General features: G+C 35.8%; 5 protein-coding genes across 6 annotated transcripts; 1 reads left to right on the top strand and 4 right to left on the bottom strand.

The window, feature by feature from the left end:
• Positions 1 to 4,825: 4,825 nt before the first annotated feature.
• LOC110930109 (bifunctional pinoresinol-lariciresinol reductase) lies at positions 4,826 to 8,219 on the bottom strand. The gene is made up of 4 exons (XM_022173334.2): positions 7,848 to 8,219; positions 7,222 to 7,462; positions 6,238 to 6,441; positions 4,826 to 5,131 (listed from the first exon to the last, which is right to left on the bottom strand). Exons 1-4 carry the CDS (start codon positions 8,178 to 8,180, stop codon positions 4,968 to 4,970), a joined length of 942 nt encoding a protein of 313 aa, XP_022029026.1. The 5' UTR covers positions 8,181 to 8,219; the 3' UTR covers positions 4,826 to 4,967.
• A 27,345-nt stretch (positions 8,220 to 35,564) lies between these two features.
• LOC110930110 (phosphomevalonate kinase, peroxisomal) lies at positions 35,565 to 41,279 on the top strand. Of its 2 annotated transcripts, none has more exons than XM_022173335.2 (11): positions 35,565 to 35,789; positions 35,989 to 36,022; positions 36,211 to 36,361; positions 36,487 to 36,581; positions 37,061 to 37,170; positions 37,259 to 37,311; positions 38,066 to 38,437; positions 38,536 to 38,640; positions 39,506 to 39,733; positions 39,814 to 40,056; positions 40,856 to 41,279. In XM_022173335.2, the coding sequence occupies exons 2-11, from the start codon at positions 36,015 to 36,017 to the stop codon at positions 41,120 to 41,122; spliced, it is 1,632 nt and encodes a 543-aa protein (XP_022029027.1). In that variant the 5' UTR covers positions 35,565 to 35,789; positions 35,989 to 36,014; the 3' UTR covers positions 41,123 to 41,279. The 2 variants fall into 2 exon arrangements, with proteins under 2 accessions (XP_022029027.1, XP_022029028.1); XM_022173336.2 differs by having other exon boundaries at positions 35,573 to 35,789; positions 39,814 to 39,936.
• Positions 41,280 to 41,747: 468 nt separating this feature from the next.
• LOC110930111 (2-(3-amino-3-carboxypropyl)histidine synthase subunit 1) lies at positions 41,748 to 43,524 on the bottom strand. Its single transcript, XM_022173337.2, has one exon. The coding sequence runs from the start codon at positions 43,403 to 43,405 to the stop codon at positions 41,993 to 41,995; it is 1,413 nt and encodes a 470-aa protein (XP_022029029.1). The 5' UTR covers positions 43,406 to 43,524; the 3' UTR covers positions 41,748 to 41,992.
• A 5,529-nt stretch (positions 43,525 to 49,053) lies between these two features.
• LOC110930112 (26S proteasome non-ATPase regulatory subunit 13 homolog B) lies at positions 49,054 to 53,730 on the bottom strand. Its single transcript, XM_022173338.2, has 6 exons — positions 53,459 to 53,730; positions 50,934 to 51,380; positions 50,699 to 50,779; positions 49,722 to 49,918; positions 49,548 to 49,647; positions 49,054 to 49,457 (listed from the first exon to the last, which is right to left on the bottom strand). The coding sequence occupies exons 1-6, from the start codon at positions 53,606 to 53,608 to the stop codon at positions 49,272 to 49,274; spliced, it is 1,161 nt and encodes a 386-aa protein (XP_022029030.1). The 5' UTR covers positions 53,609 to 53,730; the 3' UTR covers positions 49,054 to 49,271.
• Positions 53,731 to 55,380: 1,650 nt separating this feature from the next.
• On the bottom strand, positions 55,381 to 58,362 carry LOC110930113. Its single transcript, XM_022173339.2, has 3 exons — positions 58,070 to 58,362; positions 57,084 to 57,269; positions 55,381 to 55,764 (listed from the first exon to the last, which is right to left on the bottom strand). Exons 1-3 carry the CDS (start codon positions 58,133 to 58,135, stop codon positions 55,561 to 55,563), a joined length of 456 nt encoding a protein of 151 aa, XP_022029031.1. The 5' UTR covers positions 58,136 to 58,362; the 3' UTR covers positions 55,381 to 55,560.
• Positions 58,363 to 72,089: the final 13,727 nt, after the last annotated feature.

Genomic DNA, 72,089 nt, shown 5'->3' with positions numbered 1-72,089 from the left:
AGATGTTGTTTCTATTGTGGATCATGTGATTCGTTTTTTGTCTTGAACTGTCATTGTGTCTTTCGCACGTAGTCTGTATGTCTTGTTGTCTCTTGTTGTATGGTTAGCCGAACTATGTAATTCGAGTGTTTCTAACCTGTTGTGTTGTCAAGATTTTTTGTATATGTGACAGCCTTGTATGTTATCTCTTATGAAATGTATTGTTCTGATTGCAAATTGTTTAATTTTGTGTTTAATCAGATTTTGTTTGGTTGTGTCTTATTGTCTTGTGTATGTCTCTTTATTCTTAGCCTTTTGTGTGAGATATTAAATCGTGTGATTTTGTATTTCATTATTTGTTTAGGTTGGAATTGTTGTCTGGTATAGAAGTGTGTACTTCTTGTTATTTTCAAACTTGTTTCTTGAATCTTGTTTCTCTTTACAACTTGTTTGCTTCTCATGTTCTCATTATAGACTTAGGATTCTTGTTAGAATTCTGTTAAATTTGAGTAGAGTTGCTTTGGATTATGTGAGAGATTTGTAAGATTTTTCTTGTAGCTCTCATTCTATCTGTTCCTGAAAGTATCTATAGTTTCTTAGATTTGCTTGATTCCTGTAGATTTTGTATAGATTATCGTGTGATAATCGGTAGGGTTGTCTTGTGAGAGTTTCATGTTGTATTTGGCTGGAAATTTGTTGAATTTGAGTATCGTTTCTCGTTGCTACAAGTTTAAAGTTGGTTATTGCTGTTTGATGCTCATGTTTACAAGTCTTGTCTTTATCGTGGAAGTCGTGTGACTTTATGTTTGTCAGATGTGTGTCTGATAGTGTTGTGAAATTGTATGCTTATATGATTTAAGTGTTTGTTGTGAAGTTGTATAAAGTTTTTTTGCTTTACTCAAATTAGTCTTTGAGTTCTTCACAAGTATAGTCTTTCAGACTTGGTTCTGAATTCTTTGAGTCGTGTGAGTCGTTGTTTTCAGACTTTTGTCTGATTTATGATGTTGTCTTGCTAGCATCTTTGTGTAGAAGGTTGCTAGTGTATATTGTGGTTGTCTAAATTGCTCCTTTGTGAGAAGTTTTTTGTTCTTGTTGCAAAATCATAAGATCTTTAGCTTCAATTAGAAGAATATTTAACTGTTATTTGTTGTCTGATTTCGAGTTGTATTGTTCTCTCTTTATCAGATTCGTGTTGAATCGTGTGATTCAGTTTTGTGATTCATGTCGTGTGCATATGTTCTTTTTGCTAAAAAAATGAGTCTTTATGTTCTTTATGATTTCTTGACCAGTTTTTTGGTTCAGATGTGAGTCTAAAGTTTTTTGTTAATTTGGCCATGGCTTCCACCAGAAGTGACATTTGAGATGGTCTATATAGCCTCTTTCTTGGTGTCACATTATGTGGTTTAAGTAAACAAATAAAGGTGCTGATGGTAATCAAGTTGTACGAAGAGGCATGCGTGCTTCTGCGCATGAAGTTTTGTGGTTATTCGGTTCTTTCCATGAGTTGCATATTGTTTTTAGTTGTGCATATTGTTTTGATTGTATGAGCTGAACTGACTGTCTGTTATAGAGAATTCTTTGATTTATTGTTGGTATTTGTGTTTTCTTCAAATAATCTCTTATCTCGTGTTGTAGTTTGTCTGGATTCATAGCATGTATGGGTTAGGATATTGGTTATAAGAATCCTACTGTTTGATTTGTTTCTTTATGATGTTGTGTATATTGCAGTGTATAGTGTTTTTTTTTTTGGTAATTTTTTGGTGTTAATTGCCATTTACCTGTTAAAGGTTGGTAAAAGTGTATCGTTTATATAAATCATAAAAAATTACCACTGAAGTTCAGTTGGCAGTTGTGTTTACAAAGGTTTGAATTGTGTTCAGCATGATCTATTATGGTTTAAGTTAAGTCTAGTTGACATGTTTGGTGTTTGAATCAAGGGGGGATGTTAAAAATAATAGTGTTCATAACACAAACATGTCAAGTGGGCTTATTATTCAACGTTGCTGGACTTATTTATTGGGCTTATGAGATGTATGGGCTGTCACATGAGTCCAGGTGTGTTTATATGTCTGTTACGTTTAGTTTGAGTTGTAGCAACAGATTTGAAGAAGTTGGAAAGTATGAGGGGCTTTATGTAAAGTCTGGAGGATCGTGATCATCTTTAGCTTAACTTGTGGTCTTGAGTGTAACATTCAAAAGGGGTCGCTATAAAAGATGAGGTGCTGGATTGTTCTTATTCATTCACCCTCATTCTCTATCGTGTGCAATATCTAGACTTCTCGTGGTTTCTACGTGTGGTAGAACCTGTTGTCGTGTAGATTTGGTGAGAATTATGTTACAGATGTTGTATCGATGGTCTGCGAGTGTTTTGTGAACTTTATCGTTGAGTTAACTTAAACCCTATGAATGAAGGGGGGCTGTTAAAATAGTGAACTGGGCCTTTTATCATTCATATGGGTTTAGTTGTTATGTTCTATTGGGCCTGTTGGCCTGGTTGTTATGAGCTGTTAAGTTGTTGTAACTGGCTGTACGTTTTCGTGAAGTAAAGGGGTGCAAAGTGCAATGTTTGAAGGGTTGCGATCATTATCCCTTATAGTTTTGTGGTTAAGTGTAATATAAAAAGTGCAGGGCATATATGAGCACTCTTGGCTGCTAGGGTTCCAGAACTTTCTAATTCTTGTTCGCGCACCTTTAGACTTCTTAGTTCCTGTTGTGAATTGATCTGCTTCATTCACTGTCGTTTGAGTTGATGTTCATTCAAGTCTGTTCGTGATATGATGAAGACCTGTTGAAGATTTGCATTATCGTTTGTTCTGTCTGTATTACCAATCCTGTGGATCTGTATAAATCAGGTTGTGTTGTTCATTTAAGTTTTATTGTTCTGTGTAATCAACTGATTGTTATCAGTTGATTACATATTTTGTATTGGTTTATTTCTGATCTTACATTTTGTAAGATCTTTGGAAGGTAGGGTGTTTTTCGGTTTGGGTTAAATAATAAAGTTTTAAGTCACGTTTTGTCGTTTCTCTTGTGTCTTGTGTTGTTATTTGATATTTGTATCGATCATTCATACCATTTTGACAGCTTTGGTTCGTATACTGACTCATGATGCTCTCAGAAGGAGAAACATATACGTTGAAGAACAAAGGTGCGTGTTTTGTGAGTCACGCGTTGAGATGGTTGATCATCTCTACACATCTTGTGAGGTGGCTGTGGTGGTGTTGCAAATCTATTAGTGCTTCGTGTCGGGTTCCTCCAATATATTCATTTTCAGTTCGTGATCTTTTGGAGTTGTCCTCGCACATGGGGATAAAGTGGAGGTTGTTGAAGTGCTCCATAGGATTGTGATTGTGATATGTTAGTGTATATGGGAGGCGAAGAATGAGATAGTTTTCTCTAACCATCAAGACACAATTGAAGATATTTGTTTAGAAGACAAATCCGGCGGGTTTCTTTAGTAGAAGAGTAGGTTGGAAAACAAGCCTATTAGTTGAGATATAGATGGTGTAAATTCTCTATAATGTAATTTGCTCTTGTTTGTTGTTTGGTTGTCCCGTCTTTTTTTTGGGTAGGCGTGTGAATGAAATTACCTGTTAAATTTTTTTTGTTTTATAAAACTAACGAAATAAAAACATAAACTACCATAAGTACTATCACTGATTAAAACACCATGCATGTACATACACAAGTAAGAAAAAAACGACATTCATGCATAATTCTTGTTAAATCATTAATATCAAATCCATTTAAACCCAAACGTGATGTAATTAGGGCTATAACCAATCGAACGTTCAGCGAACAATTTGTGAATCGTTCCACGTTTCGCTTACATTCATTCGATTACTAAATGAACGACCACAAGAAATTTCGTTAGATTAGTTAAATGAATGAACTTGAACAGAGATCTCGTTCGTTCAACTGTGTTCGTGAACGTTCGTTCATGTTCGTTTGTTTATGTTGTTCATTAAAAATGTTCGTACTTTTATTATTTTATCTAGCAGTTTGTAGTATAGCCTTCGTGCATTCACCGAATTTATTTGTATTCTTTGTATCCGTAAACCATTCGTGAACACATTTATTTATTTACTTAATGAACGAACACGAATTTAAAATCTCGTTCGGTAAGTGTTTATAAACCGTTCGCGAACACATCAAATTCCTTAACGAACGAACACAAAAAAGGCCTTTTTGTGTTTATTTGGTTTGTTTACAGCCCTAGATGTAATCAGTGTGTGCCTGATCGTATTAAAGAATGGATTTCACTGTAGATATGTTTCTTATATTAATTTTTTATTTTTCGATTTAAACATATATTGAATTTTTGGAATAATTTAAGTGTATATATAGGTGGATCAGCATGCATGAATTTGTGCAATAGAGTCAATTCTACAAGTAGGTGTAAGCGTAGTAGGGTGTAAGAGCATTCACATTCAAATAATCAAATTATGTGTGTGGTGTTTTTAAAATATAAAGAGTATAAAAAATGGTTGTGAGTGGAGGAGAGAGAAAATGTTACTGTTCATCTGTATATTTGGGGGGACACTGTTCAGCCCCTATAATTTTTTAATATATTTTGAAAGTGGTTGTGAGTGGAGAAGAGAGAAAAGATAATGATAAAGGTATAAAATATTAAATAATTGAAAAGGAGAGAGAAAAAATAGTATTTTTTAGTGTAATTTAGGGTGAAAATATGGTGGATTGAATGTGAATGCTCTAAGTCTTCCAGTTGCTTGTGAAGTCGATGGTCGCTCTAAAGTTAAGTAACACTAGTACAATAGATATTAATGTGTATCTAGGCAGTGACAATTCATCGGTCTTTGAAAATGTTCGATGAAATATTATCATGTGATATATTAGATATATATAGCTATAATATAACACGTAAATTCAAGTTTCAAATAACCATTTTGGTACAATGTTGGTAACAGCACATTGGGCTGTACACATGAAAAACACAAACAATTAATATGCAAGCATGAATATGACAATCAAAGGTATCTCTTGAGGTAGTCCTCTACTTTGATGTATTTGATTTCAGGGTAGAGAATAGAAGCCTCTTCGGCATCTTTTCCGATCTCGAAATTTGCAAGACATCCATGGTAATATATATGATAGTAATGAGTCAACCCTACCTGCTCCGCATAGTCTTGCTCTGCAAACACATTTCCAAAAAACCATATTAGTAACTCAAACGAACTTCTGTTTTGATATAACTTGGCAAGTATATGAATGAAAATGTCGATTTTAAAATTAAAAAAAAAAAACGAACTTCATCCATACCAAAGATTGATTTGGATTAGATAAAGTCATTGTATGTTAATATGATGCTTTGTTAGAGTTAAAATATAATTAAAGTGGTGTTTGAGTATGATTAGAAGAATTGTTTAGCAAGGTCTATTTTAGTATAAATAGATAGGTTATGGTTATTGTAAGTGTGTCAAGAATCATAAACAGAAAGAGCCGATCTTGGTCAATATCAAGTTACGTGTCCGTGTTCTTTGGCCTGATTTCCAACGGAAAACATGTATTATTATAAGCATTTTATTTGCCATAACTTTTTTTTCACCATCGACATTATTTTTATAAAATCCATTAAAGTTTTACATGTTTTTCACATTTACCAATTGGAGATGACAATTTATGGTTTATTCAGAAATAAAAATTGTTGTTAGGCTAAAATATATGTAAGAAATCCGAAAACCTGAAATAAGTTGATTTGTTCCTACCTGCATTCTTGGTTCTGACCACCAATAACCCTATACCACCTTTTAACTTGAAAGTTTTAAGGTTTATTTATATTTTGGAGTTAAATATCATTTTAGTCCCTGTGGTTTGAATAATTTTGTAAGGTTAGTCTAAAGGTTTTATTTTTCGTCTGTGGGCCCAAAAATGTTTTACCGTTGCTATTTTAGTTTATTGGGTTAACTTCATTCATTTTTTCTGTTAACGAGAATGACAACTCGATCATCTTATATGTAATTCTGTTAACTAGAAGAACAATTCGGCCATATAAAATGACCAAATTGTGCTTCTCGTGAACAAGAAAAATGGATGAAGTTAACCCAGTCGACTAAAATGGCAACGGTGAAACCTTTTTTGACCTACAATCGAAAAATGAAACATTTGAACTAAACTGTCAAAATGGCCCAAACCATAGGGATTAAAATGGCACTTATATCTATATTTTGGTTAAAACATAAACGCAAGAACATTATAAGTCGATAAAACATAAATAACAACTATTGCATTATGAAAAACCTTTCATGATATTAAGAAATTCTTGTTCGGAGAGAGATGTTTTGTGGAGTTGTTTTCCAATGAGGTTCTCCCAAAGTTCCACAACTTCCCTTTGTGAAAGAATGTTTGCCGGTGGCCGGAGATAGAGGGTCTTGTTAAGAGTCCGGGGATCGTCTATGGTTTTGATGGTGTATGCTGCTATGTCATCTTCATCCACAAATATTGCTGCACAAGTGTAAACGACAACTCATTAGTGTGGATTGAAGCAATGTGTTTGTTTTCCTGTCATATTAAATCATACTTTTTTTTTTGAATTGTCATATTGTATTATCCTTTTTTCCAAACAAAGAAAAAGACCCCTTAACTACCCAAGAATATTGATCCCATTAGAAGTAATATCAGATTCATCAACACTAGTATAAAGGGAGTATCATCAATAGATATTTACCCATAGATTTAGTGATAGATCCATTAAAAATTAAAAAACAATAATAGTCATTTACTGACCGAATCCAAAAAAATATATATATATTTAGTAATAGTAGTAAAATATATTTTTTATATCTTGTTGGAAATTTACTAATGGAAGCCAAAAAGATAAAACAAAATTGTTTCTTTTTTTTTACTCCAAAAAATAATAACTAATAAAATATATGTTTTATATTTATTCCAAAAAAATAATAACTAATAAAATATATTTTTAATATTTTGTCCGAAATTTACCAACGGGATCCAAAAAGATTAAAAAAAAAGAATATAGTTTTTTTTTATATTTTGTCCGAAATTTACCAACGGGATCCAAAAAGATAAACAAAAGAACATTTTTTTTAGTTTTATTTGGCCGTCAGCGATGCTCCTTTATTTTGCGGTGTACAAATTACATGACGTTCAGCCCCACACAAACCACAAATACCTTTGTGGTCGTTGAAAGTCAATTTTCAAGTAGTGTAAATTTGCAAAGTACCAAAAGATGCATGCCAAATTTTTGTGTTTAAGCTAGCTTACATTTTTTATTGCCATCCCCAAACAATGTGACAGATTCCCGTGAAGGAAGAATATAGCCTGGTTGGCACAAGCCTCCAACCATGTAACCAGCAAAGCAATTCGCTGATACGTAGGTGAAAGGGATCCCAGCATCTTCAATGGCTTTCCGAACCACCATTTTGTCGTCGAAGGTCACTCGTCCTGGTTCGATCGCATCCGCCATCCTTGCAGGATCCGTACCAAACTCCGACGGCAAAAATCGCTATTATATCATTATCAAATGTTACTACAACTGGTGATAACGACAAATATATACTCTTCACTACATACGCAAAATGCGATCGCCTTATAAAATGTGATTTAACAAATTGTTTAGGTGAAACTCACATAAAATCATAAGTTGTCTAAATTAATTTATGCGTTCAAAACTTTAAAGTTTATAATTGTGAAATTTTGCCTAGGTGAAACTCACACATAAAATCATAAATAAATTGTCTAAGTTTTATGGGTTAAACTTACAAGTTTTAATCAATTGTGAACTTTTGTCCAGGTGAAAATCATGAATAAATTGTCTAATAAGCTTCTAATTGTGAACTTTTTTAATTTATGCTCATATTTTTTAAAAGCATCCTATTTTTAGGGTATACCTTGATGTTTCCAGCTTCTTTGATGGCATCAACAAGTTTAAGCTGAAGGAGAATTTGATGCGAGCGGATATGCACACCCGATACTGCGCATATGACAACGTCTACTTTCTTCAAAGCCTCTACGAGACTTCGATGATCATCAAACGAACCGATTACCAAATGAGCTCCTTGCATCTTGAAGGAAAACAGCATCTCGATTTTTTCAATATCAACACCGATTTCGGGTCGTTGGAGAACGTATGTCTCATGGCCTTGTTGTAAACTGGCTTTCACCAATCTCTTCCCTATGTATCCAGTGCCACCAATGATCAAAACCTTGCTCTTTATCCCCATTTCTGTTTGTGTTTTGTCACTTTTGTGTGTGTGTGTTTGTTCTATGAAAACACAAATAATGCTTATGCTTATATATATAATGAACTAATAATGAACTGTTGGAAGTCTTTAAAGTCATTGTTGTTGAAACTTGAAGCGTATGGTATGGTCAATGGGACTACAGATATAATTTAAGCTATTAAGATCTTGGTGAATATGATTAAAAAAAAAGGATGATACGTTTATTAGAAAAGTGAAGATGAACTTATTTAATTAAATAGTTATGACACATGATCACCCGCACCAAATCAAAATACCTAAATGTGTATTTAGAAATTTGTTGGCTCGTATTTTATTGCACTATATACTCATGGCATTATAGCCTAGTGGTATCTTGGTGGTGGGATAAAGCTTATGACCATTAGGTCATGGGTTCGATTCCCACAAAGGGGGTTTTTCCCAGATTTATTGGGTTTCCTCCTGAATTGGTGTATAGGCATTATTGCCTAGTGGAGATAGATATGATCGGGTGGTTCTGCTGGTGGCACGATGATACTCCAGTGGTCCGTCAGTGATCCAAATTTGCCGTTCAAAAAAAAATTAAAGTTGCAAAAGAGTAAAGACATTTAAGTATGCTTCAGTATTTTCAAACTATGTGTAAAAAATAGATAAAGAGATCATCTACAACAAAGAAATTTTAGACAAAGCCTAGGAGAGAATTATGAGCGCACATTTGTTTTTCTCAATTCAATGAGGGAAGGGTATGATTATCTTTTCTCTTTTTTTAGCTAGTTTCCTTTTTGATTTTCAAACGGCTATAACTTTTTCATACGTTAATAGTTTTTAAAAAAAATTACACCGTATCAACAAGCATTTCATTCTCTTTAATTCGAGCAGCCTATGCTATAGTGTTCTTAAAAGTAATTTACAGGAATTTGAATACCCATTATGTGATTACGACACAGTACCCATTACATGATTTTGAATACCCGGTACATGACTACCTGATTTTTAATTCCCTTTACGTAATTACACATTCAACATAAATCATTACGCATTCAATATAAATTTATTACGTGATTACACATTCAATATGATTCGTTAAAACTAATGTTAATACAATTATGCTTATTACGTGGTTACATATTCAATAATAAGAACTTGATTGTTTATGCTTTATTACGTGGTTAAATCTCTAATATACGGCATTTTGTTGTTATTATAGGTTGGTTTGGCGACTGTTTTGTATATAATTTATCCTTAATACGTGATTATACATGAAATATTAGGTATTCCATATGAAATATTATGTATTAGATGTTTTGTTTTTACATAATCACGTAATCACTCAGTAGGTTTCACATAAATACTATAATAAAATCACGTAATTACGAAATGAGTATATAAAATCATGTAATTATGTAATAATACATAGTCAACTATTGTTATGTAATTACGTAATCACTTACTAGGGTTTCACATAAAATACTATAATGAAATCAAGTAATCACGTAATGGGTATTCAAGATCACGTAGTCACTTACTGGGTATTTAAATTCATGTAATCACGTAATGAGTATTCAAACTCCTGCAAAAAAAAATTAAGAAAAATATAGCAATAGTATGCTTAAATTAAAGAGAATGAAATGCTCGTTGATACGGTGTAATTTTTATAAAAAAAAATATTAACATATGAAAAATTTATAACCATTTGAAAAATCAAATGGAAGTGAGTTTATGAGTCAATAATATTGGATTTTCCTATTTTACTCTTTCCCAACTTGTTTCCCTTGCTTTTAGGCATGCGAATTCTATATTTAGGGACCACTCAATCTCAACCATTGATCTTGCAAATCAAGGGACAAACTTTTCTCCGATACTTTGTACAATTCTTTCCTCTTGTACAATAACGTTTCTCGTAAAAAATAATGTTTTAAAGACATCTTGCGGATTCAAGATAACATGTCAGTAGACAAGTGGGGTAAAAGAATCGTGCGAGGGATTATTATGACTACTTGTTGGGCCATTTGGAGGGTTCTAAATGCAAAAGTTTTCGAGGGGTCTAGTCCTAAGGTCGCTGACGTAGTTGCGATGGTTAAGTCGTGGTCGTTTTTGTGGTTAAAGAATAGGTCTACATTCTCCTCCATTTAATGGAAGGATTGGGTTGTTTACCCCTTGTACATGGTGTAATTGGTTGGGTTGGCTGTCCTCGCTTTAAGGACTTGCCTGTTTTTTAATGAAGTTCACAGTTCAAAAAAAATCATAAATTAATAAGAGTGTAAACAAATAAAGATGATATTAAATTGAGATATCAATAGATCTCTAAATAAAAACAAAAAAGTAAGACAAATCAATATTAGTTAAATAAACCCTAGAGTGTGGGGATCATGGTTGGGACATGATTTGCCACCTAGGAATATGAATGGAAGGCTACACCACCCCCTTGATTGATCCATCATGGTTTGCATGGATTAAACCATGGCAACCATGGTCCTCCTTTCCATTTTTCAACAAATCTTTTTGTTTAGATAAAGATAATAAATAAGGGGCTAATGGTTTGGGTCATGACCATACCCTTAGGGTAGTGGTTTTGGATGATGGATTAAAGATTAGTTACATGGCACTAACATAGAGAGTCATGGTGGTCATGAGGGTCATGACCACACCCTATAGCCTAAGGCTATAGGGTGTGGGGGTCATGGTTGGGACATGATTTGCCACCTAGGAACATGAATAGAAGGCTATACCACCCCCTTAATTGATCCACCATGGTTTGCATGGTTTAAACCATGGCAACCATGGTCCTCCTTTCCATTTTTCAACAAATCATTTCTTTTTTTCTCTTTAGACAAAGATAAATTAAAATAAATAAGGGTCTAGTGGTTTGGGTCATGACCACACCCTTAGGATAGTGGTTTTGGATGGTAGATTAGAGGTGGGTTATATGACACTAATATGAAAGGTCATAATGGTCATAAGGGTCATGACCACACCCAAGAGATCGAACATATTTAATTCGATTTCCTAAAAAAGATATGCAAAGCATAATAACCGGAGCAAACCACACTACCACACTATGAGATTGTAAAATACACAAATTTAGACTATTTAGTATTTGATAAATAAGACTTTATTTTTCACGTGAAATCGATTGCTTATCAATATATTTTTAATAGAACATAGATATCTCTAATTATAAATTTGGACAGCCTCTCTAGGTTTTGGAACTGATATCTTATTCACCTCATATCAATTTTAATTTAGAAAAAGTTTAATTTGTCACAATATAATTTCTCTACAAACTAAAATTATATCTATATTTTTTTACTAATTTTTCCAACAAGCAATAGTTTCAAAGAACATGTGTCATGTGTCATGACCATGGGTTTCTTTGAGTAAAATAGAGGAATTCAATTCCAATTACCAACTTTCTAGTTTGGTGGTTGAACAATATAATACACCATGTTATGTGGTAGGCTTAGATTTATTTTGCTTTTTTTGTTGCTTATCTTTGCCAAAAAGATAATTATTATGTTAAAATAAAACATGCAATTTCTTGTCTTTCACAACGGTATTAAGCCTACGTGCCTGCTTTCTAGAATATAAATATTTTGACTGTTAGGTATCAATTATCAAACAACAAATGTCTCATATATTAACTTTGTTACATCTAGGGGTGTTCTTCGGGTTTTTTTTCTCAAGTTTCGGGTTTTTCGGATCGGGTTGTTCGGGTTTTTGGTTAGGGAAAAGTGACCCAATAACCAACCCATTTAAAGCTCGGGATGATCGGTTCGGGTTATTCGGGTTCAGGCTAGTTCAGGTCGGGTTGTTTGATTTCCGGGTTTAGATGTAATATTAAAAAAATATTTTTTCTTGCAATATATAATTAAAATTTATCATTCTACTTAAAAAATATTATCAAAACTAAAACAATATTTGACAATATGACATGATAATGTTCAGATGTCCTAAAGCATAATGTTTTAGATACCAAAAACTCTAAACCAAAACACATCTACCGAAAAAAGACATTAAATGTTCGGGGTTTTTTTCGGGTTTCAGATTTCAGGTTTTTCGGGTCGGGTTTTTTTATGGGAAAAATTGACCCGATGACCAACCCATTTAAGGTTCGAGTTGGTCGGGTTCGGGTTTTTCGGGTATTCTCTACTTTGGGTTCGGGTGTCTTCAACTTCAGGTCGGGTTTCGGATAAAAATGAACAGCCCTAGTTACATCTGCGATAAACTTAATACAAACGGCGCTGAATCACTTATTATTTGTTAAACAAAATATTATAAGAACAATCAACCGTACCACTACAAGAAATAGTTGCAATAGCGGCGACCCCCTTTGGGGATACGTCCAAAAAGTCGCCGCTAAAGGTGCTATCCATGTCCCCCTATTTTGAATCAATCCCTGGCCGTTGGATCACCACGTAATTTGACGATTGATGTTTTAAAGGTTATCAAAACCTTGGGCGGGCTATAGCTCACTCATTCCCTCCCAAATCACACCAATACTGCCTCCCCAAACCCTAGTTTACGCGTAACTAGTCGGATGTTACGAAATGACTATACGTGTTTGGACGTCACAGGCACAAATTAATCTGATTGTAAATCAGTAGTTAACAGACCCAAGACTAAAACTTAATACTGAAATCAAAATATAAGGGGACTGGGGGTGGTAAGTTTTGTTCCTGTGATGGAGAAGTTCAACGCGTGGAACTTTCAATTCTTCCACCGCCACCCATCAAGTTTCACGTGATAAATTGGTTTGGCGTGATAAAATTCACGCGTGACGGAAGGAATGGAAGGAAGGATGTGAGGGGGTATGAGAGTTTATTTTTGGGTGTTGTGAGTGATGGGCATTGCCACTAAAAAAGGTTGTGAGTGATGAAATAATGGTTGATGACAAGGCAGAATTTGATTGGATGTTGTGAGTGATGAGTGAGTGATTAGTGATCACCACCCCCTCCCCTAAGAATGATTAAATGATGGATGAGATACTTCAAACAAAAAAAAGGAACCATCCTATATATACTTGGCACCAGCCACGAAGCGATTCTTGGACACCAATTTGGGATTATATATCTGGTAAACTGATACTAGCGATGAACCAGCTAGAGATTCCAATTGATTGCAAACTGGAAAGGACCTCCTTGATTCAACATAACGGTTGGAATCTGTTTGGTATGGAGTAATGGAATGGAATGGATCATTACCATTCCATGACTTCTTTAGTTACCATGTGGAAATGGAATATATGTACCATGTATTGTTATGGATGGTGGTGCTGGGTGGGTTGCGGGTGGCGTCAGTGGTGGGGGGTGGTGACGATGGTGGGTTATGGTGTTGTTAATGAGGGGTGTTTAAGAGGATGGAATGAAAAACAAACATGGGGGCGAATGGAATGATCATGAGAGCATAGAATGAAAAACAAACATGAGGACGGATGGAATGATATTGAGGGAATGGAATGCCTTATGTAATTGGTGATTTTATTCCACTGACCAATCAAAGTACCTCTCATTACCGCATAACAAACTCTAACTAAGAATCGAGCCTATGAACGTGATGTCAAATTGAACCCAGAATAAGGCCTATCCAAAAAAGCGGGCTTCAAAGTCCATTATCAATAACAGGTCCAATAGAACGAAAAACACAATGAAACAAACCATTTCAAGTTAGGGAAAACATGAAAAACAAATAATAAAAAAAATGGCATTGAACTTGAATTGTATATTTAATTTCAACAAGAGTAAATGCTAAAATTGTCCTTGATGTTTAGTTATATCTGCTTGTTTCATCCAAAATGACTTTTATGTGCATTTGAGTCCTTCAAGTTTGCGTTTTATTGTCATTTTCCATCCTTCAGGATTAGAATAAAGCATTTTGAAACACAAATGAACAAGCGGGAGTTAGGAATTGAGGTTCATGGAGTCACCGACTTCTGTTTGTGCATTAGGGTATAAGGAGTGGTTAGACACTTGAGATTAGCAAACTAAAAAATCAACCAATAAGAGTGTGCCATGTCAAAGTGGTAAATTATGCTCAAAAGTGTTGGCAATGGTTAGACACTTGGTGAAGTGGTAAACTATTTTTTTTTTAAAAAGAAAAAGGTGTGATTGGTTGAGATTGGAATGGACCTCACCCCACACACCCTCTCTCTCTCCTATCCTCCCTCCCAGCATCGGCATGCCATCACTGAACAAACAAGTCAAAATCGGTAAACATCTTGCTGGCGGTGGTTTACCGCGTCGGTATTACCGAGTTTTGCCGATCACCACTCCGGATACCCTTAGGTATTTAGGTTAGGACTAAATATTTGAGGATATAAAATGACTTGGGCCATGGCCTATGGGCTAAAATTCGAAAAATCTACACACTATATAGGCTTGGGTACGGTGGGCCTATGCCCACCCTCTTCCCTGAGTGTGTGTATCCGGCACTGGCACCTACCCGAATGCCATACGGGTAGTGGCACGAGTCCCCTTACAGTGCTCCATCTTCATCTAGATAAGGTTCCTGCTTCCACTCTTTTAAATGGTAGGTAATTTCAATTATTGCTTTCTTTGAAGTTTGAATTGTTGTTGGTAGTATGAGGATGAATGAGTCCACGTGATGGGAGAGTCTATTGTATAGTTGGGAGGTGTTGACATGTGTGTCAACATGTGTCACTTTGAATATATTAAGCTTGTTGTTCTTAAGAGTGATGATTACTTAAGAGTTTAAAGTGGTGGGAATGTTAATAATGATCTATGTGGGTTATATTAAAGAAGATGAAAAAGCGAGACTTAATCATTTAAAGTGTTTGAATTTATTTGTGGGATGGGGGAGGCTTCAATTATGAATCATTTAATAATGGTTCAATTATATTCTTATTTAAAGATTAATTTACCCTCATTTTAGCTTGTACCTTATGCATTAAAAAAAAAGTCATTAACTTTTGGCTATCTTAAAATACACTTATCTAATATTATATTTTATAATAGTACACCGCGGTCTTATTTTTCTAGGACTAAGACTGTTGTTAACTCATGGAAACACTCACATCATCTGGATAGCTAGGATATGCAAGGCCGCCTCAACCATTTTGGTGGCCTAAGGCGAAGTAAAATCTTGTGGCCTTTTTCCCAAAAAAATGTATGTAATTGAAAGTTAAACTTGAAGGGCCCAAGTGTAATTATTTGAAAGATTGTGTTAAAATTTAAAAACAAGGAAAAAATCTGCTGAACCAGGGATTCGAACCCGGGTCTCACCAGCATCCATACATACACAAAACCACTACACTACCAACCATCAAACTGTTAATAACCCACACACTAAATCTTTTTATAAATGGACTGTGATTTATAGTTTTGGTGGCCCAAGGCCCAAGCCTCATTTGGCTTACCCTTGGGCCGGCCCTGAGGATATGTAGGGTGTCGTGCTTGCAAGTAGCATGTGATTAGTAAAACACATATTGTTTGATTATAAAAGCAAATACAAAAAGCTATATTGTAAGAAATACAATCGTACCGGGTAAATCCCACAAATAAAAAAGTCATTGGTCGGGTTTGGGAAGGGTGGAATGTAGAGACACCTTATCTCTATTTCTAGGGATAGAGAGACTCCTGACTCCAAAACAAACAAACTAAGAATATATAAATAGACATCCCAGATAGCATAGGAAGTGCTATATCATGCAACAACATATAGACATTATTACATGCAAAAACCATCGAAAGAGTAAGAAAAACCTAAGCCTCTAACAATAAATCTAACACACCTATGCACCCTCTCTTAAAAGTTCTTAACCTTAATTCTACGTCTTCACAAACTCCTGTCCTTGACCAAATTCTCAAAGAGGCGCAACTCTAGCAAACCTTGTCTAATATGTTCCTCCCAATCCAATTTAGGTTTGTCTCTATTCCTCGTCCCCTCCACATCTAAGGTTTCCACTACTATTTACTGGTGATGTCGCTTATATCCTTTTCACATGCCAAACAATCTAAATTTCCTTTCATTTATCTTGTCTGCTATACTAGTCACTTCTAACCTTTCCCTAAAAAAACTCATTTGTTATTCGGTCTAATCTTGTATACCCACACATCTACCTTAACATCATTATCTCTTTATCTCTGCTATATCAATCTTGGGTGCTTGTGTCTTCTTGAAATCCCAATAGTCTGTCCCATGCAACATATTAGGTCTAACTGCAACTTTATAGAATTTCCCCTTTAGTTTAGTTGGGAGTCTCTTGTCATATAGTACCCAAGAGGTTGATGTCCACCTACACCTGCCTGCCTGCCTGTATGTGGTGGGCTACGTCTCTATCTATCTTTCCATCCTTTTTTTGCAAACAATCCTAAGTACTTGAACTTAGTTACCTTCATAACCACCTGACTCGCATTGGTGATCTGAGTTTCCCCGTCGTTGTTTGCACCACTGAAATCACAGTGAAGGTACTCTGTCTTATAACGAGTAATCATTAAACCTTTGTCCTCCAAAATTGTTCGTTACTTCTCTAGCCTCAAGTTGAAATTTAACTAAACTTCCGGGTACTATTAATATGTATTGAATGTAAGACGCAACTAACAAACGAAGACACAACACAACACAACATAAGTTTAATTGCAAATATGAGAAACAAACAATCACTTACAATATTAGGTATGACTGTAAAATTGTAAACTTAATTGATGATAACAATACTTAGAGTGGAGGGGGCACCCACTTAGGAACTCGATTCAACCCACTCTACCAGCCAATAGAATTCTGTCACATCAATTAACCTAATTTAACTCACTCTATCAACTAATATGATTGTGTCATTTCAATTAACCTAATTCAACGCACTTCAACCCAAATAAATAGAGGCACCACCTGATTCAACCCACTACCCAAACTTTTCTTTTTAAATTAAACTTAAAAAACTAATCGTATAAATTAAAAAACACTTTTATGAACTAAAAAAACAACTCCAATAGTTAAAATAAAATAAAAAAACATAATTCCTTATCAACAAAATTTTATGTTGGGCTCCTATATACAAAAACGAATGTTGGGCTTTGATAGGTGTCCCACTAGAGGCTCATCCACCATAAATTATTCTATTCTATTCTATTCTATTCTATTCTAATTCTAATTCTAATTCTAACATATACAAAGATCATGGTAAGGAATAGTATTTCTCTGCCATTCGTCGAAATAGGCGATCGACATTCCCCTATTGGACCAAACAGTTTATTATTTTATATCCACTTTAAAATTAAGGTTTCGCCCCCAGTTTAAAATTACGTTTTTCTCCCAACTTAAAAATATAATAACCCTTTTGCCAGCAGGTCAAAATTACGATTTTACCCTTGGTTCAAAAATAACGATTTTACCAGCAGCTTATTATCTTATACCCGCTTTAAAATTATGGTTTTGCCCCCAGTTTAAAATTACATCTTCGCCCCCAGTTCAAAATAAAATTATGCTTTTGCCCCCAGCTGAAAATTACAATTTTCCCCTCGGTTCAAAATTACGATTTCACTCTCATTTTAGAATTACTTTTTTGCCCCTAGTTGAAAATAAAATAATGGTTTTCCCCTACCTCAAAATTACGATTTTACCATCGGTTCAAAATTATGATTTTCCCCCAGTTCAAAATAAAAATATTACTTTAAACCCAGCTAAACCGAAAATACGATTTCGCTCTCGGTAAAAAAATTACGCTTTTACCCTCAGAAAAAATTACGATTTCGCCCCAGTTCAAAATAAAATCCCCCCCCCGGCTCAAAATTACGATTTTACACCAGTTTATTATTTTATACCGACTTTAAAATTACGGTTTTGCCCCCAGTTTAAAATTACTTCTTTGCCCCTAGTTCAAAATAAAATTATGCTTTTTCCCCAGCTAAAATTTACGATTTTCCCCTCGGTTAAAAATTACGATATCATTCTCAATTCAAAATTACGTTTTTTGACCCCAGTACAAAATATAAATATGGTTTTCCCCTAGCTAAAAAGTAAAATTTTACCCTCAGGAAAAAAAATTTAACTTTTCCCCCAAATAAAAATAAAAATATGACTTTTCCCCAGCTAAAAATCGTGTCATGAAGCTGTCTAACACGCTTTTTACTTTTTCTTTCTAGCAAAACTATAGTACTCTTTTTTTAATTGGTTGAGAATTATTCGGTCATCGCCCCGCAACGCGGGCAAGGCATCACCTAGTTACATTACATATTACATTACATTACATTATATTATATTATATTTTCAATGCATACAAACTAAATGGCCGTCGGGAATAGTTAATGCATTTGGTTGGCCAAAAGTGGCGGCCAACCCTTTTCTTTTTTTCCATAATATAGTTATTTATTTTCTGCATAATATAGTTATTTATAACTCTTATTGAATTACGATTTTACCCCTGCTTAAAATTACGATCTTACCCCCAGTTCAAAAATAAATTAACGACTTTGCCCCCAACTTAAATTTACGATTTTGCACTCAGTTAAAAATACGATTTTCCCCTTATTCAAAAAAAAATTATAGTTTTGCCCCCAGCTACAGTCTTACCAAATTACAATTTGGTTCCCAGTTTAAAATTACATTTTCGCCCCCAGTTAAAAATAAAAATTTCTTTTGCCCCTAGCTAAAACTTACGATTTTGTCCTCAGTAAAAAATACGATTTTGCCCCCAATTCAAAATAAAAAAATTGTTTTACTCTCAGTTCAAAATATTATTTTACCTTCAGTTTAGCACCCGCAACGCGGACGACGCATAACTCTAGTGATATACGTATTCAAAGAAGGTGTACAGTGACTATTTCCTATTGGTCCACATGGTTAATGAAGCCAATCAGGGTTGGCCACATGGATTCCACTAATTTTTTTTACAATGCTTTTTGTGTATAAAAATTTTAGTTAACCGGTAGAGTTGATAAAACACAATACATGTCAGTTGAGAAATGCACGTAGCATCACGGGTTCAAAGCATAGGATAGGCATTTTAGTTTTCTTTTTACCATATTTATTTATCAGGATGTAGTGGAAATTGGTTGGTTTTTTTATCTTAACCAGTTGACTTTTACCCGCGCGTTGTGGCGGGACCGTTAAATCAAACAAATAATAAATGTTAAAGTGTTGTACGCATGCGCATTGCGGAGTATTATGCAAAGTTTTATCATGGTAAAGAATAACCAAATCGGAACGATAACATTGCTTCAAAATAAATAAAAAAACAAAACTAAAAACGTTATTATGCAGCGGGATGTTGATTAAGAATGTTTTAGTATCACTATTCAAAATGTTATTTTCTTGTTGCTTTATCCCTAGCGTAGAAAACAATAACAATAACGAAATCCTATTCTATTGTTTGGTTTATATAATACCCTAAACAAATCATATCCAAACAAGTATACTTATAACTTCGACTTTTAAACAAAGTAACTTAGACGATAAATTAAGATGAATATAATATAATAAATAAATTTTCAATTTTTTTTACTAAAACTCAAGAGGTAAAAATAAAATTTTACAAGTTAAAAAAAAAAATAAAGGATGTAAAACCCACACTATGCAATAAGGTTTAGATTGGCATAAATTTGGTTCAAAACACATTAAGGTTTAGATTGGCATAAATTCGGTTCAAAACAACTCATGTATTCGGTATAGTCATTATAAGAAAATTGTTTAAAAGAATCCGTTTAGAATAAAAATTATCAAAGAAAATTGTTTAAAAGGATCCATTCGTTTAGAACAAAACTATCAATCGAAATAGCGTAAATAAAACAATAAACAGCATTTAAAAATGATATACAATATGTCTATATATTTTGTCAAAATAACTATTTTGATCTTTCTTTGGTAAAAAAAGAAATTAAAATCAAAGCTATAATATTACCGAAAATACAAACTAAAAAATGGAAAAACATAATCATCATGAATTTTCTTAAACAATATTGATTTAAGGCAAACTTAACCGCGATTTCAGACGACTGGAGAATAATGGGAAAACCTCAGCATTTGAACGTTGTTGGTGAATCGTTATCACCTACACAAACAAACTAAAATTTATCCTACTCATTAGAATCATCAATATCTTCAACATCAACATAGGCATCATCAGTGGCGAATTATATTCCGCGACCAATGCACTTGCGAAGGCGTCGCAAGTTCTTTGTCCGGCAAAGAACGCCCAATTTAAAAAAAAAAAAAAAAGCTTTAATTGGTCAACACGATAAAAGTGAACAAAAGAAACAATATCGATTTGTAACCAACCGGCATTTTTCGGATAAAAAATATAATTGGATGAATAAAGTATTATCAATGGAAAACACCATGCAAATTTGCAAGGCAACACAATGGAAATAAGGAATACATGATGCTGTGAATAAATTATTACTATATATATTGATGCATTTTCAATCTATCAAAGAGAAATGAGACGTATCCCTTGCCCCTTGGAAACGGTTATGAATAATGTACACACCTTTATATCATAATTTCAATCTACCCAAGAGTGCGGCTCGCCCACCCCTAGAGTCGGGCCTGACTGATGGATTGTTCTTGATTAACCATGGAGATTGTGGGGCATATAAAGGAATTTGATTCGGGGTAGGAGGGAAATTGGAGGGTGGAGTCAGTGGAAACCGGTAGTAATTTGTAAATGAGTATGCATGTATTTAGATTGTGATGAGTTTAGATTATTATGTAAGTAGTTTCATTTTGATTTATTTGTTATGAATGCATCCATTATTAGTGACTATCCACATTTCTAACCCCCATGTCATATTTATGTTTGTATTAATGTCATAGCCTATATATATAGTGGCTCATGTATTTTGTATGTGATATCAATAAGAAATTCATCTCTTGTACTCACATTCTCTTCTATACATTGCTAATAGATTCTAGTTATTACACAACACGTTATCAGCACGAATTGATTTTGAAGTTGGATTGTATCAACACAAGACACCATGTCGTATCAACGTTGGCGAAAGAGATAAAAGACAAAATTGTTGATCTGGTATGAAAACCCTTAATTGTTTTAATTTTATTTCCTCTTTTCTCATCGATTGTTGGTATGATAAAACTCTAAAATTAACTTACGCTTTTCTTGATTTTTTTTATTGGTTATGATTTAAGATTAAAATTATCATGAACAACATTGATATCATCCTTATTTAACCAGGATCATAATGTTTTTACTTCTTTGTTTACTTTACTATGTGTTAACATATCTGAATAGTTTTCTTTTCACAAACAAACACCTATGAAAAACATTGAGATGTGAAGAAAAGAAAGTAAAAGTAAAAGTAAACCAGAAACACAATGGTTTTTCTAGTTTATCTAATTGATTATTTACAGTATTGTACCTAATTTCTTACACCTCTTGGTTATCTCCCTTTTATCATTAAATATTTTATCGGATTTCAAGAGAAGTTTTGGTACACTAAACTGAATAGGTATGTTTCATTAACGGTTTGAAAAGTTGAAGTATCTAGTGAATTTATGCGTTAATTTAGTTGTCCCAAATATGCAATATATATTTAAATCTCCACAATTGTTCATTTTGAAACCACTCTAAAGATTTTAATAATATAATTCTACTTGTATGTCAACTAACTCTTGGAAGATTTAGTTTTGGTTTTTGAATTGTAATCAACTTATTACTTGTGGGATAAATTGCTTTTATTATTATGGTTATGAGTTTTGATTGGTCTATTAATTAGTTTTTGGGGTTTCAAAGAGATATTACAAATTCTAAATCATTATTTGCTTTTATTATTATGGTTATGAATTTTGATATCATTATGTGCTTTTATTATTATGGTTATGAGTTTTGATTGGTCCATTAATTAGATTTTGGGGTTTCAAAGAGACATTACAAATTCTAAATCATTATGTGCTTTTATTATTATGGTTATGAGTTTTGATTAATCCATTAATTAGTTTTTGTTATTAGCATTTAGACAATTTATGATGAACTACCAAAATACAATTGGTATTACAATAATGCACATGTTTATATGATAATATGTTATAATATGACAACTACTTAGTCAACTTTGTTGTATATCGTTGTTATTGCAATTGTATAAGTCCTTTAGTTGCTATTAGATATTTAAATATGTGAGTTGATTCTATAAAATATTTGTGTGGTAAAAGATATTATTTGCAAATTAACATGACACAAAAATTCTCAAGATGCCTGTTATATTTTCTTGAGCAACAAAATTTATTAGTATAAGAAAGCTCATTTACGAGTAATAAAGATTCATATGTTATTATATGATCGAGAAAGTTGATTCTTATTAATATCTTTTAATTAGAAATTTGATTAATTCTTATTAATTTAAATGATCTTTAATATTTTTTCTAGACATGACAAGCAAATTAATATGAACTTAATCTTTTTAACACTCACACACATATATATGTATACGTATAATGTCCTAGGATTGTGTGTGATTTATATATGTAATTGATATGCATATAAATTGTGAATAATTAACATGCATGTAACTTGCTTATGGGTAGATATTACGGATTTCATTTGTTTAGCAATACTTCTGTTGGTCTCATTGTTTTAGATAGCATATATGTTATATGTATTGCCTTTTGACAAGTTAAATGTGCTAAATAAATTAATACAAACTTCATTGGTAGCTGGTTACCAAAACAACTACGCTGAGATAAACATTGTTATGCTTTAGTGATTTGATATTTCAGCTTGTTACAATGTTATGCATAGTCATCATAATTAATTGTATGGTTATTCTTCTAATTGTTTGTTGTTGCTAAACAAATATTAATAGACATTGATATAGTCATTAGAAATGAGCGCTCACATGAAAATGATGAAAAATAGCTATGAAAATGATTAATGGACTTTAGCTTAAGTAAACTACACTGATGTTAGTTACTTAAATTGATAGATAATAATTCATTTGAGTTAGTGTTGATGCTCACATGAATCCTAAATCAATAATGAGAACCCGAAGTTCTCCCAAAAGTATACAAAGTCCCGTTTGTTTTTAATAATGATTTTTCAAGTTTAACCCAAATTTTAGTTCATCGCACTTGGCGTTTTTGGCTAACATATAGCCTAGTGATGGAAAACCTTATGAATAGTACATGTTTTCCCTCTAAACAAAGGCTAAAACTATAATATTTCACGTGGTAGAGACGTTATTGATACTATTTCACGTGTTAATAGCATATTAAATGCTCCAGAAGAGCATCGATAGTTTACCCACTGATATCAAATTTTGTAATTCATAATGCATCATATTCTAATGTATACCGAAGAAATTTATTAAGTTTCCACTATGTTTGAATGAAAAGTCATCACCTTGGAATGGTGTAAAAGAAAATGTACTAAATATCTAAAATATATCATATAGCAAATATGGCCAGAAGACTATATTAGAAGTTACTAGAAATGATACTAATTTTCCACAATATTCCATTAAATCAAATATGGTGAGTAACCAGAAGTTACTAGAATATTTATACGTTCACCACATGGCATGACCAAATAGGTCATCAAGATAGCATCATGATATGCTAAACAATCAAACATGCTAACCGGTACCTTAGCACCTCTAAGTAATCTAAAAACATTGCTCCCAAAATGCCTTATCATATGTCTAGTTAGTTTTTTTTTTTTTTTTTTTTGTGGCAAATAAATTTTTATGCCCTTCCAAACAATAGACTCCTACAAACAATCCCTCTTATATGGGACCATTGAAAAGTACAGTTGTGTGGATTGTGGCATTCATACATGGTTACATGTGAGTTTTTAGCTACCCGTATGTAGCATATGCCCAACACTATGGAACGTTGTTTTTTTTTACATGGTTTAACACTGTTCTTTGACAACCCAATTGTAGGGACCATTGTTGGGCACAATGTGAAATATAATGAGAGGCATACGTAGTCGAGATGGAATTCGTCGATTGATTATATCAATTCAAAACCAACTGCTTATCACAAATACTCCCCATTACAACTGGTCTCCTGAAGAGAACCAAGTTTCCATTTTTTTTTATATTTTGTTGTGCAACCTATGTACCAATAGCACCACCATAACATATAAATGGGATATGTACATCGTATTCCCAGTCTTAGGGGGAGACAAGAAAATGAAAGACTGGTAACATAAAAAAAATGCATCATATTATATATCGACCCCTGAAGTGGTCAATACAAATTTGAAGTCCAAAAGAAAGAGCGTGTATTTGCAAATAATAACAAATGAAATACAAGATGCATTTACTAACACAAATAAGGTGACAAAGTCACATATACCAGCTTAAACTTATCTGCTCGAATGGAAGTACTCACAAAATGATTATCATATTAATAAATTGTGAGAGATAAATCGGTTCCAAAAAGACAAAACCCACAAACACAAAAAGAGCAGAGTAACGCAGTTGGTGTAACCCCAAAAGAGGTGGCACACAAAACATCATAAGTGGTTGCATACAAAACCCCAGAAGTGGTTGCATACTAAACCTTAAAGAAGGTTGGTGTAACCCCAAAAGAGGTGGCACACAAAACACCATAACTGGTTGCATACAAAACCCCATAAGTGGTTGCATACTAAACCTTAAAGAAGGTTGTTGTCAAAACTGCAAAAGAGGCTAATGGAGTTCTAAAAGAAACTCTAGTACCAAACAAATATGAGATCGCGATGAATTATGTACAAAATAAGTACACTATGGAACCGTAATGAAACACGTGTAAAATGATATATTTGATTATGCTATAGCAAGAGATGTAATCAATGAAGAAAAGGATTACATATATAGAAAGTGTGCAAGAGTGTACGCACACAAATAGTCAAAATGGCTACATGACTTAAGGTTGAACTAAATTTGCTCGACAAACTAAACATTTTCGAACCAGCAGTTCGAACACCCATAGACGTCAAACCAGTAGGTTATAAATGGGTGTCTTTAAATAAAAGGAAACGTAAATAATGAGTTTTTGCGATGTAAGGCACGCATTTTAACATAAAGATTTTTCCCAAATCCCAGCAGTTGATTATGAGGAAACGTATACCCCTGTAGTGGATGCGATAATCTTTAGATGTTTAAGCGGCCTCGCAATCTCAGAATGACTTCAGATAAAACAACTTATGGATGTCATCACTGTATACATGTACGAGACAATTGCAAATGGAATCTGTATGAAAACCCCTGAAGGATTAAAAATGCTCAAAGCATTATGAAACAATAACCCCATATGTGTTATATATATGAATCTTAAAGGAAACTACTCGTATGTGGTACATTCAACTATACTCTGAAAAGAGAGGTATAATTTTGATAAAATGAGCTAGATCTATTTAACAAGATTTCACTCTTACAGTGATAATGTAAACATTATCTGTCACACCCCTGATTTCCACGTGTCACCGGTGGGCCCGGTGGGGGATTACGTGACGTAGTTGATATCATCATATGTCAAATAACACAAATTATAATGCACAGCGGAAGCAAATGAAAATAGATTTATTTCAACTATTAATTGTAATATCAAGTATCACAACCAGTCAAAATAGATCCACAGGCGGATCGAAGAAAAAGAAAGAAATTGTTCAACAGATATATGCATCCCAAAAGCTTGCGAGACTCTACGATGCTAAGGAGAAACCAGCCTATTGCGTATAGCACCTGCACTTAATCTTTTTGGGGAAAATACGTCAGTTTGCACTGGTAAATACAATTTAACTGACTCATTTTGAAAATATTTAAAAATTGGTTTTAAATGCACAAGGCACAAAACATTTTATAACTTGGGAATATTTAATCAGAGTTAAACTTGTAAAAGATTTACATGTTTGTTAACCGTTCAGTCGCCCGAGTCGTATCGGGTTTAAGGTTAAATGACACACCACATGGTATAAGTCCGCGGCGGGAAGCCAGCGTTAATACCTTAAAAATAATGGACATAATACCGGGTGTACGCCTACACCCGGGTGTCAAGGTCGTGGCCAAAAATGATGCCAAGGATATCCGGGACATGGTCATTAAGCTCCCAAAGGCATAAAAACAAACAACACCAGGTTTTTAAACGGGTCCCATTGATAATACCCAACTAGTAATGAGATGGGGTCAATCGCCCGACCAAGCGGTATTTTATATACCGTACCCCCAAGCCCGTATAAGGGAAAATAAGTTAAAAGTATTTACCTGAGCAAGTATAAACCACAAAAGCAAAAAATGCACGTGTCTTTTACTGGGCTCCTATTCTGGAACGAAGGTTATAATAACCTATTAGAATCCTAACGGGTCTTTTAACATAGCCTAAGCTTAGACCGGTTAGTTTCGAAGAATAAATATGGTTTAATCGTGAGGAATGCGAAAACCGGGAAGGAATGTGATTTAGATCCTACAAGCTTGGATACTTGTATAATATGGGTAAACTAAACACATTCTGAATTTTGAGACTTAGATGATATGGTTTGACCCGTTTCGGCTAATATGCGTGAACTAGTCACATAAGCCGATCCGAACGCGAAAGTGCGTAACGAGTAACCATATAAGTCATATGCAAGTTTTCCTGAGATTATATACACCAAAATATATTGTAATATCAGTAAGGTATGTCCAAATATGCCCCAAATGTTTTTATACGCCATTTATGCCTCATAAGGGCATTTTGGTAATTTTACATAGGTTAAAAGGGTAAAAACGGAAAATCTGAGTTTCCAACTTTAGTCTACTGTTATAATATATATTTTTATAAAATATATCAGTAGGTATTAGACCTTTTATATATAAACTCGTTCTGACATATACTATGTCGTAAAAATGCCTAAAAAGGCGATTTGGAGCCATTTCCGGGTTTAAAAGGAAAGCTGATATTTTTTTTTATTTCCAGAAGGCTCAAAATATCATATCTAATATAACAAATCAGTAGGAAAAAGGTTTAGGGTCAAAAGGTTATGTAAAACTCATTTTATGACCGTAAAGGGTAAAATCGGCATAAGCCGAAATAAGCTTAGAACCTCTAGTTATGCTCAGCCTAAAAATGAATAAAAATCTTTAAAATTCCCAAAATATTATTATATAACAGTGGGTATAAAGTTTTGGTCTAAAATTCGGGTTTAGATAGGTTATGCGTTAAATACGCTAATTATTTATTAAGAAAGCTTCTAATTACGCTAACGAGCATAACTCTTAATCTAGACCTCAAACTGATGTCAAATTTTGGGGACAACTTTATATTTCAGTAACTAAGGTGTCTATCCTTTTACATTTTCAAAAATTATAATTTTTGGACATTCGGGCATAATGGTCAACATATGGGCATTTAACGGAAACATGCATATGAACAAGATATCTAATGAACCACATTGTATGATCACAGGAGGATATACTAACATGTTAATAGGTTCAAAAGAAGCTCTAAGGTATTTTTAATCTTAACTAAAACGGGTCAGAACTGAAAGTCAAAGCGAAAGTCAAACTATGCGACTTTCGGTTCCGAACCGGGTCTAAACAGAAAATTGTCGAGTTGAACATGTTGGAACAGGTTCTTATACTTATTACCAAGTTATATTAATGTTCAAACAGGTTACATACAACCTACATTGCTAATTATGCGTTAATTCGAAATTAAGCATTCTGTTGACTTTTTTATAATTAGCTTTGACTCGACAATTAGCATGCTTAGAGTGGGGATCTGGAAATACCCTTTCAAGGGTTTGTTACCCACTTAATTACCTTCCTAAAGGTATCTTTAATTCGTGATTAGACAAAGCACATTATGCTTAATCACGAAGTCAAACCTTAATTACGACGGTTTGACTTTTACTTAATTAACTAAGCTAGAAAGGATTAAAGATGGTTAAGGACACTTACAAGAGTCCTAAGATGGATTAGAGAGCCTAAGAAAATGTGTTGGTGACCAGAGGAGTTCCAGAGAGCTTTTAGCCAAAGTTCCAAATGAGCAAGTTCATATGGTCACACTTCAAGCTCTTTATATAGTGAACTAGAAGCTCCAAGATCTTGACAAGCAAGTCTAGGGTAGTTACAAGATCAACCCAAATGTCCCTAAGGGTCTATGTACTGCCTAGGAAGCCCATAGAATCAGAATTTTACGTTTTAAGTCGGTTAAAGGGCTGGACAGGCAGTTGTCCAAAACATACTGCCAGCGACGGTCTTACGGACCGTAAGCTTGAGGCCTTACGGTCCGTAAGGACCTCTTGCGGACCGTATGCTACATGACTTGCGGTCCGTAACAGACTTTACTGAAACATGGTTCAGGTGCCCACCTTACGGACCGTAAGCCTAGGGCTTTGTGGTCCGTAACCGATCCATGCGGAACATTCCCAGGTACCCTGCTTACGGACCGTAAGCCAAGGGCCTTGCGGTCCGTAAGCGATGGCCAGAAGACAAAAGTTTGCAAACTTTTAAGTCTTGACCATGCAACCACAATACCCGAAACATGCTGTCTCTTTTCAGATGTGGGACCTTCAAGACCAGCCATTGCATGCCTTACTTCTTCTTACATGTTCCCATTCATATCAACTTAATAAAGGACTTGTATGTTGACGGAGATTCAAAGAAATGAGTCTTGGAATTTTATAGAAATTGGCCAAGCTTATAACAATTCTTATTCATAAGAATTTTATTAAATTTATGAGTAGTAACAACCTATAATTCCATAGCCCTTAATAAAGATGGAACTTTATTTATTCAAGAGCAACCGGTTATCGAATGAGATGATCATCAATTGATTTAAGGATCTTGGGATTTATAAAATTTGGGTCGCTCAGAGGTGATTTAATAACGTGTCGCCCTTGGGTCGTTCAGAGGTATTTTAAATAACATGGCACCCCTTTTTATTAGAAATCCTACCACATCTCTTTATTAAATCCGGTTTTTCTGACATGTCTGTCACGGAGGACATGTGTCTTTATTCAATTGGACAGGAATTTTCGAGGTGTTACATTATCGAGAGGGAACTCTCAAACTAAAGAGGAAAATTTTGAATGACCTTTACAAAGTGTAGTTATCCTCGACCTGTAGTTTCGAGTATATATGTACTATTTTTGCTCATCAATCTGACTACATCTAGAAGATGTTATATAGAAAAAGCTCATTCGTTGAGAACATGAACGATTGTCTGATCGATTGACATAGAAAAATTATTCTTATCAACCCCAAGAAAAGGATGTTGAACTACTTAGTCAAGAAGTACCATACTTAATTGCGATCAGAGCATTGACATATCTTGCAAACAAGATGACATCTGATATTACGTTGTATTGGTAAGATTACAGTTCTAATCTCAAATGTTGCACTCTTTTTCCCTTCACTAAGTTTTTCCCATTGGGTTTTTCTTGGTAAGGTTTTTAACGAGACAACATAACTGATCCAGTAGTATCAGTTTATCTTATAGGTCCCGAAGTACTAATTTAAAATCATCATAAATCATGTTGTTAATTATGTATAATGCGTAGTGCACTCTTTTCCCTTAGCTACGGTTTTGTCCCATTGGGTTTTCCTGGCATGGTTTTTAACGAGGCAGAATTATAAAGCGCATTAAATAATTATTTGACATATTTACAATCTCGAGACACGGGATAGTTCCACAAGAACAATATGGCGTCCTGGGTTATGATTGATATATATTAGACTTGCATAGAGTTCGATCTCAATCCAGATACAAGTTATGAAGGTCGAAGATTTCAGCATATTTAAGAAGTATGTAGATTAGAGTTGATCAAGAGAAGCTCAAGCCATACTGTATGAAGACAATGTAGACAACAACACTTAAATCAAAGAACACTACGCCAAATATCAAGTCAAGCAATTGTCACAGAAGATTGGATTCAACATCATCAAGATATACAAGTAAAATTGAGGGGGAGTAATGTACCCATAATATACACAGTGTATGTACTCTTTTTCCTTAATGAGGCAACATACCTGATCCAGAAGTATCAGGGGGAGACAATACGAGCTGCACTCTTTTTCCCTTAGCTGAGGTTTTGTCCCACTGGGTTTTCCTAGCAAGGTTTTTAACGAGGCAGCATCACCAAGCGTATTAAAGAATAGTATATCATCATGTCGATAGTCAAGGGGGAGTGTTATGAATGCATCCATTATTAGTGACTATCCACATTTCTAACCGCCATGTCATATTTATGTTTGTATTAATGTCATAGCCTATATATATATAGTGGCTCATGTATTTTGTATGTGATATCAATAAGAAATTCATCTCTTGTACTCCCATTCTCTTCTATACATTGCTAATAGATTCTAGTTATTACACAACATTATTTAATTTGTTTTAAATTAATTTGATGTTGATGCACATTATGATGCTGTGCGATTGTTAGTTTGAGTTTTTTTATTATGTATATACTAGTTTAAAGAAGTTCGCCGCGTTGCGGTGAATTTCTTTTGTTATTTAGTCTGTGTTTATATGTGTTTTGAAATTACTACGAGCGTGTTGCAAATGGAACTGCTAACAAAAATAAAAAGAAAATGTAGAAAAAACGCTAAAAGATAACCGAAAGAAAATCAACCGAAAAAGTTGTATGGCAACGATGTTGTTTGTATGAAACCCGTGGTCAGAGATTAGCAAATTGTTCTAGGTACCGGTACCAAATTTGCCGAACCGAAATATCTTAAGTACCAATTCGGTACCGACTTTTGGCGTTCCTAGTACCGGTTCGCTACCGTCTTTTACCTTCATATACCGGTACCGTAACCGGTATTTTCGGTATCAGTACCGATTTTGTATCGGTTGGCACCGAGCTCATCCCTACCTCTGAAACTAAAAAAAGAAAAAAATTAAAAGTTGAAGAAAATCAACAAAAAAAGTTGTACAATACCGTTGTTCGTACGATAACTGTGATCAGGGGTGAGCAAATGGTACCGGGTAGCAGCACTAAATTTTTCGAACCAAAATATTTACAATATCAATCCGGCACCAACTTTTGGCGCTTTCTGTATTAGTGCCGGTTTTTACCTTCATGTACTGATACCAAACAGGACCGTCCCGGTATTTTCGATACCAGTACTGGTTCGATATCGGTTGACACCAAGCTTATCCCAACCCCTGATATTAAAAAAAAGGATTAAAGTTAAAAAGTAAAGAAAATAACTATTATTATAATATTAAAATAATAAAAGTATTAAAAAAACTATATGTTATTATATTATTATAACTGGGTAGGGATATGGTAAAAAGTGTCTAAAATGTAAGAAGGGTAAGAAGTGTTTTAAACCATTGGATATTTGATCTAATGGTTGAGATCAATAGAGTATAAAAATGTAAATTGTGTTTTAATTAGAGGGACCTTATGTAAAATTGAAGGGCAATAGTGTCTTTTTCAATGTTTGAAATATGGTAACCATATCATACACGACCAAAAAACTCCTACATTTACTCCTTTTTCCTTAAATATCGGAATTAATGATTCACCTTAATTGTAGGAGGTCTTTGGTTGCATATTCGTCATACATTATCATAACGAGAACTGTAATCAGATTCATGGCATGGTGTTTTAAAACAACTGGATAAATTGACTATGATTCAAGTCATGGTGTTTTATCTGGAGACGTTGTTCATGGCGTGGTGTTTTAAACATCTATGATTCAAGTCATGGTATTTTATCTGAAGACATTGTATAAAAATCGTAAACACCATGACTATGATTCAAGTCATGGTGTTTTATCTGGAGACATTGTTCATGGCGTGGTGTTTTAAACATCTATGATTCAAGTTATGGTGTTTTATCTGGAAACATTGTTCATGGCGTGGTGTTTTAAACATCTATGACTCAAGGCATGGTGTTTTATCAATACAAAACATTCCCAGATTTTAAAACACCATGATTATGACTCAAGTCATGGTGTTTTATTTGGAGACATTGTTCATTGCGTGGTGTTTTAAACATCTATGATTCAAGTCATGGTGTTTTATCAATACAAAACATTCCCAGATTTTAAAACACCATGACTACGATTCAAGTCATGGTGTTTTATCTGGAATCCAAAAAACATTGTATTGTGATTACATCCATGGTGTATTAACATCTGGAGAATCAATACAAAACATTCCCAGAATTTAAAACACCATGAGTATGATTCAAGTCATGGTGTTTTCTTTGTAGACATTGTTCATGGCGTGGTGTTTTAAACCATCTGGATACATTCTGGAGACATTGACTATGATTCAAGTCATGGTGTTTTATCTGGAATCCAAAAAACATTGTATTGCAATTTAAAGATGATGAAAAGAAGATATGAACAATATACGATTAAAAGATGTTGCGATTAAGATGATGAAGAAATGATACGTAGGTGAAAATCGAATTGGATCTTGCAAAAAAATAGGACGACAGTTTTTTTTTCAGTTATCTTGAAACTCAATTAATTGATAAGAAAGGTAAATTACTAATATACCCTTTTGAATTAATTAAGATAGAGGACACTTGTCATCACCAAATTATTTCTCACACTTCTTACAAAAGTATGACTTTGTACAGGATCCTTTACCTATTATAACTTCATTTATTAATATATAACCATTTAACTTCATTTATTAATAATTATTAATTATTAATTATTAATATTAATTATTAATTATTAATTATTAATTATTAATTATTAATATTAACATATAGTAATTTTATAATATTACTAAAGAAGTATGTATGGTAGACAAAGGGGTATGTGTTAATTAAAAGTGTATGTGTGTTAAATAAAGGGTATTATTTAAAAGTAGTTTAGAGAGTTATGACTTTTTGAAGAGGTGTGATATATTTAAAAGTTGTGACTTGTTTTTAAAGAGTGTGTTACATTTAAAAGTTGTTTGAAGGGTTGTGACTTTTTGTAAGAGTGTGATATATGTAAAAGTTGTGACTTTTTGTAAAGGATGTGATATATTTCAAAGTATTTTGAAGGGTTGTGCCTTTTTGAAGGAGTGTGATGTATTTTAAAGTTGTGACTTTTTTTGTAAGGGGTATGATACATTTGAAAGTGGTTTGAATGGTTCTGTCTTTTTGAAGGGGTGTGATTCAAACCATGGTGTCTTAAGTTGCTTTTTGTAGTACTATATAATTTATTTAATTCTCATTTTTTTCTTATGTATAATCAATATATTATACATAAATATATATAACTTCTATTTATTTATATATGAAATTAATATAAATTTATCAACTTAACCTCTGTCATCTTTATTTAAAATTTTCTATGTTTTATCTATAAATAAAATTAAGATTTTAAAACTAATAAAAAACTATTGTAAAATACGTGTATCGCTATCCTTTTAAGACGTACATATTTTTATCTATGATTCAATAAAAGTTTTATACAAAATCAAATGGGTCGAATACAAATATTTTTTTTTATCTTTACTGTGACGAACTGAGCAAGTAACGTTGGAACAACAACAGTACCCGTACAAGTATTCATTTAAATAGAGTTATAAGAGTTTAAAATAATTTTTTTTTGTTGCTACTAAAAAATAGATGCCGGGTTATTTTGTGGTCACACCGTCTCTATGTAATTAATGAAAAATAAAAATAAATTTCAGTGTGGTTTTTCTGCTTATCATAATGTATTGTATTTCATAATGTATTGTATTATCATAAATTGTGCACATCACCTTCTTACCACTCACCTAATTTGGTAACAAGGTTCAAATTGATAGTGAAGGGTGACAAGCTGAGCAACCTTCATCTCCTTCTCCCGAGTTTACCAACCCGCTCAGGCACCTCGCTCCACAACCGGGGTAGGTTGCGGCAGTGTACTCGGCCAACTCGCAACAATTCACAGGGTGGCGAGTTAGATGCCTTTGCAACCTTAGAACTTTAAATCTATTTGTATTTAACACTTTTAATTTATATAAAACCTTATATATTATAACTATAAAAAGAAAATCAAATTCAGTATTAACCAAAAAGACAAAAGAAATTAACTAAAAGTTCAAGATGTAAATAGGGTCAGTGGTAGCTTTTAAGGTTAGAAGTGTAATATTTCCGTTTTTTCGTCTGAAAATTTTAAAATTATGTAAGTCTGTCCCCGCCAATTATTTTGCCTAAAATTCCCCTGCCCCTACAAAGTTGATTGTCAAAAATATTTATACATATTTTTTGTATTGAGTAAAAAAAATGTGAACAGGCTAAACTTTAAGTAAAGTTTGTTACTACTTTATATATAAATCTAAGTTGAGGGTTTTTCTTATCTTAAAGGTCTTAAAGGTACTAAACATTTATCTTAAAAATCATTGGGCTGAGTTGTAGTTTTTCGTCCAGGTACTTAACATTTATCTAGCATCATTATAAATATTTGGTCTTTATTGTTGTTAAACAATATATAGCATTTTTTATGAGTAGGAGCGCCTCATTTGAATGTATTGTTTGACCCAACCCGAACCAAATATCCGACCCGAACATATAACCCGAAACATAGCGATAGGAAAAAAAAATTGGTCCCATGACTCCCCCCCCCCCCCGCAACTTTTGGTCAAGCTCCGCCACTGAATAGGGTTGTTCACAAGCCGAATTGAGTGGGCCTTTATTCGTACTTAACTCGTTTATAAACCGAACCGAGTGGAGCGGCACACTTAAAACCGAGCCTCAAATCAAACGAGCATTTTCCAAGCAATGAATATTTCGAGCGAGCGTCGAGCGAACTTCGAACGATTTTGACAGTTGTGTTGCCCTATTTAAATTTGCGGAGAGAGACAGTGACAATGTTAGGTCTCAAGTTTTTATGTCTTTAAAAACAAGCACATTTTATGGCATAATTATTTTCTTATGAATAATAATGTTGTGGTCGAGGGGGCGATGATCAAATTGCATGAACAATGACGTTGGGAGCAGGAGACGACCAACTTAGGGTAACAAGATAAGACATTGAGGTGATGATCAGACTGTCATTTAGCGATTCAGTTGTCTAACTTTAGGTTTGGTGTTAATTTTTTATTAGTGTGATTGGACTAGTACGTATAGATATAGATGTAAATTTGTATATAATTGACCAAAATCTAATAAAGTGGTGTATATAAAACTATAAATATAATTCATAATTATGTATATATGTATGTGTGTGTATATACACTAAAAATAATAATTCGAGCCGAACCGAGCCAAGCGGACCTTTGCTCATGCTTGGTTCGTTTACAAACTGAACCAAACAGAGCAACTCGTTTACAACCGAGTCTCAAGTCGAACGAGCATTTTTCGAGCAATTTCCGAGTGAGCGCCGAGCGGTTTGAACGGCCCTAGATGTAAATCATGATTAGTTAACCAAATTGGCAGCGCTTTAGTGGTACCCCAGTTTCCCTGGGTGGTCGTCAGTTGAAGTTTTGTTCGTAACAAAATATCATGTGCGAGGTAGGGTTTTTATCACGGTGGGTTTCCTCTAGAATTTGGGTTTTATCGGGTTTCAACTAGAATTTGTGACGGGCCAGATCACGAGTCATACTAGCGATCGCAAACATAGATAGCCCGGATGTCCTCTTGTACCCGGGTAAGGTTTTGTTGGATTTGTTGGACATTGAAAAAGGATTAGTTGATTTTGTTACCAAACTGAAATAAGAAGCCGAAACAGCATCGGATCGTTCGCCTCGTATTGACCTACAACAGCGACTTCATTCCTGCTACTTCTTTTCCAGGTATTTATTTCAATAACTTCTGTGATCAATTTGATCCTATTTGAAGACCCCTATTGTCAACACTTCCACTCCTAGATGCAAAAATCTCATACCCATTTTGACATTTTTATTGAATTATTATTATTGTATTGAATCGATCATCTATGATTCATTGATTGATTTATATTGATTAATTTCATCATAATCTCACTTGTTACAGGTGGGATCAAGAACGTTCCAGAAGAAATGGCAGTGTAAGTCTGCTATCACTGGCTAAAGTTGTGAACTTTCGTAATGCACTGTCATATTCATTTTGAACATGTTACTTGTTGTTGTTATTAAGTTTTGCTGTATCTGATATGTATGACTCGGGTATCTTTATATCGAATTTGGATGATCAAGAATGATAGTTGAGTTTGTTGTTTTATTACTGTTTTGTTAGGGTTGCATCTGCTCCTGGGAAAGTTCTGATTACTGGAGGTTACTTGGTTTTGGAGAGGCCTAATGCAGGGATTGTGTTAAGTACAAATGCGCGATTCTATGCGATTGTTAAACCGCTTTATGATGAACTTAGACCAGACAGTTGGGCTTGGGTGGGTATTTTTTGTTTAAGATTTTGATCGTTTTGAAGATTATTTGTTCAACTGTTACTTACATGAGCTCTATGATTTCAATTACTATGATGAAAATATTTGATTCATTATGTGTCGCTTTTCAGTCATGGACGGATCTGAAGTTAACTTCTCCCCAAATGGGTCGGGAAACCATGTACAAAATGTCATTAAAGCACTTTGCTCTTCAGTGCACATCAAGGCAAGTATTGTAAGATAGACCATTAACATAATAATTACACACCAAATGTTTCTAGCATAGTTGTCAATGCGTAGCGTATAGGTAGAAGGTCGCTACAGGGTATGTAGCCGTAAATAGCGGGATTTTAGTTTTTTTTTTTAAATATAAATAGCGATTAAATATAGCTATAAAATAGCTGGATTATAGGTTTTTGTTAAATATACATGTAAAATATCGTATATACCAGGGTCTTTTGATATGATATACATATAAAAAAAATTCTAGTGTATCGCTATTTATAAAATAGTGCCTGCTATTCATCACTATTCGCTATGTAGCATATAGGTACATTATCGCTATTTGTCACTATTCGCCATTAACAACTATGGTTTTTAGTCAACCCACCTGTACAAAATGTATTTTGACCCGTTACCCAACTTGCTTGTTTTGCCACCTCAACTCTTAAGCATCACTAACAACAATTGTGTTTTGTTTCTCAGTGAAGCAAGAAACCCTTTTGTGGAATATGCAGTGCAATATGCAGTTGCAGCAGCATACTCAACATTTGATAACGACAAGAAGGATTTACTGCAGAAACTTCTTTTGCAAGGTGAATTTCGGAAATTTTTTGGTTATTATTTTGCATTCAGGATGGATGTCTTCATAATCTAAAGTCTAATACGCAATTAGTTGAGCAGGTTTTGATATTACAATTTTAGGCAGCAATGACTTCTACTCCTACCGGAATGAGGTGCTCCTTTTTCACCACATAACTAACAAACCTATGATAGGACGGAACTTATAGGGTGCAGGGCAATGATTTAGATACTGGTATGAACCGGCTGGCAATACCGGATACCGGACACGGGCCCGGTATGATAAAGGCCGGTAAAACCAGAATACGGTATGTCTTATGTACCGGCGGTAAATCCGTTTCTACTGGTTCAAATCGTTGAACCGGTTTGCATTATCTTAAAATTTGTTTTTTAAATTTTAATAAAATATGATATTAAGGTAATACTAACCTTCCATATTTTTGGTAATTAATCTAGTGACTTTCATTCCAATATTCCATCGCTGTTGGAACTATAATCCCCAATAGAATATTTTTATAAGTAATAAAAATGCTATTAAAATGCTTAATATTTTACAAGAAAATAGTTTTTTTAGATAAAACCATGATTAGTTAGATAAATCCTAATTGAGATATTTTTTTAGATGAATTTCTATTATATGGAATTATAGGGTTAACTAATAACCCGGTTAAACCGTCCGGTACAACCCGGTTCAACCGGTTGAACCATTTCAGAGCCCAACCCGATATGATTTTAAAACCGGTTTTTAAAACATTGGTGCAGTGCAGCGGAGGTCCCAATAAGTTCCTTCACTAGTTATCTACGCTGTCATATTTTTTAACAATGATATTTCGATTATCAATAATCTATTATCAGTAAGACATTTAATAAATCTGAAAAATATTGTTTCTGTATCTTTTCATTATACAGATTGAAGCACGTGGGCTCCCGTTAACGCCGGAATCATTAGCATCTCTCCCGCCATTTTCTTCAATTACATTCAACACCGAACAGTCAGACGGTCAAAACTCCAAGCCTGAAGTTGCAAAAACTGGTCTGGGTTCGTCTGCTGCTATGACGACATCAGTGGTTGCTGCTCTACTACATTACCTTGGGGTGGTTAATCTCTCATCGTATAGCGGGGCCCAACATCAAGAAAATTTGGATGTGGTGCATATTATAGCCCAAACGGCTCATTGTATGGCTCAGGGGAAAGTTGGTAGTGGCTTTGATGTCAGTTCAGCTGTTTATGGAAGCCACCGTTATGTACGGTTTTCACCCCAAGTTATTTCTTCTGCTCAGGTACTCTCTCTCTCTCTCTCTCTCTCTCTCTCTCTCACTACTAAGCTCAAAGAAAAAGTAGATTCGGAATATTCTCACATGATCTTTGTGAGTTGCAGAATGCAATCAGGGCTATGCCGCTAGAAGATGTGGTTGCCGATGTCTTAAAGGGCAAGTGGGATCATGAGAGGACTAAGTTTTCCTTACCGCCATTAATGAATCTGGTAAATGACTGAATTATCATTTCATGCTTAACTAGTAAATTTCCCCTGCGCGTTACGGCGGCATTGAAACGTAAAGTAACACGAATTTATACCGTCTAATGAAGACGTATTATATTTGACCCGACTGATTTCTAAACAAAACTTACGTCAAAACGTAGACCATTGAAAACGTACATAAAAATAAGCACGAAAACGTTTTATATTTTACCCGACTTATTTCCTAAAAGATTACGTCTAAACACAAGAAATTATAGTGTTTATAAGTTAAAGGATGGTACCGCGTTGCGGCGGCATCGAACGTAAAGTAACTCGAATTTATACTGTCTAATGAAAGCGTGTTATATTTGACCCAGGTCGTTTCCAAACAGCATTTACGTCAAAACATAGACCAACTGAAAACATACATAAAAATATGCGCAAAAAACGTATTATATTTGACCCGACAAAATTTTCATCCAAACGTAAACCAACTTGAATTTATACCGACACGTACATATATACAAATAAGCACTTAAAACTCAAGGGGGGTCAAAATGACATTTCATAAAGTTTTTGGATACAAATAAGCACTCAAAACTCGAGGGGGTGAAAATGACATTTCATAAAGTTTTTAGAAAGTTAAGGGAGTGTAAGTGTAAAAACTGAAAATTGAGGGGTTAAAATAAAAAGAAGACAAAAACCAAAAGAAAAAAAAAAGTTATTGTAGCTCCGATGTGATGGACGCTACAGTAACTCAAGTTATTTTGTAATATTTATAATTTCAATAATATTACATATTAACATTGTTAAACATGCGGACCGTGCAATTTATATCAGAAGGCTTCTTACCGATATAATTTGTAACCAACCCTCATGCAAACTATAGTTGCTAGGTGAACCAGGTACCGGAGGATCATCTACTCCGTCTATGGTCGGCGCTGTCAAAAAATGGCAGACATCAGACCCTCAACATTCATCGGATACATGGAAACGCTTATCAGGGGCAAATACGAAACTTGAAGCACAATTATCTTTATTGAGTAAATTGGCGGAAGATTATTGGGAAATATATAAAAGTGTCATTTACAGCTGCAGCATGTATCAATCAGAGAAGGTGGTCCATAAACTGTTACCGAACTTGGTTTTTTATTATTTTTTATGTTTCTAATCTCGGAGACCCGTGTTGCGTGACAGTGGGTAGAGCAAGCCAGTGAAGCAGTCGGTCAAGAAATTGTGAAAGCGTTATTTGGAGCTAGGGATGCGATGCTTAACATTAGGTCTGAGATGAAGCTGATGGGAATGGCTGCAGGGATCCCTGTAAATACTCTTTTCACTTCTTTTGGACATCTTCATCGTGTAAAAAATGGACCATGTGCTTTGGTAGCGGGTCAAACGTGTTCAGGTCAAAATGAGTCGTTTTTTAACAAGTGGAAACGGGTAAGGTTGGGTTGACTCAAAGCACTTTTTATCCATAAAGTTGAACTGTTTTATGAATAATAGTGTGCAAGATATGATCACTGTTATAATTATCAAATTGTTGAATGACATGATTTAGAGTAAAATGCCATTTGCGTCCTTGAGGTTTGGCCAGTTTTGCGACTTTCGTCCAAAGATTTGTTTTTTTTTTCGCATGTGGATCCAAAAGGTTTGAAATCTTGTCATTTTCATCTGGCTTGTTAACGCCATCCATTTTTCTCCGTTAATTCAGGGGTATTTTCGTCTTTTTTTGTTAACTTAAAGGGCAATTCGGTCTTTTGAATACTTGTACATTATATGCTAAATGCTTGTACATAAAGTGAAAAAAACCGAATTGCCCTTTAAGTTAACAAAAAAGACGGAAATACCCCTAACTTAACGGAGAAAAATGGATGGAGTTAACGAGCCGGATGAAAATGGCAAGATTTCAAACCTTTTGGATCCACATGCGAAAAAACAAACCTTTGGGCGAAAGTCGCAAACTGGCCAAACCTCAGGGACGAAAATGGTATTTTACTCCATGATTTAGGAGGCTTTATGCATTAAAAATACACTTCTAACCCGTTTGACCCACTTGACTTGTTCGATTTTTAACTAATTCTTTTAGTTTACCGGTTTGACCTATCAGATATACAACAACATAACACGCATTGACCATTTCTTAAGTAAATGGGTTGAAATTGCCACATTTCTCTTGCAGTATACAACTTGAATTTATGATTTACTCAATTAATTTGGTTTTACTTTATGGGTTTTGCAGATAGAACCCGAATCACAAACCGAGCTTCTAGATGCCACCATGAACATGTGTGGAGTCCTGTTGGCAGGTGTTCCTGGAGCAGGAGGATTTGATGCTGTATTTGCAGTTACTTTAGGCGATTCAGGCAATAATTTGGCTAAAGCTTGGAGTTCACACAATGTTTTGGCCTTGCTGGTTAGGGAAGATCCGCGCGGTGTTTGTATAGAGAATTCTGATCCAAGAACCAATCAAATCACTTCGGGCATGTCGTCAGTTAGCATCGTGTGAAATGCCATTTGTTAGTTTATTCATTCATGATTACCATATTATTGTTTTGAGAGTAAGTATGACCTTCCTAAGACAGATTGAACAAGTTCTTTTGTTGTATTATTTTTAAATTCTGTAACACATAAATAAAATAGTCTTGAGTTATTAGTTTTGAGAAGTGATGTGCTCCGAAAGCTGAGGCGAGAGCTTCATGTACGCAAGAATGGTCTAGTACAGCCAAATAAGCTTTAATCAAATAAACCATTCATAATCTCTTCATCCTTTTGGGATCATATTTGACTTAAATGTGACAAATACCAACACATTTTCATGCATCTAACTATCCTCATTGGTGATGATGGTGATCTTTTTTGTGATTGAACTCATGTATGTAAACTAGACCTTTGGACTTAAGGTTCGTTGTCGAAGGGTATACTGGTCATTTTCACGTTACGACATCATTAACAATAGTTCTTTTCGGCAAGCGTAAAGTGAAAAGAGATCAATGTATTGTAATACAGCTAAAGCAACACTGCAACAGCATCATACAGGATCAGAACATGCATTAGGATTTAGGAATTTATGATAATATCAACAAATGCCCATTAGACTACTTATCATCAATATGAAAAAACGAAACACAAGAGACGTTCGATAAACATCTTGCCATTACTATTGAACAACATTACAACAATCAAAAGATTGCTACCAAAGCCACATTAAGGAACCAAATCAAAATAATAAACTGAACTCTAGATATAGAAACCAAAAAGTATATAACCAAACCTCATAATCCCAGCAGACAGTTAAGATAAAGAAAACCTCACTTCAGGCACTAATTGAGAACCCTAAAGTGCAGGTGGTTAACACTTAACAGCCATGAATAACTAATCATTTCATAACATTGTTCCTACGCGAAGGGCGAGTTGGCTTCTTGGAGTAACAAGAGTTCCACTCACCACCATCTTGCGCATAATAATCCATCGGGTAATCAACAACATTCTCCTCCAAACCCTTCAAACCATTGCCTTCGACATTCTTGCCACAACAATTTTCAGTCTTTCCACAACAATCCACACCGTTATTACAACCCGAATCATCTTTAACCGCACCTTTCTTCTCCCACCAACCAGGGAAATCCCCAAGAGCAATTTCCGCTTCAAACGTTGTCAACAACGGCTTCACAAACGCATCCCCCCAATCAATCGACAACCTCGGGCACGCAATCTGAACCCACGCATCAACCAAATCCCCAAACAACGCAATCCTAGCAGGAGACAACTCCGACATCAACACAATCGTCCACGACAACCCTTTCTCCCCCATCTTCTTCTCCAACCTATCAAGAATCCTCGGATTCCCCTGTCTCCCTAACGTCCCCAACACAATCCCCCAATTCTTCGCCGTTTTCGCTTTCAAAATCGCGTTTTTCCTACACTCTTTCATCCCCTTATGATCATACTCTTCCAGAAACAAAGACCCGATATACGGGTCATACCGAAACGCCTTAATTCTCGGGTTCGCGATCATAAACGCCTCTAAATGAAACCGCCCGTCCGCTACAAAAATCAAAACCACCTCACTCTCACTTTCACTCCCATCATCAAACTGAGTCAACTCACTCAACTGACTCGTTGAAACTGTCGGTGCAGTACACCCCAACACTTCACCAGCCGATAACGGCTTCGATTGCGGAATCAAAACCCTAAACCCTGAACCCTCAAGCTCGGATTTCGCCGCTCTAATAGCCGTACCAAACTGTATAGTACCGGCAATAATAAGCTGCTTTTTAACTATTAAACCATCATCAAAGTTCAACTTAACGGTGTCAACTAACCGTTTAACGTCAATTTTAATATCAACGAAAACATAAAGACAGGGGATAACGGTGTTATCTAACGGAACGAGGCAGCTGTGGCCGTAATGGATTAACAGATCGGCGTCAAGGGCGGCGGCGGAGAGGTCGTCGACGCAACAGGCGCCGTAGGTGACGTCACCGAGGATGAGGCATTGGATGACGTCAGTGAAGGTGGTGATGATGTCGGAGATGATTAAGGAGTACATGAGGAGGCCTTCTGGGAACTGAAGGGCGACGCGCTTGGCGGAGGTGGAGCGGATGCGCCAGATGGATTTGTGGATTTCGAAGTTGTAGTTGGAGGGGAGGAGGGAGATGGCGGCGTTGAGGGATGGGTCGGTGGTTATTGAGTCTGGGATTTGGTTTTTTATGAAGCGTTTTGGTTGGCGAGATGGTGGTTGTTGTGGTTGTGAGGTGGTGGTTGGGAGAAGTTGGTGGTCGGTTTCCATCTCCGGTGGAAGGATGAACGGTGGTTGTCGGAGTATGCGGTGGTGTTGAGGGTTTGAAGGGCAAAGTTTTGTTTTCGTTTGTTGTTATTACTCAAATTAGGTTTAAGTGAGCTAAGACCCACAACTCCAAAATTATCCAACACTTTTATATTGTGTTACTTCATTTCAATCTATTAAGGCATGTTTGGCTAAGCTTATGTAAGTTAAAAAGATTTTTGGGAAAAAAGGACTTATTGACTAATGAATTTTTGAAAAATAGTTTTTAAAAAAAGTGTTTGAATTAGCTTATGGGATGGGAAAAACCAATAAGTTAATAAGTTGTTTTTTAAAAAGTGCTTGGCTTAGCTTATTGATGTAAAATGACTAAAAGTCAATAAGTTAGTTCAAAAAATCACAACATTCTAACTTTTCAAAAATGACTTTTTGATAACTTTTTCTCCTTCTCAAAAAGTCATTTTAAAAAGGACTTTTGCATTTGTCAAATACTAAAACTCCTTATTAGTTTTTTGATTAAGTCAATAAATCAATAAGTTGGTTGGAAAAGCTTAACCAAACATGTTCTTAGTCCAAATCTATCCGAAAGATCTATCCAAATGAAAAGTGATACTCTTTTTATTAGGGGCGTGAAGTTCTGACACGACTCGAAAATATGACACGAACCTAACTTGAAATTCATAGATTTGAGTTTAGTCTAAATGGGTTCGGACCAGTTTCAGGTTGAACCCGCAACTCGTTTAGCTAAACAAGTCAAGTATTGTCAACCCGATCGGGATTGACGGGTTGACCCGCTTAATCCATTATATGATATTTTACTTTTTTACATTTATTTTATGTCATGAATTAATTTGAATATGTATTTTATGTCATAACTATAACTTAGAGTTAACTGTTATTTTCGTCCATGTGTTTTGTTCACTTTTGTCATTTCAGACCAATTTTAAAAAATACACTAGTTTCCTCCCTGACATGCTGAAAATGTGCCATTTTAGTCCAAAAATTAAAACCCAGTTTAGTCCAAAAATTAAAACCCGATTCTGGGATGGGTCGGTGGTTATTGAGTCTGGGATTTGGTTTTTGATGAAGCGTTTTGGTTGGCGAGATGGTGGTTGTTGTGGTTGGGAGGTGGTGGTTGGGAGAAGTTGGTGGTCGGTTTCCATCTCCGGTGGAAGGATGAACGGTGGTTGTCGGAGTATGCGGTGGTGTTGAGGGTTTGAAGGGCAAAGTTTTGTTTTCGTTTGTTATTACTCAAATTAGGTTTAAGTGAGCTAAGACCCACAACTCCACAATTATCTTCATTTCAATCAATTAGTCCAAATCTATCCAAATGAAAAGTGATACTTTTTGACTAGGTGCGCCATTTTCTCACACCACCCGAAAATATAAGGGTATCCGGGGCACTCTCGGGGAGAGGGTGTGGTGACCCCATCCCCGATTGGGAACACCGCCGCCATCACCGCGGGGACCCGATTCTGAGAGGGGATTCGGCACTTGTTCACTGCGTTGAATTGGCACAATTTTTGAGGAACGGCTATTTTTAAACGGTCAAATTTTAAAAAAAAATCACTTTTTAAATAAATATAAATAACCACACCCCCCCCCCACTAATTTTTTATACTCTCAAACCACACCCACTTCACTAATTTTTTATACTCTCAAACCACTATTTTTTATACTCTCAAACCACACCCACTTCAAACCGAGCAATGGAGAACCAACCCCGCAAAGCCAAGAAAAAAACTAAGGGACGGGGCTCGCAACCGTCTCGTGCTGGTTCGAGCGGTGCAAGTGCACAACCACAACCCCCTTTCGGATATACTTCACAACCCCCGTTTTTTTCCAACAACCTTCACACCCCTCCTTTTACAACACCCAACCACCCAACCTTCAACCCAATTTCGGCTATTTTCAAAATTTGTTATCAATGGATCCTCCTCAATCCTCGCCCGAAAGCGCGACATTGCTAGCAAGTTGATATGGTTATAACTAAATTGTAGAGAAAGAAGCTAAGAGATATGGAATAATCTTGACTCAAATTCTGCTTATTCTCATTCCATACGTAACATCCACATAAATAGATAAAAAACTTACATAAGACACCCCCCCCCCCCCACACACACACACTAAACCAAAATAGCATCCTAATCCCTTGACGATAGAAAATAAAAATAAGACACGTAACAATACTCCCCTCTTAACCTACTTTTTGCCCTCAAAAAGTACTTCAAGAAACCTTGTCTTCATCCTCTTCCGTTGCTTGTTTTTCATCATCTACCACTTCAAGTATGTAGAGTTGTTTTTTCTTACACTTGTGCCCCGAAACGAACCTTTCGGTACACCAGAAACATTCCCCCTTTGCCCTTTTTTGCTCAAGTTCATCACTCGTCAAACGCCTCGATCTAAGGATTCCTGGTGTAGAACTTGATGGCTCGGTTGTTGGACTTGGCAGCAAGGGTAGTTTTGAACCATTAACGGGAGATGTTATTTTGACATCTTCAGGTTGCAGCCCATCCTCCACAGCGATGAAATGCTTCATCAAGCATGTGTTGTTCATAGTTTGAATTCTTGCTAACCCATACGCCTCACGTAGTGTTTGAGGCTTGAACATCTTTACCGGGCCTTTTATTTCCGGTTTCAAACCCTTCAAATATAGGCTAACGGCATAAAGTTCGCTAACGGTAACCTTGTTAAGCAAACGATCGAAACCTGAATTATATTCTTGTAGACCCTTGGCGTCATCAGTAAGTTGAACGAGAGAAGCAATCTCTTCCATAGGGTCTTCAAACATTGCATCAGAAAAACGGGCAGAGATCGAACGAACATAGTCCGCCCATGGGACCTCGGCAACCGTGGCGTTACGGGTCTTCAAGTAGGCACGGTGCCATTGGAGGGCATCACCTTCCAAGTGAACCGCATCACAGCGTAATTTCGAGTCATCAGGAGTGTCATCCATCGAAAAAAAATGTTCACAGCGATAGACCCACCCCTCAACATCGTCCCCCGAAAATTTAGGGAAGTCGATCTTACCGATACGGAATGGTTTGGATGTTCGTGAATCACCATCTGGGCCGGAGAAGGACCCGAAGGAACTACCCGACGACTGCACGGCTTTATCACGCACCGCCTTCAAAATCTCTTCATGCTGCTTCGAAGATTGTTCATGTTGCTTCATCAGGGCCGCTAACGCAGCTTGGATGTCGCTGATTGCCTTACCATGGGACTTGAGGGTGTTGTCGATTTCATTATTGCGGGTGTTAGTCATGGCGGCGGCAAGGAATTCCGATGAGGAATCAACTGGAGCTCTGATACCCTTGATAGGGTTATAACTAAATTGTAGAGAAAGAAGCTAAGAGATAGGGAATAATCTTGACTCAAATTCTGCTTATTCTCATTCCATACGTAACATCCACATAAATAGATAAAAAAAACTTACATAAGACACCCCCCCCCCCACTAAACAAAAATAGCATCCTAATCCCTTGACAATAGAAAATAAAAATAAGACATGTAACACAAGTACGGGTGGCCGTGCGATTTCTAAAATTTTTATTTTCTAGTTTTAATGTAATTTTTATTTTCTAGTTTGAATGCAATTTTAATTTTCTACTTTGAATTTAATTTTTATTTTCTACTTTGAAATGTCTTTTGTTAAATTTTATTTAATTATTATTAAAAAAAATTTTATAAACATGCATAATTACAACAAATAAAAAATAAAAAAATATAAAAAATCAAGTCCCCTAAGAGGGGGTGCCGCCATCAAATTAGGGTGTGAGGGGAGTTTAAGAGGGGAGTTGACGTGACATAACGTAATTGGTTGTGCGTAAGAGAGGGGACTCCCCTAAGAGGAGAGTGCCCCTCTCACCCTAACACAAACTTAACTTGAAATTTGTAGATTTGGGTTATGTTTAAATAGGTTCGGGTTAGTTTCATGTTGAACCTGCAACCCGTTTAGCTAAACGGATCAGGTTCATGTCAACCCAATTGGGTTGACGGGTTGACCTGCTTAACCCATTTATATAATATTTACTTTTTTTACATATATTTTATGTCATAAATTAATTTAAAAATGTATTTTACGCGATAGCTATAACTTAAAAAAAGAAATTGACGGAAAATTTTATAATTAAAATGTAATTATATTATATATTATTTGTGTTTTTAGTAAAATTTTAGATTCGGTATACTAATTTGCGAAAAAAAAAATCGTGTTGAATAGGTCGTGTTCGGGTCATTCTATTGATATTCGGGTTCATATGTATGACACAATTTTCAGGTTCAGGCTTGTCTAAAATTTTCAAGTTCGGGTCAGACTGAACCCGCAAATACAGCAAATTTAGCACCCCTACTTCTGACTCAACCTACTACCCTAATTTGAGGTGGTAGAACTCGATAAAGAGAACACACCCATTACTCACTTGGGTTGTGAAAGTGTACCCATAAGTACCCACCCAACCTGTAACTACTTGCCTCCATCCAAATAATGTGTTCTCTTCACCTTACATACCATCTAATTTTGCACTATTTTAAACCAAGTAACGTGTTTCCTTCACTCTACGTACCACCTAATGTTGCCTATTCTGAACCCATGTGACTTTTGTCTTTAGAACATAAAAAACGTAAGAAAGTTAGATACTACAAACACCACTTAGATAGAGAACATGCGTCATACCACTAAACCACTAGGTCATAAATAAAATAAAATTTAACAAATATATATAACATTTTGCATGATTATAAAAAAAATCATAAATGTTTCTATTAAAAATCTTTTAAAATTGGTGATGAATAAATATAATAGAATTTTAAATGTAACATTTGCAAGAAAAATAAGAAGTAAGACATACTCTACACGCATTTGTGTTTCTGAAGAAAAAAGTTCACAAATTACATCTTAGAACCTATAAGATGTTAAGAAGTATGAAAATCACATAATACATTTGTATAAGGGTGTAGGGGGCGCCCCCTAATGAGGTGAGGGGAAAGATTTTTTAACCCAATCGTACGATGTTATGTCATTCCCCCTCTCTAACTCCTCTCTTGCCAAAAAACGTACGGGGTGCACCCCTCGTGAGGGAAACTATTTTTTTTCTTTTTTAATTAATTAATAAATGAAATAAAACTATTTTAACAAAATAAAATTACAAACACTCCATTTTTTCCGCACCCACAAACATTTCATTTAGCCTCCATTTTAACAAAATAATTAATTAATAAACGAAAAAATGCCAAACATTCCATGCGGTGACTAGTCCACCATTTTGGCTCCCCTCTTGCGGTGAATAGGGCTGGCGGCAGAGTGCCCCGCGCGGCAAACAGCCTCCCCTCTCCCCTCCCCGCTTACCCCCGTTCACTGAATCAAAGATAAACAAAGTGTTGGACGGTTTAACTTATGATATCACGTTCAAAACACTATATATAAATGTATCATACATTTTCCATATTATTAAGCTTATTCTTAGTTCTGAAATCAATGTCATGGAATCAAGACATAATTTTTTATTTATTATTTTTTTAACGGAAAATGAAATCGGGCCACAGTATTAATATATGTTATTAATTAAAAATAAATTAAAAAAAAAAACTGTTTCAGTAACAACCAAATTAAGAACTTGATAAATAAATAAGTTGATACCATAGTTCAAGTCTCATGAAGAACAAGATTTAGAAGCTGGGATTAAAAAGTGTAACTCGTAAAAGTGCATTCAACAAGTTTCTATCCAACCACAGATCAAAAACGGAAAGTAAGATACATATGAGGCTCAACAGCCTTCGAAAAGGAGAAAAACGAATAGGTATCATACATTGAGTTCACCCAAATAACTTGGGCAACAAGCTATCCAAGAGATGAATAAAACCAAGAAACGACTTAGGATGCAACTAAATCCGGTGTTTCAGCTTCAACCGATACCAAAGCAGTGTGTACTTTCCCGACCCAGTTGTCCAAACGATCACGCAAAGACTTTACTTGACTTATTCCCAAAACTCTTGGTTGCACCCAAGACACATGAACTGTTCCTTCAACTTGATCAATTATCCCCTCAATAAGATGCACCTGCAATGTCAATAGTAATATATTTTTTTAATTTTTACATGTTCAACCTGTTCGTAATATATTACATTAACTATTAAAAGGCAGACTTACAGATAAACTCTTCATGAGAAGATATTCAACGTCTTCAACTGTAAGTTTTGTCCGGTCTGCTATGATGCTTAAGGGAATGGTTCTCTCATCGGATGGTCGACTGAAAGAAAAAAATGTGATTAAAAACAATTTCCGAAGTCAAATATGTAAATATTTTGAAAAGAAATTAGTAACCTGAAGATAATTTCCATCAAACAGAGGATGTTGATCTTTTCTAGAAGCTTCTTCTCATTCTCCACCAAAGCTGGCTGAGCGTTAAGAGAAGCTGCATGAACACGGCACAGTTCTTGATAGCGAACTAGATCTCCGTTGTTGAATGCTTCTAGAATATAGTAGAGCCATTCAACCTGTGTCCCTAGCAGACTTTTTATCTGCACATGTTCATATTTGATTTAAATATAAATATATTATATTATTCTTAATGAGCTAGTAAAAGGATTTTCTTTACATTAATTCTTGTACGTTTAACTTCTGTGACTAAAGCATAGATGTTGGTATACATATATTATATATGCATACATATAAGTGTGCTTGTATGTGTGTAGGGGTGTAAACAATCCCAGAGGCTCAAGAGCTCCTCGTTATCGGCTCAGTTAAAAGCTCGAACGAGCTGAACTTTAACGAGCCCGAGCCCGAGCCTGAAATAGAGGTCGTTTAGTTATCGAGCCCGAGCCTGAAATAGAGATCGTTTAGTTATCGAGCCCGAGCTCGAGCCTGAAATACAAAACTCGTTTAGGCTCGCGAGCCTAAACAAGCCCAAACAAAAATTTATCTATTTTATATATAATATAATAATGATGATAACATTGGCGAGCCGAGCTCGAGCCGAGCTTTGGCTCGTTTAAGCGATATTGAAGCGAGCTCGAGCCGGGTTTTTAGCTCGTCTAAGGTTGTTCTTAAAATAGCTCGAGCTCAAATAAGTAGGCTCGAACCGAGCCGAGCTCGAGCTTCATAAAAACATGACGAGCCGAGCTCGAGCCCAGTCGAGCTAAGGCTCGGCCCGGCTCGTTTACACCCCTAATGTGTGTATATACACACACAAATACGTATATTCTCCTAGAGAGTTAGATGCTAAATGGATACTATAAATACAAACTTAAATGTGGATTAGTATACGAGAATGATTAACGTAAAAAAACATATATACTTACTATTGGATGTGCAAGTAGTTCTCCAAAGTTGTAAATGTTGTCTCCAAGTAAAGCAGATAGAGATAAATCAAATGCAAGATCCTAAAAACGCAAAACATAAACCAGTAAGATACAAAACTTAAAAATTAAAGCTTTACAAAGCATCAACACGAACGCAAAATGAACCCTAAAATCAAAATTTATAACGTTTTCCTAAACTAACTTATTTGTTGTCGTGGGTTGTATTAAAACATACCAACTTAAATGAATCCGAAAGAGATTCAACCGACGTATATGCCAAATAAAGTAGAGAACTCTTGTAGAATTCAGCAAACTCCTGGCGAGATTTATGGTACTGGGACGTCACCCAATAATAATTAGCATACACGGACGGATCGATGTCAGTCATGCTATCAAGTGTGCTCTTTCCGTCGTCTAGAAGATTCTTGCACTCCTTTTGATCTCCTTTTTCAAGGTTGAAAATGGCTATTTGCATCTTAATGTAAGCGATTGGTTCCTCTATACGTGATTCTTTCGTAGCTCGGAGTTTTTCAATCACTCCTTCGAGATAGCTGATGGCTGCTTCTTTCTCTGAATATTGACGAGAGACTATAACAGCAAAATGTGCGAGCTTGAGAAGATTTATCTTAGTCTCAAAGTCGGTGATGAAGTTCTGATATAGTTGGATGAGAGCATCACCCGCCTGAAATACAAATAACAAGGAGTTCATGTACATAAATAAAAATTTTAAAGAGAGGAATTTCGTTGCATGTGTGAACAGCTGCAAATAGTTGCAAGTAAATCAAAGTCAAAAGAAAAGAACAAGAGTGACATGACAATATAAGAGAGCCCTCTAGAGCCTACAAGGATTTTTTTACTATGTTCAATTGTCGGGTTGTTACTCCCATGATTATAAACATTTTGTGTAACAAAGCCCAAATTATCAGGAGAAAAATGATAAAATAGGATGAGGCAAGTTTCAAATAACGTCATTCAATGTAAGATAGCTATTATATATAATCCCAGTCCCTAAAAGAAGGATCGGTTTTCAGTTTGCTAACAGTGATAATAAATTTTAATAAGAAGTATAGTAACAGATCTATTTCTCCAAATTCCGTAATGTCCAAAGAATTTTTCATAAAAGGAGAGAAAACAAGCACCCGATAGATCAAGCAAACCAGAGTATCCAACACTTTTTTCCCTGGGCAGTCTCTAAACAAAAGAGTTCCCACTATATTCTTAAAAAAAGGAAATACACTTGTTGCGGCCAGATATTGAATGGTGCACTGACTGCATTCCCAAATTATTGGAAACGCATACAAAGGATTCAAGAGGGCATTAATTTCTTATTATAAATTAAAAGATAGAAACTCAAAATTCAAAGTTTAGAGGGCTAAAAATCTATTGTAGAACTTATAAGTTATAATTATATAGTACAATAAAAATTACGCGTCTGGTAATATTAACCCAAACACTCAATTTCGGGTCCTTATGGGTGCTTACCTTAATCTTTTGGGTCATTCTTGGCTATAGTTAATTTGAATCGGTCTGAATGGGCTAAATGAAAAGGAGTAAGAGTAAACTGTGAAGACAGCTCAGATTGGGTGCTGGTTAAAAACTGAGAAAGGTTAGAATGAACAGTACTGGTTTTTTTTTTCTAAAACGGCCCGTCCTGACCCAGACCTATCTTGGTCACTCAGAACCCATTTTGACCCGATCCAAGCCGAACCTTGTTTCCACCGTTCTGACCAGTTACCCTACGATACCCAACGTGCCCATTTTGTCAAGCTTAATGAAACAACTAAACTTACTAAAAACCATAAACATGAACGCGCAAATTTAAGATATACTATACATAATGCTTAATAGTTCATATATCTCCAACAAAATTCTCTTTCTTTCTGTTATCGCGCTATTAGCTTGGCTTTGGGTTTTTTACTCATTCACAATCTATGTAATTAATATCCCGATATATTAGTGATATATCGGTTATCGGTCCCCTGCCAAGATATCGGTGCAAAATATCGGTACCGATAATATCGGCAATAATGACCGATATTTTACAGATATATCACCGATTTTCCCGATATCAGTATCTTTCTTTTTAGTTCTACCATTTGTCTTTCTTCTTATTGCCGCTATTAGTGTTTTAAGTCTTAATTGTTAGTTACTTGGTTGTTATTGTTAAATGTTAGTTTTTTAAGTCTTAGTCAGTTCCTACTTTCTACAATTTTTAGTGTTTTGAAAGTCGCAAAAGGTTAATTTGTTAATAGTAGGCGAGCATACTGAATTATTAGTGTTAAATTCTTATATATATAAATTTAGCATGATATTAAAATTACCAATATCCCACCGCGATAACCAATATCTCAAATATCGGTCCTTGACCGATATCCGATATTTTACCACATTAACTACTTAATTTACAATACACGATCTCAGTCTCACCCTCTATCCTTAAATCTCAGAATCCTTAAATCCTGGCATTTCAAATCAAGCATTTGTATCATTGCAGTGCAATACAGATTTAATTTGAAAATTATTCTATTAGTAGCATAAGCCATAAGTATGATCAAGTTATCAACTCTACATCTAATACTGACAGAATAAATCAAAATCACTAACTCAGATCTCTATCCCAATTATTCGTTAACAAACCAAACTTCTCCAAAATTAAATCAAAACTAAACCTAAATACCCTAATTCAAATCATAAACAGTCAACGGGCTCAATTCAACAACCAAAAGAACATGAACATACAAAAACTATATCGAATAATACCTGAAAAACAGTGAGTGCGACGAATTGTTCGAGTTTGAGAGTGAGTTGGTGCCATAGCTTCCTTTGGTACAGATCTGCAAGCGTATTGTACCAATCGGAGAGTTCTGGGTGAGTATTACGAAGAGAATCTAGGTATTGAAGAGCTGACATCGCTGATTGATTTCCGAAACGGTTGCTGAATGAACGATTTGGGGATTTGTGTGTAAAGAAGTATAAACCCTTGTTTGATTTCGTCTGTGATTTCTTTTGCTTCAAGAAACGAATGATGATTTGGGATGGATCCGATGGATTTATATGTTTTATTTTAACCCGACCCGATAGATGTCAGTAACTTGTTTTTTTTTTTTCTTACTTTTACTACTTGTTAGTTGTTTCACCCAAGAGGCCCAAGGCCCACTAAAAGTTAAAAACTAATCTCAAAAAAAAAAAAAAAAAAAAAAAAATAGTATCAAGAGGAAAGTGTACGGATAGTAAAAGTACATGGATGGTCCCCGTGATATGATATGCATTTTGTAACGCATTTACTCATTAGACGTTGGGGACTAAATGCATTAGACAGTGAAAATCATAGGGACCATTCATGTACTTTTGGTAAAAGTTGGTGACTAAATACGTTACAAAGTGCAAACCACATGAACCGTCCGTGTACTTTCGAAAACTGAGGACTAGATCCTAAATTTTGGTTAATCACATGAACCATTCGTGTACTTTACACTAAAATCTATATGTACCGAATGCTTTGGGTTTCGAGTTTTTTTACTCTTGATTGGATTCATTTACCATCCATAAGGGTGCATCGTATGGACTTGGGAAGTTGGGTGGCCTTGAGGGAATATTGTCTCTCATTCTATTTGAGACAGATAAAAACTTCAAAATCCGAAAGTAATCCAAGATTTTGAGAGAGTTAATGATGAAACCAAGAAGAAAAGAGGAAGGATCGGGGATGGAAGCTCTAGACCGCGCGAGAACATTGATTCGTCAACCTTTTTGTTTAAAAGTAAAGGTTTATATAATAATCTTATAATTATAATTATAACTTTCATATATTTTGTAACTTTTTTTAGTCAACTTTTATACCAATTATATTATATTTTTATTTAGTTGTGTTGTATTAATTGTACACTTGCATTATATTTCATCATTGATGTTTATTCATTTAATCTTTTTAGTGTTCCTTTGAATGTTCAAGAGATGGCTTGAATATTCTTGAAAACCATCATAGACACCACCCCCATCCTCATCTCGCTATCCAACCACATTAATACATTATTCCATTATCATAATCATCCACACCATCACCCATCATCCCCACCACATCCACCAGCACCATTAGCAATTTAACTCAAGCTAACCATCACTCTCTTCACAAGTCCAATGATATTCATTTTTATTCTACTTGTTATTATTGTATTTATGAATTGATATCAACTTTTTGGTTTTATATGTATAGATATACTATATTGACATATTAAAATCTTTAATGGGTGTCAATTTATCATCTAGTCAGATTTTCACTAGTACAAATGGAGACGGTTTTAATACACTCAACATGACGTTATGTAGCCCGTTTTGGCTCGACTTGTCGAACCTGGTTCTAAAAAAGTTTGAAGTAGATTTTAATTAAAATAGAGACGATTACAGACTAATGGCAGGTAGACGGGCTACCTAACATCATGTTGACATCTTTTCTGAATTATTGTATTGACATGACTATGATGCATTAATTGTTGTTAAAAACTTAAAATCACAGCCGAACCCTCGTTTCCTCATCGACAACACACCTACAAACATATACACCAAACACCTGATCGATTTCACCACTTCCTTCTCTAGCAACCTCTACGACCCATATCCCATCCATTGCGCTCAGGACCTAATTAAGTGTGCACCCATAGGTTGTGCATACCACAAAAATGATCATATACACACATACACACATGCATATGTATTTTGAAGACAGAGAAACTACAGGCAGTAAAAGATCACTTTAGAGTATGTACATGCAATACTTTGTGTTCAAAATTATTCACTTAAGAAGTGATCTCGAAAAAATGTAGGACAAGGGTGGAACCTTGAATTCAACAAATGCTTTGAGCATAAAATTACATTCCAGATTCTTCGAGGAGTTTAAGAATGTTATGTTCAGGTGCACTAATTGATGGAAGTATCATCCGATTTGTTCGTGGTCGTGATTTTGTTTTAGGTGTCTCGGGTTCAGGCGTGCCCACCGTTTCCTCCTGTGTTACAGCCAAATCGGGCCTTCTGTTCACCCCTGCAGATACGCGTTCTTTCCATATTCTTCCATCCTTTTATGTAACAAAAACAAATATTTTAGCAAACACTATCCAAAAAATGAACTACAAAACACATAGATTCTCGAATAAAACATTTGGGAGTGAGAGTCAAATGACTAGGGAGTTAGCAAATGAACTACATTTTGATCTTCTATCGTTGAGATAGCGTTTTAGAGTAAATTATGGCATGTTCATATTTAACGTATGGTCATTTCTTTTTTTTAATTATACGTACGGTCCCATTTTTCACCGATCAATAACACTTTTGATCTTTTTTACTACCTGACATATAATGTGAAATGACCCCTTTACCCTCGTACTCAACAAAAAAATTCATAACCCTTAACAATAGGACTGCAAACAAACCAAACGTTCAGCAAACAGTTCATGAATCGCACGGCGGGAAGTTCGTTTATGTTCATTCGTTTAATAAAGAATGAACACTAACAAAAAATTCCGTTCATTTAGTTAATGAATGAACATGAACAGAGGCCGTGTTCATTCAATGTATGTCCGTTTATGTTCATTTGTGTTCGAATGTTCATTTAGTTTTTATATTATATTTAAATACTTCAACATTCCAACAAATAAAATATTTAATAAGTATTAATGTATTATGCATTTTGTTCATGAACGCTTGTTTGTGTTCATGTGTTTCCATTTGAGTTCACGAACGTTCGTTTGCATTTGTTACCTAAAATTAACAAACGAACACGAACACATTCATTTCCTTAACGAACGAACACGAACATAAAATCTCATTCGGTAAGTGTTCATGAACAGTTCGTGAACACGTATATTTCCTTAACAAACGAACACGAACAAGGTCTTGTTCATATCCGTTCGGTTCGTTTGCAGCCCTACTCAACAACACCTCTTCCCTAAAAAAACCATTAAACCTTTCTGTTAATGAATATAACCAAACATGTTACTGATCGGCAAACAGTGATGAAAATATATGTAATTTCTAAAAAAGCAATGACCTATCTTGCAATAAGGACTTACCAAAGGACAAATTTCTGTAACTTACTCTACTTTGTGTTTAGTCAAACACAAACAATATTATATAGATAACCATTGGGTGTCAGCCCAATGGCCACCAGCCCGCATTCTAACCCGGAGGTGGCGGGTTCGAGTCTTGCTCGTTCCCAATGCCCCTACGGTAGCGGATTTACCCCCAGACTCAGGCTTGCTGGGTGGCGGTCTGCGAGGTGGGATCACCTCGGCGGTTGGGAGGACCGTGGAATATCCCCCCCCCCCCCCCCAAACAATATTATATAGATCAACTGTTTATAAACATATGCAAGAAAACTAGTATGATGTGCACTTACATTGAGGATTGAAGGCTCAGGCAACGGGCACGGAACAGGTTGATCTAAGTCAAGAGGTTCAATAGGACGGTCGACAGGTTTAAACTCGACTGCAACTTCAATTCCATGATGAGATGTAGACATGACTCCTGCGACACTCGTAGCTTCTGTAGTAACTGTATCCGGCGGTATAATCGCCCCTTGTTCCTTCACAGGATTAAGCAACCAAACACACACGCAAAAAAAAAAGTCAACCAACCAAATTGACCCCCCAAAACGAGATAATCAAAGTATGAATCTATTTTATTCAAAGATTAAAAAGTCATAATAATTGGATAATCGGTTCCAAAATGCGGAAAAACTTGCTTGTACAAACACCTCTGTCAACTATCAAATCTTGAATTACATGGATTCAAAGTCAATGGTTTCAAAACTCAAATTTGACATGAAATTTCACTTTTTTTTTCTCTCTAAAATGTTAAATCATATCACAAGTTGATACAGTTACCTCCAACAATTGATCTTTTTACTTAAAACCAAACAGTTCTCATCAAATTTGACTTTAAATATAAGCTCATTTGACTCTCAAAAGTCAAATAAGGTAAAGTTACATAACAAAAACAAAAATTTGACTAATGAACATACAACAAAACATGTATAGCATCATACAGTGATCATAAATCCCATCTCCCAAAATTCAGATTCTTTAACCACTAAATTAGCAAAAAAAAAAAAAAAATCAACATATTAAATCAAAAGTCAAATGGTCAAACCCCCAAATTTCATACCTTCAAATGTCAACGCAAATTGCTCATAATACAAATCCAATTAATAACTTTCAACAAAAACAAAACAGAAATCAACAGGATCCCAGTTCACAGATCATGAGAAACAATTGATTAAAAACATCTAACATTAAGATTGAAGAACACCAATGAATTGTAATGAAGAATTAAAAGGAATTACAGAGAGAGAGAGAGAGAGAGAGAGAGAGAGTTGGTTCTTACGAGTGCACTTTGGGTGCGACGATGACCGTTTCTGCTGACAGAAAATCTTGAAAAAAGACTAACCATGTTTTTGTTTACAGGAGGATGAATCTTGTGCTTTGCTTTTGAAACAATCAAAGAAATTAATAGATAATTGTCAGATAGATTCAATTTATCTCTCTAAAAGAGAGAGTGGAGGTTGTATGGAGGTGAAGATGGACAGACAGTAGCTTGGCTTGGTGGGCTTGTTTGGATTCTCTCTGTCTCTGCCTCTCTCTCTCTCTTCCCTTCTCTCTCCCTCTATATACACATATACATATATGACGAATATGTATTAAGTTCCACCTATGGTGGGTTCTGTCCGAGTGAGTTTTCCCCTCTAGGTCTCAACTTCGAGTCTGAATAATAGAGGTTTCTCATTGCGGAGTTTAAATTGAGGATCTATTGAACGAAGGGGCTCTCTAGCTCAAACCCAGTTAAGACAACGTATGCTATAATGCTAAAACTTCCGACATTCGTGAATAATCACAACTTTAAAAAAAATGTATACTTTGGTTATGCTAAGTCTTCCAACATTCGTGAATAATTCACACATTTTTGGTTTTAAACTTATACTTATGTCCTCGCAAATATTCTTTTTGGTTTTAAACTTATGATAATCATGTGACGGTGCGACTAAAATTAGAGGTGTCAATCGTGTCGGGTTAATGGGTTGACGAGTTGCGGGTTGGCCGGTTGGTGGGTTGAAATGTTTAACCCGAACCCAACCCATATTATTATTCGGGTCAAACATTTCAACCCTAACCCACACAAATATAAATGCGGGTCAACCCGACCCGTTTAACCCGTATTTTTTTAATGAGTCATACAAGTTGACAATTTATAAGCGAGTTGTTTGGTTTTGAGTGGGTTATCAATAACATGTTTAATGTTGAGTATGAATGTGACAAATAAAAAATATAATGTGTCAAAACTAACATTATTACAACTAACAATGTAAAATACAAACGGAAAAACAAAAACAAAGATATAAAAGTTTTTATTTAAATAGTTAAACGGGTCAGTAGGTCAACCCATAACTTGACCTATTTTTAATACGGGTCAACCCGAACCCGACCCGTTTTTTAAAGGGTCGTGTTAGTCGACCCAAACCTGTTTTTTTCGTGTTGAGTTCAGGTCGGGTTGGCGGGTCATATAAAAAATTGTCGCCCCTAGCTAAAATGTATATGTAATAAGATAGGTTGTGGTGTATTTATCACATGGAAGAATGCATCTTTCTTGAGGACCTTGACGAAAACACCACAAACAAGCGTCACCTAAACTGCTTGACAGAGACCTTGAACACCGACTGCGGTGTTACCGAAGGTACCCAACCCCACCACATTGTTTTCGAGGCAAGCACACACACAATCATCACCTACCTCAATCGATAAACACCACCCGCATACCCTACCCAAGCTGACGGTGACGATGTATCAATCGAGTACTGTAAGGACTTGCAAAAATGTCCCTAAAAGACCCGTAAGTAAAAACCCGGACCCCTGGAACCCTACTGTTCATGAAAAATCAAGAAAACAAGAAATTTGAGTTTCACGCGGGCCGCGTAAAACGTAAGCTTAGGCTTATGCGGGCCGCGTCAAAGCAAAGTTGACCGGATAAGCATTCCAGGCCACGTGTCGCACACGTGGCAACCTTATCGGTGACACGGTAGCCCTAGTTGTAGACTAGGTGGCTCTCGCGGGCCGCATAAGTTTTTATTAAGGTTTACGCGGGCCGCGTAAAACCTATTTTTCTGCTATAAATTGCTGGTGCATGAGCAGTTCATCTGTGTTCGAAAATTTTGATAAAAAACGAATTCTACTGCTCAAAATCACAATTTCACTTAGGGAAACGCTGCTACGATGTCACACCCCGATTTCCACACGTTTCACCGGTGGGCCCGGTGGGGGATTACCGTGACGTAGTTGGCAACATTATAGTCAAACCACACAATATATGAATGCACAGCGGAAGCAAAAATAGATATATTTCAACTGAATATTACTGTAATATCAAGTATCACGACAGTTTAAAAGTAATCCACAGGGGATCCAAAAATAAATAGGAAATATCGTTCAACAGGTTGACGTCCAAGCTTGCAAGACTTATTGAGGACTCTAGGAGGAAGCCAGCCTATTTCGTTTAGTACCTGCAGTTAACCTTTTTGGGAAAATACATCAGTTTACACTGGTAAATACATTCAACCGACATTTTTGTAAAAGGTTTAATAAAATTGATTTAAGTGCACTTAGCACAAAGTTTTATAACTTGGGATAATTATTTCAATATAATACTTGTAAACGAATTACATGTTTCTTTGCGTTCAGTAGCCCGTTCCGTAGACCGGGTCAAAGACTAATAGACACACCACAGGTATGATGCCCACAAGGTTAATCCTTGAGGGAGATACCATTTATCATATGCAGCTGTCAGGTGTACGCCTACACCCCGTGCTTAGGTCGTGGCCATCTCGTAAGATGATGCCAGGGATATCCGGGACATGGTCATTAACCCCCCAAAGGCTTTAAGTAAACAATTCAAATTTTTAACGGGTCATAATTGATAACACTTAACCACCAAACGATTAAGGTCAATTGCCCGACCAAGCGGTATTCTATATACCGTACCCCAAGCCCGTATAGGGAAATAAGTTAAAAGTATTTACCTTTGCAAGTATAATTCACAAACAGCTAATGCAAGTAGCTTTTACCGGGCCTCCTATTCTGGAACGAAGGTTTATAATAACCTATTAGAATCCTAACGGGTCTTTGATTAAACTTAAGCTTAGACCGGTTAGTTTTAACGAAAGATACGGTCGAACGCACGATTAAGCGAAGACCGGAATAAAATGTGATTTAGGCCCGACAAGTTTGAAGACTTGTTTAATATGGGTAATCCAATCACATTTTGGATTTTGAGATAAAAACGACTAGGTTTGACCCGTTTCGGCTAATTTATGTAAACTAGTTACATAAACCGAACCGAACATGTAAATGGCGTAACGGGTAACCGTAAGAGTCCTACATAGATTTCCTAAGTTAATATGCTTCAAGGAGGTTGTGGTATCAGTAGGATACCTTCCATCATGCCCATAACGAGTTAAATCCAAATATACGCCCCGTAAGGGTATTTTGGTTATTTTAAGGATTATAAAAGAGATTTCCGGGTTCTACAGGAAATCTGAGTTTTCTGAACAGGTTATAAAGTTCAAAATACTTTATTTATTATTTAAAATCAGTAGCAACTGGATTCGGGTCAAAATACCTTGTAGAACTCATTTTATGTTCGAAAAGGGTATATTTGGTATTTACCGAATCCATGCCATAACCGCAGATTATGAACAGGTTAAAAATAATTAAAATTTTTTTTAAAAATCCCAAAATATTATTTTATATCAATGGGTAAAAGGTTTGGTGTCGAAATCGGGTTTAGATAGGCTTTATGCTAATCGCGCCGTTTAATTACAAAAGTTTTCTTTAATTGCGCTATTTAGCATAACTCCTATTCTAGACCTCGGATTTACATGAAACTTTTGGGACATGTTTAGAAATCAGTAACTAAGGTTATTGTCCTTTCACATGTCTTAAATTCTCGTTTTAAAGTCGAAAGGGCGTTATGGTTAACATTTAAGCATATACCGGAAATGTGTAAATGACTCGGACAAACAACGAACCGGTTACAGAGGGTTATACCATCATGTAACCTGGTCCTAAGAGAGTTCTAAGGCATATCTAAAACATACCAAACCGGGTCAGAACTGGAGTCAAAGCAAAAGTCAAAGTTTTGCGACTTTCGGTTCCGAACCGGGTTAATATAGCAAATGGTCGGATCAAACAAGCTTAGACAAGTTATAATACTCATTATCAAGTTATGTGAGTGATAAAACAGGTTATATGTCATCTACATTGTTAATTATGCATTAAATCGAAAGTTAGCATGCTGTTGACTTTTTCTAAGCAACTTTGACCCGACATTTGGATTAGCTAGAGTGAGAATCAGAGGGTGCCCTTTTAACGGTTTAATGCCCACATGATTACCAACATATAACTACCTTGATTTGGTTAATCACTGGACCATTAGTTGTTAATCGCTAAGTCAATCGTTAATTATGACGGATTGACTTTTAAGCTATATCTAAGCAAAAACTTAACTAAGGAGGGTGGAGCACACTTACAAGAGTCCTATGCATGACCAGGGATGAGTAGTGAAGACACTTGAGCTCCAGAAATGATCAGAAGTGTTGTTTGAAGGTGTGAAGAACAATGGTGCACTAAGTGGCATGTATATAGTGAATTTGGATGCATTAGATCATTACAACTAAGGCTACAAGGGTTCCCTGATCATCAACATGTGTCCCTGAGTGCTAGGGGTCGTTTAGGGGGTGCCCATGCCCTTACAATCATGCCTAGAGTGGGTTAAAACAGTAAACAGTGCTTCTGTCCGCTTTTTCTGTATCTGGGAGGCTGACGCGGCCCGCGTAAAAGATACATCAACTCTTACGCGGCCCGCCAGAATCCTTCTGACACGCCCATATCTCCTACTATCCATGCGGCCCGCGTAAGATCATTTACATCTTTCACGCGGCCCGCCTGAGACCTAAAAGTAAGATTTTTCAAATCTTTTCAATAATTACAGTTGGCCTTTGGATTTACGGAGTGGTAACTTTGCGTTTTGGGCCTTTCTTATTTACGTATAAGGGCCTCGTGACTTTTACCCGCGCCGTTAAGTCCTCGGTTAGTTTATTGCTTCCCGAAAAGTCCTATCTTTCAACGTTTGACGTTTTTAACCCTTCTTAACGAATTTGGTCGTAACCTTCCCATATTATAACAGAACGTGATGAAATTTATATCGCGCCTTCTAGAGAGTATGTTTTATCATTACAAAGCTTCGAGTATGCCAAAGGGTCACTCAGAGGTATAACTTAAACATGTTGACACATTTGGCCCCTGCAGTTTGTATTTCCTCACTTTCTTCTACATTTTGTTCCGTATGATGCATGATTCATTCGTTTGAAGGTACGAGCATCATTTAGGGTTACTGTAAAGTATATTTATCCCTTGTTGATGTTTTGAAACCTTGAATTCACATACTTTCTATATTTGTCAACTTTAGTCCCTTTGGTAGTATTTATTACCACGTGTAAACCTATGACACGTGTCAATACATTATAGGACACAAATTTTCGAGGTGTTACATACGATTACAGGGTATTAACTCGATCACTGCTACGATACAATGTCCGATCGATTGAAACCGATCCGATGGATGTTTAGGTGCTGCCCAAATCAGGGCTATACTTTGTCATTCGTCGTGAGGGTTTTGATTTCGTGAGCTTATCGTAAATGTTGTATTAAGTTACTGACCTAGTTTCATGTGCATTTTATTTAAATTAGGTTACAAGGTTAAATCAGTAGGCTAAACTCTGCCCAATTAAACCTGCAATGTGAGTCATTCTCTTTTTATCAATTGTTTTACAATACTCCAATTATTCTCAAAAGTTATAATTGCAGGGATTAAGTCGTGGTTATCTTGAATCACTGGCTAGTGGGGTATTGTGCACATTACTAATTTCTCACGGTTAGGTTCACCAACCTAACACTGATAATCATCACTACTTGGGTGAAAGGACCCAATAGTGGTATGACCATCGTCACCAGGGTGTGACACAGTACCAGATAAAAATAAGATAGTAGCCATTATAATCGCTCTTATGCTGTAATTCATAACAAATGTGTCATTTTATATAACCTGAATGACTCGCCAGTATTTCCCCGCTGATAAAATATTTCTAAACATGTTTCAGGTGACCTACTGTGAATCAAGGAAAAGTGCTACTGAGCACTAACAAGCTTGAAGTAGTGGCTCAATAAAATAAATAAACATGTTTTGTAAAATCAGGGATTCCTTGTGACATTCCCTTTATTGTAAATTACGGGGTTTGTCCCGAATTGTGAAATAAAATAATTGAGCATTTTCAGTTTAAAAAGATCCTGTCAAATATTTCCGCTGCCAAATTAAATAATCAATACCACGGGTTTTTGTCCCGCGAATCCTGGACCGGGTCGGGGGCCGTGACAGAAAAAGGTGGTATCAGAGCCACTGATTTAAGCCAATTAAGTATTTTGAAATACTTAATTATTCTGATTGCCATTTTGTGATTTTGTGAAAACTTAATTTACAATAAATAAAAGCTTAACTTAAATTTGTGTATGTCTTCATGTGTGCTAACAGCATGAATGAACTGTCGGAGGCACTCCGAAACTTTACTATCCATAGCACCGATATGGATACTACCGACACTTTCACTGGCTACCAGGCTGATACTGAAGAGCCAATGGTGTTCCAGGCCCAACCGCAGGAGAAACCAAAGACGAAAAAGAGAAGAAGACTTGTAGGCTGGAGGCGTATGCGTAGGAAGAAACAAGCAGTACAGAAAGTTATAAAGACTGAGGATCCGAAGGATAAGGGGAAAAGAAAAGAGATTGGGGAAAGTGCCGGGCAAGCCCAGGAAATGCCATCATGGGAGGAGCTGGATCGTAAACTGGAACTTAGTGACCTCATCGGACCTGTCGATGAAAACCTTTTCAATTCCCTAGTTGAATCACAACTCCCAGTTAGTCTAGAGCCTGCTATCCCATATCCCTTTGTCAACCCCCGACCTCTACAAGGAGAGCTGGAAGAATGGTGGACCACTGACTGGCAATTTCAGAATCTCTTAAATAACCCTAACACCTTTTCCCCCCAGTTTGACCCTAAACCTGCACCAAACCCACCTATGAGCACTGAAACTTGACTGAACTCCGCCACTATGGCGAGGAGCTGGTGGATGCAGGAAACAGAATCCGAGAAGTGGGGGAACAGATCTCATGGAAATACGACGAGAGGGAGCGTCGTTTCTGAGATACTAGTTGGTTGTGGTTGCACGGTGGTGTGGTTATGTGTTTAATAATAATAATAAAATAATAATAAAAATATAATTATGTAAAATAACTTAAAATAAAACCATTTTGTAACATATCTGGTGTGTACGGATGCATACTAAAATATATAAAATATGACAGTCGCAAAGTCGACAATTTTGGCTATACGTGTTTATGTGTGTGATTGCTTTATTATGTTTGGTTGTTAATTATTTGGTTTGGTTATTAATTATTTGGTGCCAATAAATTATAATTATATTGTTAATTATTATTCAGATGGAAAACGCGGAAAACCAACCAGTCAACGAAGTTAATCAATCTGAACACAATAATGAAGATCACTTTCTAAATCAGCAAGATATAGAGAACATCGTCACTCAGGGAATAGCCAACACTTTCCCGGTAATCGTCGCGACTGTTAAACGTCATGTTGAGCCTTCACAAGCCAACCCCAGTAAACGCACGCGCGACGATAATTTCAGTAACAGTATTAATGGAGGCGGTATCAATGAGAATAATGTGGTTCAAGCCCTAGTACTCAAGAAAATGAAAGTCGCAACACCTGGTTGCACTTAAAAGGAATTTCTTGCCTGTAAACCAGTCGAATTTGCAGGCAATGAAGGGGCGACAGCCGCACTGCGTTGGTTAGAGAAAACTGAAGCGGTAATTAAAATAAGTAAATGTGTAGAGGAAGACAAAGTTATGTATGCTTCTCACCTTTTCAAGGAAGAGGCATTAGAGTGGTGGAATACGGTATTGCAAGCCAAGGGAAATAACATGGCTTATGCCATGAATTGGGAAGAATTTAGACAATTGGTGGAAAGAAAACTATGTCCGGAATATGAACAGGAACAAATGGCAAACAAGTTCCTGAGCCACCGGATGGTGGATGTTGACTGTCGAGGGTATACTTCGAAATTCTTCGAATATGCCAGAATTGTGCCAACTCTAGCCTCGCCAGAGCCGGTACTTATTTCTCGCTACATTTGGGGTTTGATTAGCGAGATTCGTGATATCGTCAAAGCTGCAAGACCCCGCACGATTGACGATGCGGTAGAGTTAGCCAACACCTGACCGACGAACTGGTACGCACGCGAGACGAAAATAGAAAGAAGGAATTAGCTCAGAAGATTACCCAAGGATTCCGAGGGGGTAATGCTAGCAGCAACTTCAAGAAAAGGGGAACTGGGCAATCCTCCACGGTTCCATTTTGCAGTACCTGTAAAAGAAAGCATTTTGGAAAATGCAAAGGGTATTGCAATTTCTGCAAAATTCCGGGGCATCAAGAAGAAGATTGTAGAAGAAAGAAATCAACAATTTGCTTCAATTGTGGTGAAGCTGGACATATTAGGCCAGACTGCCCTAAACTAGTCAAGCCAGCTGACAACAAGGCTAAACCTACAAAGGGAACTACTAAAAAGAATGCAAGAGCCTTCCAGTTGACTACACAGGAAGTAGATTTGATTCCGGATGTGATAGCGGGTACGTTCCTAGTTCACAACGTTTATGCGAAAGTATTATTTGATTCTGGTGCAAACCAAAGTTTCATAAATACTTCGTTCTGCCAAGCTCTTAAGCTACCTTTAACCAAACTTAGGCAGATTTATGCAGTAGAAACAGTAGACGGTAACTCTGTTAACACAGATCAAGTTTTGCAGGAAGGTAAGATAGAACTTTTAGGTCATAAATTTTCTGCAAACCTGTTACCTATGAATTTATCTGGATTCGATGTCGTGTTAGGAATGGATTGGTTAGTAGCCAACCATGCTCGAATCCTCTGTGATAAGAATTCCATAGAAATTCATACACCCATAGGAGGACTAATTATGATTACAGGAAATAAGCCACGAAAGCCAATGAAATTCATTTCAGTAATGAAAGTGGCCAGTTATTTAAGAAAACAAGGAATAGCAAATATGGTTTCGGTAGTTGTTAATACCAAAGGTAAAGAACTCAAGGACATTCCAATAGTATCAGAATACCCGGATGTATTCCCAGAAGAACTACCTGGATTACCACCCGATAGGGAAGTAGAATTTAGAATTCATCTAATTCCTGGAACTACACCAATAGCCAAGGCACCCTATCGGTTAGCACCCACCGAAATGTTAGAATTGAAAAAGCAGTTAGATGAATTATTAAGCAAAGGATTTATACAACCTAGTTCATCCCATTGGGGAGCACCAATTTTGTTTGTAAGGAAGAAAGATGGTTCAATGCGAATGTGTATCGATTATAGAGAGCTAAATAAAGTTACAATTAAGAATCGATACCCATACCTAGGATTGATGATCTTTTTTACCAGCTTCAAGGAGCTAGATATTTCTCTAAGATAGATTTACGCTCCGGATACCATTAGTTGAAGGTACAAGAAGAAGATATACCTAAAACCGCTTTCAGAACTAGGTATCGTCACTACGAGTTTACAGTTATGCCATTTGGATTAACAAATGCTCCTGCAGCATTTATGGATATGATGAATAGGATCTGTAAACCGTATCTGGACAAATTTGTAATTGTCTTCATCGACGATATACTTATTTGTTCCAAAAGTCAGGAGGAGCATTGTGAACATTTACATGCACTCTTAACCCTGCTAAGAAAAGAAAAACTTTACGCCAAATTCTCGAAGTGTGAATTTTGGCTTCAGGAGGTGCAATTTTTAGGACATATGGTGAATCACGAAGGTATTCATGTAGATCCCTCCAAAATAGAAGCAATCATCAAATGGAAGGTTCCGCAGTCAGCCACTGAAATTAGAAGTTTTCTAGGATTAGCTGGGTACTATAGACGGTTCATTAAATATTTTTCTAAGATAGTTGTACCATTAACTAAGCTAACCTATAAAACAGTTATGTTTGAATGGGGCCCTAAGCAAGAGGAAGCTTTTAAGGTTTTAAAGCAAAAGTTAACAAACGCCCAATTCTAGCATTACCCGAAGGAACAGAGAATTTTGAAGTTTACTGTGATGCTTCTAAGCTAGGATTAGGATGTGTGCTAATGCAACGCAAAAAGGTAATTGCGTATGCCTCAAGACAATTGAAGAAGCACGAAGAAAATTATACAACTCATGATTTAGAATTAGGAGCAATAATTTTTGCCCTTAAAATTTAGAGACATTATCTGTATGGAAGTAAGTTTACTATCTATACGAATCATAAGAGTTTAAGAAACATATTTGGGCAAAAAGAATTAAACATAAGACAGCGGAGATGGATGGAAATTCTAAGTGATTACGACTGTGATATTCAATATCACGAAGGAAAAGCAAATGTAGTCGCAGATGCTCTAAGTCGTAAGTATCATGAAAAGCAAAAGCGAGTTCGTGCTCTTAGATTAAATCTACAATTAGATTTAATGGAATAACTGAAGCATATTCAAGTAATAGCAATCAAGGATAATGCTAAAGGAATGAAAGGACGAATAAAAGAATTAGAGCAGGGAAGTGAAGGAATTTGGAGATTCCACAAGAAAAGAGTTTGGCTACCTAAGCAAGAAAATTTAAGAGATAAGATTCTAGAGGAAGCCCATAAGTCTAGATATACCATGCACCCTGGAAATAACAAGATGTACCAAGATTTAAGGAATAATTTCTGGTGGATAGGAATGAAAAAGGACATAGCCAGATGTCACGGCCCACGTCCCGGTTTGACCCGGTCCAGGAGCCGCGGGACAGAAACCCGTGGTATTTATTATTTAATTTGACAGCGGAAGTTTTAACAGGATCTTTAAACTTGAAAATGCCCGATTATTTTATTTCACAATTAGGGATAAACCCCGTAATTTAAAATAGAGGAACTTCACGAGAAAATTCCCTTATTTTACAAAACATGTTTATTTATTTAATTGAGCCACCACTTCAAGCTTTATGAGTGCTCCGTAGCACTTTTCCTTGGTTCACAGTAGGTCACCTGAAACATGTTTTAAAAAGGTTTTATCAGCGGGGAAATACTGGCGAGTCACCCAATTTGATAAAACGACACATAGTCATAGATTACAACATAAGAGCGATTACAATGGCTTCTATCTTATTTTTATCTGGCGCCGTGTCACCTCTTGGTGATGATGATCATACCACTATTGGGTCCTTTCACCGAAGTAGTGATGATTATCACTGTTAGGATTTATTAGCCTAACCGTGAGAAATTAGTAATGTGCACAATACCCCACTAGCCAGTGATTCAAGATAACCACGACTTAATCCCTGTAATTATAACTTTTGAAAATACTTGGAGTATTGTAAAACATTGTTAATAAAAAGATAATGACTCACATTGCAGATTTAAACGGGCAGCGTTTAGCCTACTGATTATACCTGATTAACCTAAGACAATAATAATGCACATGAAAACGAGGTCAGTAACTAATACAACATTTACGATAACTCACGAGATGAACACCTTCACAACGAATGATAAAGTGCAACACTTAAACATTCATCGAATTCACGACGAATGACAAAGTATAGCCCTAATGTGGGCACCACTTAAACATCCATTAGATCGGTTTCAATCGATCTGACATTGAATCGTAGCAGCGATCGAGTTATTACCCTGTTGTTGCGGCAACGTTTCGTGAGTGTGTGTGTTTTTATAGTAAACAGATGATATCTCGTTGCACAATTTGAATTTTAACGTCGAACCAACGCAGAAATTCAAGTGCCAAACTCCCCTATATATACTGGAAAACCGGCTCCGTCGCGTGGCGCGAGGGGCACCACCCTACCATAGGGTAGCCTCTTGTCTTGGTAGCCTAGCTGAGTCAACGGTTTTTCAAAATTCGATTTCTATAAAAAACTGTCGAGATAATATCAACTAGGGTTTACCCCCCCCGGGTTTTAGGGGCCCTGATCCTGATTTCGATTGTTCTGAAAATTTTACGGTTTATGCAGGATTACTTGGGGGTCTCAATTAGGGTTTCCTATTGGATAAAATAACATAATAAATAATAGTTTTGGTGAGAGTTGTTACATCCTCCCCACCTTAATAAAAATCTTGTCCTCGAGTTTTACTGAAATAAATGAGGATATTTCCGCTTCATTTCTGATTCTAGTTCCCAGGTGTACTCCGGTCCTCCCTTTGTATCCCACTTGACTTTAACTAGCACTAGTTGTTTGTGTTTGAGAAACTTGACCTTTCTGTCCTCTATCTGCAGTGGTTTCTCTACAAATTTTAGATTTTCATTTACCTCTACATCTTGAAGAGGTACTACTAGGATTCGTCAGATAAACATTTCTTGAGATTGGATACATGAAACACATCATGTACTCCAGCTAACTCTTCTGGTAGTTGTAAGCGATAGGCGACTGGTCCTATCTGTTGGATTACTGGGAATGGTCCTACGTATCGTGGACTTAGTTTCCCTTTCTTTCCGAACCGCACCACTCCTTTCCAAGGAGAAACTTTCAAGAGTACCTTGTCACCGACTTGGAATTCTAGCGGCTTACATCGATTGTCTGCATAACTTTTCTGGCGATCTCGAGCTGTCTTTAGTCTTTCCTTGATTTGTGTGATCTTTTCAGTAGTTTCTTATACTATTTCAGGACCTGATAACTGACTTTCCCCTAATTCTGCCCAACAAACTGGAGTTTTACACTTTCGTCCGTACAGTGCTTCGAATGGGGCAGCTTCGATACTTGCATGATAACTATTGTTATAGGAGAATTCAATTAAGGGTAGATGATCATCCCAGTTTCCACCAAAATCTATTACACATGCTCTGAGCATGTCTTCCAGGGTTTAGATCGTCCTTTCACTTTGTCCGTCTGTTTGGGGATGATAAGCTGTACTTAAATTTAATCGCGTCCCCATGGCTTCTTGGAAACTTGTCCAGAAATATGAGGTGAAATGACTATCTCTATCCGATACAATGGAGAGTGGAACTCCATGTAAAGATACTACTTCCTCTACGTATAGTTTTGCTAACCTTTCCATGCTAAATGTTTCCTTCATGGGTAGAAAATGAGCTGATTTGGTTAATCGATCCACAATTACCCAAATCGCGTCATTACCTTTTCTGGTTTTGGGCAACTTAATAACAAAATCCATGGTTATTAGTTCCCATTTCCAAACAGACATTTCTAATTGTTGGAGTAACTCGGAAGGTTTCTGGTGTTCTTCTTTAACTTGTGAACAAGTTAGACACTTAGATACATATCTAGCTATGTCCTTTTTTATTCCTATCCACCAGAAATTATTTCTTAAATCTTGGTAGATCTTAGTGTTTCCTGGGTGCATGGTATACCTAGATTTATGGGTTTCCTCTAAAATCTTATTTCTCAATCCTCCTTGCTTAGGTACCCAAATCCTTTTCTTATGGAATCTCCAAATTCCATCAGCTCCTTGCTCTAATTCCTTTATTCGTCCTTTCATTCCTTCAGTATCATCTTTGATTGTTGTTGCTTGAACATTCTTTAGTTGTTCCATTAAATCTAACTATAGATTTAATCTAAGAGAACAAACTCGCTTTTGCTTTTCATGATACTTACGACTTAAGGCATCTGCGACTACATTTGCTTTTCCTTCGTGATATTGAATATCACAATCGTACTCACCTAGAATTTCCATCCATCTTCTTTGCCTCATGTTTAATTCTTTTTGCCCAAATATGTACCTTAAGCTTTTATGATCTGTATAAACGGTAAATTTACTTCCATACAGATAATGTCTCTAAATATTAAGGGCAAAAATTATTGCTCCTAATTCTAAGTCGTGAGTTGTATAGTTCTCTTCGTGCTTTTTCAATTGCCTTGAGGCATACGCAATTACCTTTTTGCGTTGCATTAACACACATCCTAATCCTAGCTTAGAAGCATCGCAGTAGACTTCAAAATCTTCTGTTCCTTCTGGCAGTGCTAGAATCGAGGCTTTTGTTAACTTTTGCTTTAAGATTCTAAAGGCCTCCTCCTGCCTGGGTCCCCATTCAAACTTCACTGCTTTACAGGTTAGCTTAGTTAACGGCACGACTATTTTAGAAAAATCTTTAATGAATCGCCAATAGTATCCGGCTAACCCTAGAAAACTTCTAACTTCCGTAGCTGATTGCGGGACCTTCCATTTGGTGATTGCTTCTATCTTAGAGGG

Source organism: Helianthus annuus, chromosome 3 (assembly GCF_002127325.2).
Source record: "Helianthus annuus cultivar XRQ/B chromosome 3, HanXRQr2.0-SUNRISE, whole genome shotgun sequence".
Lineage (NCBI taxonomy): Eukaryota > Viridiplantae > Streptophyta > Magnoliopsida > Asterales > Asteraceae > Helianthus > Helianthus annuus.
Note: the sequence above shows the minus strand (reverse complement) of the source record. Positions and strands in the feature narration are given on the sequence as shown.

Bases quoted from the DNA above. Each gene is read 5' to 3' on its own strand.
- LOC110930109 (XM_022173334.2), bottom strand. From the start codon at position 8,180: ATGGGGATAAAGAGCAAGGTTTTGATCATTGGTGGCACTGGATACATA. The intron at 7,463-7,847 runs GTATACCCTAAA...ATGATATAATAG, and splicing joins AAGAAGCTGGAAACATCAAG to CGATTTTTGCCGTCGGAGTT. The intron at 6,442-7,221 runs GTAAGCTAGCTT...ACACTTGTGCAG, and splicing joins TGGGGATGGCAATAAAAAAT to CAATATTTGTGGATGAAGAT.
- LOC110930110 (XM_022173335.2), top strand. The intron at 38,438-38,535 runs GTACTCTCTCTC...TGTGAGTTGCAG, and splicing joins AAGTTATTTCTTCTGCTCAG to AATGCAATCAGGGCTATGCC. The intron at 39,734-39,813 runs GTGGTCCATAAA...GTTGCGTGACAG, and splicing joins GCATGTATCAATCAGAGAAG to TGGGTAGAGCAAGCCAGTGA.
- LOC110930111 (XM_022173337.2), bottom strand. From the start codon at position 43,405: ATGGAAACCGACCACCAACTTCTCCCAACCACCACCTCACAACCACAA.
- LOC110930112 (XM_022173338.2), bottom strand. From the start codon at position 53,608: ATGTCAGCTCTTCAATACCTAGATTCTCTTCGTAATACTCACCCAGAA. The intron at 49,919-50,698 runs GTAAGTATATAT...GAACATGTGCAG, and splicing joins AACTACTTGCACATCCAATA to ATAAAAAGTCTGCTAGGGAC. The intron at 49,648-49,721 runs GTTACTAATTTC...TTTTTCTTTCAG, and splicing joins TTGATGGAAATTATCTTCAG to TCGACCATCCGATGAGAGAA.
- LOC110930113 (XM_022173339.2), bottom strand. From the start codon at position 58,135: ATGGTTAGTCTTTTTTCAAGATTTTCTGTCAGCAGAAACGGTCATCGT. The intron at 57,270-58,069 runs GTAAGAACCAAC...AATCCTGTGAAG, and splicing joins GTCGCACCCAAAGTGCACTC to GAACAAGGGGCGATTATACC. The intron at 55,765-57,083 runs GTAAGTGCACAT...GTTACATAAAAG, and splicing joins CTGAGCCTTCAATCCTCAAT to GATGGAAGAATATGGAAAGA.